At 43.5% G+C, this 72,089-nt stretch overlaps 1 protein-coding gene across 1 annotated transcript; it reads right to left on the bottom strand.

Moving 5' to 3' along the window:
- Nucleotides 1-26,408: 26,408 nt before the first annotated feature.
- On the bottom strand, nucleotides 26,409-55,076 carry CD101 (CD101 molecule). The gene is made up of 9 exons (XM_063127602.1): nucleotides 54,973-55,076; nucleotides 53,122-53,499; nucleotides 49,564-49,977; nucleotides 45,349-45,738; nucleotides 41,817-42,197; nucleotides 40,020-40,424; nucleotides 34,517-34,930; nucleotides 28,923-29,318; nucleotides 26,409-26,957 (listed from the first exon to the last, which is right to left on the bottom strand). Exons 1-9 carry the CDS (start codon nucleotides 55,016-55,018, stop codon nucleotides 26,689-26,691), a joined length of 3,093 nt encoding a protein of 1,030 aa, XP_062983672.1. The 5' UTR covers nucleotides 55,019-55,076; the 3' UTR covers nucleotides 26,409-26,688.
- Nucleotides 55,077-72,089: the final 17,013 nt, after the last annotated feature.

Below are 72,089 nucleotides of genomic sequence, written 5' to 3' on the forward strand. Positions count from 1 at the left end.
AGAATAATGGTAGAGCATTACACACACACACACACACACACACACACACACACACACACACACACACACACCACCACCACCTCATATTCTCATTGAATATGTGAAAATGGACGTATTAGATTATGTCAAAGTGGAAAGAGCAGTGGGAAAGGTGTTTCCCCCCCCCCAAAAGTGATGCAGATCATTCCTTTGGGACCCCCCCCCCCCAAAAAAAAATGTCCTTGGTATGGATTTGCAAGAGAAACTGATGGTGTATTCAAGTACATTCTCATGTTCTCACAGGTCAATAATCTGCATTTAACCAAGTCCCTCAGTGTGTTAGGGGCCATAACACTTGTAAGGCAGCTGCTACATGCTGAAATAATAATCAAAGAAGCAGAGAGAGCAGAGCTGATTATTGAGCGTGTTAATGTGAGAGCCGGGACTCTGGGTTATTGATCTTGTGTGCTTTGGCTGCTCACTGAAAATTCCTCTACAGTCTGCTTTTGAAATTTATAAACATAATAATTACCTAAATTGGGCACTTCCCAACCAGAGTTTTGACTGTGCTCTCTCTTCCACATACACCCTCTTTCATACACATACTGCACCCTCCCCCTCTTCAGCTGGAGGCAACCAGACCTTGAACACTTCAAAAGCAAGGCAGTTCTCTACTCTTCCGTCTCTTCAATCCTTTCAAATTCAAAACGTCTCTGCACCTGGCTGAATGGGGCTGACACTTTCAAATGCTCAAAAACACACCACATTTTCTAATACGTGTTACCTGTAGGAACCCACCTGAAAAGCCTGCTCACATGGCTCTCCGTGTGAACCCAGAGCTTTGTACAGGGGTTGTTGTTGTTTTTTGGCACCCAACAGCAAACATTCGTGGCAGCGTGCCAAAACCTGGATCCTGCATATGGCAGTGGATGTGCACAACCAGATTGACACAAGCTGGCCGGGAGGATACAGCAGTTTCTCAAGTGGCTGATGCCTGGTTGACTACATGGGTTCCCAGATCACTTCCCCTCCTACACCCCAGGACTTCATTTCTCCCATCTTCACTCTCTCCTCCTAGCATAATTTAATATACTTTTGGCTTCAGGGTCAATATTATTTCTACTCCCCACTCCCTGGTAATTGCTTCCTTCTGTCTATCTCCTTTTAAACCTTCAGCTTCCTTCAGAGTCACTCCAGAAGTTAGGCATGTCTAACTATCTCTGACGAATAAATTTGATGTTGCTGCTTATTTATAGGTATTAGTGTTTTTATGTCACTTTCCCATCCGAAGCCCTTCTACGCAGCTCATGGTGGGCAGCGAGAGGTCAAAAAGTAAACAATAAAACAATATACATAACACACACACACCCCAAAAAAACCCACACACCACTGTGCAGAATGGCATACAAATGATTTCAAACAATAAAATATAACAATAAACCATGGAATCAACAAATCAAATCCAGAGACACAAATGTAGGGTGACCATAGGAAAAGGAGGACAGGGCTCCTATATCTTTAATAGTTGTATAGAAAGGGAATTTCAGCAGGTGTCATTTCTATGCGTGCAGCACCTGGTGAAATCCCCCCTTCATCACAACAGTTAAAGCTGCAGGAGTTATACTACCATGACCAGATACAAAAGAGGGCAGAAGGTACAACATTCAAATGCACAAATAGTACATGAAAACTCAAGTTCATCTTCTGAGACTCTGCCTGAGCCATCTTGTAAGACTGATAACAATATTAGTACTAATGTCTTCACTTGCTCTCTGTGGTCAAGTAATTCTGAAGCCTTTGAGATGAGTAACTGAAAACCCAAATTACAGGTGCAGTTTATTTTATTGCAGTTTATTTAATCAAAAGCAGGAAGATGTGTGGATAGTGTCATTATAAAGTTTAGTCAGTAGATGGCACTAGACCCGGTTGTTTCTGGGCAGAGTTGGGAGTTTCCTGTGTCTGCTCTGTCCTTGTTTAAGAGAGAGAAAATAAAGTTATTTTCTAGCTTCCTGATTGGTGTGTCTTTTAAACATTCCACGACAGTGTTGGGGCTAGCAAGCATGATCCTGACCCAACCCCACTCTTTCTTAGTGGGATGTTGTTTTGTAGTAAGGCCCACCATGGTAGCCATTTATGAGAATGCCCACAATACTTTCTTAAAATCCCAAATGGCCCCACTGACCCCAAAATTTTAGGGATTACACTATGCGCATATGCGTACTCCCCCACATACACTATTCCCTTCTCCTAATTTACTAATAACCTTTTGAGGCCTGCTTCTTCTTTTCTGAAGCACTCATACAGTGGGAGTGAGGAAAAGTAAAGGCCGCAATAACAGGACATAAGCAAATGAAGGATGCCAACTGGCTGTGGACAAAACAAGAAACTTAGCTCTATATTTGCTTCATTCAATCTCTGATGTAATAAATAGTGCTGTGCCAAAGCCTGCCCCCTGGTTTTGGGATCTTTTTCTCTCGCTGTGAAAGAGGCATTTTTCTGCCTCTTTCACAGGGAGGGGGAGAATTTCAGAGGATTTTCTCCATGGGGGGGGGGACAGAGTTTTTACATACCTTTTAAAGTGTAGCTGATTGAGAGATCTTCTTTCTATTTTTAATTTAAAAACAAAACACCCCCTGCATTTGGAGGAGTCCAGCAGTTCGTTCTGAATGCCTATTTTAGACTATAGGCTTCATCCCACCAGCCTTATATTGTGCTGCTGCAGCGAATTCTATGTAATGGACTCAAATGACGCGGACGTTATAGTCTGCTTTCCCTGCGAAGGACTCCGATGACGTCGACTATGTCCTGCTGTGATTGCGGTTCTTCTGCCCCTCATAGCAAAATATTTCAGTGCGTGAAAAGTCTGGTTCTTCTAGTCATGTGAAAGCACATTGCTCAAACTTTAACATGTATTTTCAAACATAATTTCATTGTGCTGTTTTGTGGGTGCGTTTTCAAAGGGGCGGTATCGCTGATGAAAGAGAGGGGTGTGCCAATTGAAAACCTTTCCTTCTCCTGCTTCCGAAATCCTCCATTCTCTCCTTGTGGGGGAATCAGGACTGGCTAATCCCAAATTCTACAGGCAAAAAACTGCAGCAACAACCCTCACCCTCATATACACAGGACCATGAGGGAGGAAATGAAGGGGGGGGAGAGGCTCTTTGAAGCAAAGTTGGGGGGGGGAGAGAGAGACTCTTTGCTTCAAAGCATGTTGAAAATGCACCCTCATTTTTTAAAATAAAGAGATCCAAATTGGTACAGTGGAAGGTCTTAAGGAGTGCTTTCAGTATACCAAATTTTAATCAGATTGCTTTGTCCATTGATTATATATGATTTTTTTTAAAAAAATTCCTCCCTTAAACCCTTGTAGTTTATAGTTTTCCACTGCAAAGGAAGGTCTGTAAGTCCATAAGAGTGCTATTCAAAGCAATACAAGGCCGGTCAGTTTCACCCAAATGTCTTGTCCATTTCAAGCGAAGTCCTTTGGCTGCTTCTGAATGTCCACCCTACTCTGCCCAGTTCCTCTACCCACTCCTTGATCTCCATGGGGGTGGGGCTCCTCCCAATATCACAGACTCAGGCTGTGTGTCTCTTCCCTTATTGATTTGTCTCCTTAAAAACATGTGTTGCTCTTGTTCTTATTTAAATGGGAGTTGGTGAGGGAAGGACACACAGATCGTACTTCCATTCCTTTGAGCATGTGAAGCTGAGTGGGGGATGGCAGGAGACATAAACAAGGGGGAAGCAGAGATGGAAACATTCTCCATAGGGGGGGATCCTGCATCTTGCCACCTTTTTCTTTTCTTTTTTTTTAACCAATAAACGGTAGGAGGAGGGACAAAGAAGATCTGGGGGTTGGGTGGGGACAACAACATGTGTGAGTGAAGCTCAATGGATCTCCACAGCAGAGCTACAGCAGAGTTGTAAATTTACAAGTTTTCATATGCTATATAAGCACTATATAAGCACTATAAAACCAAAACGGGATAATTCGAGGGTAAACCAGAACAAAAGTGTACGTGGGATGAACCTCTATGTGACCTCTCCCTCTCCAACAGGCATCCAGTAAACTCCTGGGCTCCTGCAAGTGCTGGGTTCCCCTCCCTCAAAAAAAAAAATAGAAATAGAAAAAATAGAAAAAAGACCCTTCAAAAACTGTCTACACTTAAAAAGGTATGTGGAAACCTGTTCCCCTCCCTAAGGAGAAAATTCTTTGAAATTCTCACCTCTCCCAGCCTCTTTTACCAGAGTTTTTGTTCCCCCGTCCCCCAAAATGCTGAAAATGGAATGATGGAAAGTTTCAGCACAGCACTAGCAACAAACCCTTCCCAAGAATTGGTTAATTAACTAGTTGCTACTTGAAGGAGCCTCTCCTCCCATGGTGAACCTGCCCAACCTTCAAGATCAGCTGCTGCACTTCTCCTGGGTGTGCTGTTGCCTTTAGAGGCATGGCTGGTGGTCATGTGTGACGGCTTTCTTGGCAGCAGCCCCTGTATGTGGAACTCCCTGCCCCAAGAGCTCAGTTCAGGTGAGCGTCCTCTTTATCTGCATTCTGCTGGCAATTGGAGGTGAACATTTAGGCTCTGCTGAATTGGATGGACGGGTGATTTAGTTCTGCTGTAGTTTTGGTCTTGCTATTTATTTATTTATTTATTTTGTTGTAAGGAGTGGTTATTGCTTTTATACTTTTTATATTTTGTAAGCTGCTTTGAGCAATTCCTTTTTTTGGAGGGGGAAAAGAGGGGGGCATACATTTCATAAACAAACGTCTTCCAACCCCACCTGCCTCATTTTTTATTTTATTTTTTTAAAAGCATATCGATAAAGAAATTCTGGGCATTTCAACAGAAGAGATGTGAAGGCCATGGTTTTCCACCACACTGACTTTATCCTGACTGTGAGTTTCTGAAGGGAAGGGGAAGCTGCTAAAAATAACATGCAAGTGACATTTGAAAACCTCATCCAGTGCTGCTTAGCACTGTGGTAGGCTAAAGCTCAGCTGTTAGGGGGCGAGGAGCGCTTGGCAGCTTGTCACACTGCACTGCAGCTTAATAAATGATCACGTACAGCTCAGTGGCTACAGTAGTTTGTCTGCCTGAGCAGGCACTAAAAACTTTACGAAAATGTCCCCCAGTTAAAATGTGACACGTCTTCCATGTCTAGTAGAAAGAAATGCCTAAAAGAGACAGGGATCCCAAATAAGATGGCATGTTCAAATTGGGAGGTCCTAATTCTTCCTGAAAAGTAGCACTGGAGTTGGCAGTTTGTGGGTACAAGAAAGGCCAAAAGGTCCTATAAATCGGGTGCCCTCCAGATGTTTTGGACTGCAACTCCCAGAATGCCTGACCATTGGCCATGCTGGCTGGGGCTGATGAGATTGGAAGTGTAACACATCTGGAAACATCATAAGAAGCTGCCTCATACTGAGTCAGACCATTGGTCCAACTAGCCCAGTATTGTCGACACTGACTGGCAGCAGCTCCCTAGGGTTTCAAGCAGGAGTTTTTCCTGCCCTACCTGGAAATGCTGAGGATTGAACCTACCACTGAGTCACGAGGTTGGGGAAGGTTGCCCTATATAATGCCAAAGACTGTTGTTCAAGGCCCCCAATGTCACCACATGTTGCTTAAGGCTCTGCTCTGCTTGCTGTATTCATTTACTCTGCAACAAACTGCCCCCAGTCCTTTAAAATCCAAGGAAGTGGTATGTGTGCTTTTAGTGAAACATACACTAGAAAAACACAGCTCTCCTACACTATATGAGCAACTGTTCACACGTCTCAGCAGCTACAACGTACAAAATGGCAGGTTTCTTGCCTTTGTGTTTATGTGCATGCATATTACTGAGCAAGTGGTCAAACTTTTGAACCTGGCTATTCTCATTAGACCACTCATGGATGTCTGATCATTATTTTAAACCTACTGATTAGCATTGTTTTACAGATTTTGTATCTTTTCTTTTTACCATCATGTATTTTTATTATCATCTGTGTACCTATATGCCATAATAATGGTCTGTTGGTTGTAAATAAAGATTGATTGATTGACTCTAGGCACATGATGTCTTCATTAGATTTAATTTCAGAGATTCTGTGGGAGGTGTTGAACCCCCAAAGTGACTAGAAACTCATGCATACAAAATATTAAAAAGGCATGCCCAGAAAGCAAAAGAAGGAAATTATTTACCAAGCACAGGCATGTGAAAAGAGGGACTTTCTCTAGGGGTTGTCAGATCTCACAGCACAGCCGGCTTCATGTATGGAGCGCTTCGTTTTGATGTCAACCAGGTGGCCTCCAGCCAAATCCAGTTATGATCGCGGACACTATTAGAAAGTTCCAGAAGGGCTAGAGCCCTCTAAGATTGTTGAGAGAGGGTCTAAGCCTCCAGGGACAATCAGACCAAAACCCCGCTGTTGTAGTCAAAGCTAATTGAGAACTATAGCCCATTTCCTAGAACCCAACAACCAACTGCAGCACCTTGCTAGCTGTGCCTTAGGAGCAGAGCTTTGTGTGGTGAGAGGAGCCAGAAGAGGAGGCAGAGTTGAGGTTAAGAGCTGAGGTTCAAGTTAAGAATGAACAGGCCTCATCTTGATAAGCACAGAAGGAAACCACATTGCTCTTATTCTTAGCAGTATGACAAAATCGGCTCTGCTCTGTCAATGTCACATAGCGGAGTCAGCCCTCCCTAAAACCTGTTTCTTCAGTACAGAGAAAAGCATAGTTCCAGGGGGGTGAGGGGCAGAACCCACATCATCATTGAGAGAGGCTTGTTACCTGCCTCACTACGGGCTCCCCCTGCTATGTTGTATGAATGGGAATGGGAAGGAACTAATGTGGCAGATCTCTGTTTTTATAAACTGGAGATGCGCAGCTGTGCAACACAAAGTAAAGAATAAAAGCTCCCTCCAGAAATGCAAAGTTTTGGATATGGATTGGGGTGGACTAAGGCAGCATCAGAGAAGCTAAATAACAATGGAATGGGCTAGGAAAAGGAGTGATGGGGGGAGGGAAGGGGCATCCCCACACCTTGAGAGCACCCCACCACCCCAATTTTGCCCATGCCAGCAAACTGTGACTCAGTTATAGCCTCCTACTACCCTGTTTACTAAAAGTTAACTAACACAATATCAGAGAAGCAAAGTAAGGCAGCAAAAAGGAAGCACCTAGTTATGACACTTAATGAAAAGGGGAAAGGAGTGATGGGGAGGGACAGGCAGCCCCACCCCTCGACTATCTCACTGGCATGCCCAGGAGGGGATGCGGAGGAATGGGACACATTGCAGTGCATGCACAAGGGTGGGGGTGGGGCTTCAACTAAAACGATTCTGCAATACTGCCAAGTTTTGAGGTGGAAGCGACTGATTAGATGTAGGGGTGTGCATGGACCCCCCGCTCCGCTTCACTTGCAGATCCGCCATTTTCCGGATTGGGCCGCTCCTCCCCGCCCCCGCTCCGCCCACATCCGCTCCGCTCCGCTCGGAGCTCCGGATCCGGATCGGAGCTCCGTTTTTCCCCCCCATAGGCTTGCATTGAAAGCTAAAAAATTATACAACTTTTTTTCTGTTCAAGTTAGAAACCTCACGTTTGGCACCATGACACCTCATGGGGGTATACACACGCACACCAAGTTTCAAAGCAATCCCATCATCCCCTGATTTTGGGGGAATTTTTGAAAATCGGGCACCCCATTCACACCCCTTTCCATAGCTCCGTCAATTTGCACGTTAGAAACCTCAAACACGCCACCATGAAAGCTTATCCAGGGATACATACGCACACCGAGACTCAAGGCAGTCCCATCATCCCCTGATTTTTGGGGAATTTATGAAAATCCAACACCCCTTTCCATAGCTCCGTCAATTTTGCACGTTAAAAAAACCCCTCAAACTCACCACCATGACAGCTTATCCAGGGATACATACGCACGCCGAGACTCAAGGCAGTCCCATCATCCCCTGTATTTTGGCGGGGCTTAAACCTGCAAAATTTGGAACTTCCAAAACTCCAAGTGAGCGCAGGAAGGACTTCTCCCCTGAGTCAAAGCCACACACACACAACATCCCTGCGAGGTGGGCAGGGGAGGAGGGAGGGAAGGCAGGCAGGCATGCAGCTGGCATTTCTGGGGGCATAAGGAAGTGAGCCAAGGATAAGCCAGTAATGCATATAAAATGGAATAAATCAATAAATAAACAAAGGAGGGGTGGAATTAAAAGCAGCAGTGTTGCTCAATAAACAGCAAGAAGATTTTTTTTTAAAAAGGCTATATCTGTCTTTTACCAGCAATAGGGGGACGTGCCCGGGGGAGGGGGAAGCAGCTGCCAGTTCAACTCAAGACAGCCACCAACAGCTCTGAGATTAAGAAGTAAACACTCACTTCAACTCATAACAGGCATCGCTCCACCACTAAGAAGTAAACGCTCACTTCGACTCATAATAGGCATTGCTCCACCGTTTTACTCTCTTTGGAAGGCTCTAATGGCCTTCCAGTGCAGGAGAGAGTGGGGGCACGTCCACGATGAGATGCCCTAGGGGAGCTCATCCCCTTGCACCACATCTTTTCAGTTGTTCCCCAAAGTTAGGGTGGGTAGCAGTGCTGTGTTTCTATCTCTTATTCTTGGCTTAGTATATGATTTCAGGTTGTGTTTGTGCATTTGGTGGGGCTACTGTTTTAAAAAACACGGGGAAAAGCCTGTTCAGATGAAGAAAGAGAAGTTTCCCAGAATCCCAAGTTACCCGTTTTGCATATGCCCTCCTCTAACTTTGGGATCATGTGATCATGACCGGGAGCTGACTCTGCCCCTCAGCCCTTTGAAAAAGGTATTTTTCCCGCCGATTTTTTAAAAACTTCTAGCGCGCGACCCGCACGACGCAGAAAGTTGAGAGTAGTCTCAAAATGACCCCCATCCACGACTCTCTGTGCACAAGAATTTTCAGAACGATAGCTTAAAAACCAACCCAGTTATGCCCGAGTCTTTCCCTCAATGCAATCCTATGGGCGAAAAGCCGAAAACGCCGTTTGAGCCGCGCGGTTGACCCGATTTTCAAAAAAATATAGCACGCGACCCGCACGATGCAGAGAGGTGAGAGTGGTCTCAAAATGACCCCCCATCCACGACTCTCTGAGCACAAGAATTTCCAGAACGATAGCTTCAAAAAGAACGTAGTTATCCGCAATTATTTGCCGCAATGCAATCCTATGGCGAAATGTTTTCAAGATGGCGACCGGAGCGCTCTGCCTGAACTAGGAGCTCTGAAAAATGGTCACTTCTCTTCGCCTTGCTTCTAGGGGTCCGCGGTCCGCTCCTACTCCGCCTCTGGGTAAGGAGGAGCAGGCCAATCCGCTACTGCTTCTACGCTCCTAATCGGAGCGGATCACACCCCTAATTAGATGCATGTTGGCCGTGATGTCATCTGTCGCAAAGGACCTCACAACACACCCAAGCCACAGGAAAAATTCTGTGAAGACAGGCCCCTGAATGGCGAGCTGCTGGTGGTCATTCTATACGCTTCATGAACTCTCTATGAGTGCCATTTCTTTGGTGGAAAGGCAGGAAATTAATCAAATCAAATAAATAAACAGTTTGAATACAGTTCTGATCCATTTTGAATTTAAAAAATTCACTTAATATTAGGCTGCCTTGAGCAACCCCTCCCCCCCTCAAAAAACAACAACAGGTTCTTTGGACCTCAGGACATTCATAGCTGCAACAGCACAAATACAGGTTGGGACAGCTGACGAATAAAACTCCCCAGCAACACTCTAAAATTCTTCTTGCTGTTCCAGAACTGCACCTTTCAACGTGTCTATGCTCTCATAAATATTGGATCCAATAATTAACATGCAGGGGGTGCTGATACTTTCTGACAGCACACAGCCTCGACCCCAAGGGAATGCTTTAGCTTGTGCATTGGGTGTCTTTGGTAGACCTGGCAGGAAGAGGAAGAGGAAGCAGCTTCATTGGGCCATTCTCACCTTTCGTAAAAGCTTCCCTTTTATAGAGCTCCTTCAGATGGGGGGAAATTGCATCCCCTTACTGTGGCTCTGCTTCCTGCATTTCTTCTGCTTCTGCAATGAGCTGTAATTATATGAGGAAGAGAGCAGTGACCAGTGACTGCACCCTCTAGTGGGAATTTTATAGCACAACTCCTCTTGCACACAGAAGAGATATAAATAAATGCTGATGTTTTTCAGAAGAGTCAGGTTTTCTCAGCCTTTTTTTGAGTCGCTAAAACTGAGAAATGGAGTGCAGGAGGATCACTGCATCATAAAAATGACCCGCAGACATGTGTGAGTGGCCAGTCAGAAGTGTGTTATAAAACATAAGTTTAAAGAAGCACATATTGTGGTTTTATATTGTAGTTTTAAGCTCTCATATTATATTTTATGCTGTACCTTTTGGTTTCAATTTTTGTGAACCGCCCAGAGAGCTTTGTCTATTGGATGGTATAGAAACAAAATGAAATAAATAAGACCATTATGACCAGGGTTTAAAATTATCTAGCTGTACCACTGTACACAAAGACCTCTTTCTGAAACAGCCAGGCCCTTGATCATTTAAGGACAGCCCTACAAGCGTATAGTTATAAGCAAGGACTCTGTTTACATGCAGGTTTAAAAATTATGAGAAATATGGGGCATGGTTTCACTGCACACAATCCCAGGATTCCATGGTCTGAAAAGGGATAAGGCTGATCTCTCTTCCTTGGGACAGAACAGGGGTTAAAAAATGCAAATGCCTCCCTCTTCCCATGCTAAACTCCCAAGAAAAAGTGGATATTCTGCACTCCATATACCATATTCACTATCAGGCAGTAAAAGTCTGCTGCTTTCTTTTCTTAATAGACTTTTACCAGGACTATCTACCTCACAGTATTTCATTCCGTTGAAGCTGGGATTCATAGACCATCTGTTCTAGTTCCTCACAGGACAAGTCATTCCATTTCAGCCAAGTCTACATCCTGTCCCCGCCCGCCCCCCCCCCCAACACACACACACACACACACACACACACACACACCAGCCTCCAACCTTTAACAATCCATTTTAATCTTATTTGATAGTGCTCATTTTCTCAGCCACACATTCAGACAGAAATAGTTTCAGATCATTTAACGGGAGAGACCTCATTAGAAGGTGGAATATCTAAAAATAAGAGATTACTGACTGTTCAATTAAGTAAGTTTCCTTCAAAAGGTGCAAACTTTGTATGCAAATACCACATCCCTTGCATTCAGCACAAAAGGCTTTATGCTTAAATGTGAAATGTTTGCAAAGTTACTGAACGTTGAGGAGGAAAACTGTACAATGGATTCATGTCTGATTATTAAAATGAAGCTTGATCCATTTCAACACACAGGGTACTTCCAGACTACACTTTTATCATACCATCAACCTGCCTCATTCACAGAATTTTACAGGGGTCCAGAAGGGATCATCTTCCACATATAACCTTCCCATGTTTTCTCAACATGTCTTTCATCTTTTTTCTTACTGCAGAAAACCAATTCAGGAGAAAAAGGAAGAATAGCTGTGCAATGTCTTCTAAGGGCCAAACCAAACTTTTGGCTAATCATGCAGAGTGATTACACCCGTAAATAAGGCATGCTCATGAGTAGCCTCTCATGGAAGTTCACAGGTCCTTTTGATGATGTCGGCAACCTCCTTCACATCTCCCACGCCTTCCCCCGGTAATTCTGTTAAAAACAAAAGCAAAAAAAACTAGGATATTTGATTCTGCTGAAATATCTCAGGATTTCCTCCCGTGTACAGGGGAAGCTGTGCTACAAATCACCCACTAGAGTGTGCTGTCCCATTCAGGGCTATGAGCAGCAAGAGGAGGGGAAGTTTTTCATTATACACCATGTTGTTGCCCTTCTCTGGATGTGTAATGCAGCCCCATTATGATTGTGCAAGAGAAGCAGGAAGCAAAGCCCCAGTAAGAAAACAACATTTTCCCTTAATCTAAAAAGTCCCTTTATCTTGTACTCAAAGGTAGAAACTATAAGCAGACAAGATTTCACCTCTGTATCACCACTGGTCAAATTAGCATTCAGACTGGGTTTGTCAAAAACAACCCAATGTGATTTCTCACTGGAATGTCTGCGAGTTGTCTGGAGGGCAGATTCAAGGCTGAAAGGTGAGTTCGAGAGCAAACGTCAGCTAGACAAACTCTGAGCCCATCTAGGTTACTTACTGGCAGTGGGCAGGGAAGGGTGATAGAGGGTCCATAGGATCCTGTAGATCCTGGCCTCTCCCACTGCAAGGGAATTGGGTGTGTGTGGAAGCTTCCAATCTCAGATTCCCCCTCCAGAAGTCATCGGAATGTCTACAGCCTCGGGAGGGGGAGTCCAAAATATCCTATGGTCTTTGGGATGCTCTTCCCAGGACCATAGAATCGCTCTGTAAAACACAAACAGAAAACAACAACAAAAACTCCTTAAAGTGAACTATGATACAACCAGACTTAATGGAACATGTTAGCATGTGTGCTTGTTTTATATATCTTTGGCATCATCCCAAGTACGATTTGGCAACTGAGCAGGAAAAAAAAGCTCTGTCTGTTCTGGTGCCTTTAACAGCAACATGATTTGCATAAATCATCAGTGGAAGTTTTTTGCAGTATGAATATAAATAGTATCAGCTACTAATATCTGTGCACAAGCAGGGGGCAATAAAAAAAAGTTGCCAACCTGAAAAGTTGGCAACCTCCCACTGAATACTCTGTTGAGTTAAATGACATATGCAAGCAGGAGCTCTCAGAAGATCCCCACCCCCAGCACTGTCCAACTGAGCTAATAAATGTTACTTTTCATAGCAATTTCCTAAGTGTAATCTCATGATTTTGGTAACACCAATCTTTTTCACTCCCTCTCACCATCCTCATACACACCCTGGATTGTCAGAAACTAGAAGGTTACCGGAAACATTATCCCATTATTTTTTAAAAAAAGAAGAACATTAAAAGGCTGCACTGGGGAGATAGTGGGCGAAGAGTATGCTTAATCCTTTCCCTGCCCCTCTTTTCCCCATTCATTTTGTCCTTCACCCTATAGCTGATTCCCATCACCACCCTGAGACTTTCATTTGTATAAACCTATTGCTGGGAAGCTAGATGCTTCTATCTTGCAATGACCCTCACTGTTGCCCAGGCAAGAATTTCCCATGCCCTTCCTAACTATAGTATGGAAATGAAATATACGTTTTGAGATCAAGACCCAAAGGCAATCCTGCGGGACGGAATGGATAAATTGACTAAAGAAACCATGCAAAACATTTCTCTCCTCATGAATTTGTTATGCTTGCTGAAGCTGGCAATCACTTGCAGAACCCCATCCCTTTGGGGGGATTAGAAAATAAAAAGGATGGAGTGAGTCCCTTCAATTTATGTCCTCATCAGTTAGTGGAGAAGCTGTTCCTTGTCTTGTAATGCCTTCCAGTAGTAGGAGGAGGAGGAAAAAGGAGGAGGAGGAGGAAAAAGATACACTGCTAGCAGTAGTAGAGTCCTCCAAGTTTTGACAAAGGAATGATGGCAGCAGTTAAAATTCAAGATCTGTGTTCATCTGTTGAGTCCATCTAAGTCCAAGATTTCTCTGAAGCTACTCAGGTTGAGGAGCACTATTTATTATGCAAGATTGGAGACGTACCACTGCTATTTTTGTGTGTGAAATTATTTAAATATATAAATGTAAAAAGCAACAGAGAACAATAGAATCTCTAGTTTAAAGCAAAATTTAGAATAAGGCGTGTGTGTCCACATCCCCCTTCCACATCCCATTCTGCACCTTCATTCCAAAACTAGGAGATAAACCTCTGGAGGTCTGATCAGTCAGAATGCAAAGCCAAAGCAATAAAGGCTTTCCAATAGAAGATGAAAAATGTGACCTTATTTATCTCAATGGCCTGGAAGACATCCAGAACAATCAAATAACAAAGCTTCCAGCATTTGATTTGACAGATGACAACAGCGGGATATGCATGTTACACCAAGCAAATGATTCTCGTGCAGCAGTGAGTAAATATGTTCGTTCAGGGGAGTCTAGCAGCATGAGCTGAAACGTTAATTTCCAATATGTCATTTCCTCCAATGCACAAACTGCCTTTTAACACTTAGATGCCACAGAACATATGTTGTTCTAGGAGTTGAGACAGAAGGAGCCTCTGCTAGAATTGCGAAGGTCTGAGATAAGGCTCATAAAAGATCATATCCATCACCTCAATTGAAGAGGGATCTAAGCTAGAGGACATAAAGATCTGGACGGCGCTACATACCAAAGGAGTGAAGAAATCTGGCTGGATGTTAGGCTGCTTTGTATGAGTTACAAATTACATATCCTGGCAAGGAGCATGCCCAGCAACAAATGTGCTACTTGGAACATCAGAAATAATGAGAAGTTTGGAAGAGGATTTATCTTTAAATAAGATTCCATGGATATCAGGCTCCTTAGGACACACAGTGAATTTGGATAATTACTTTGCTGATATTGTTATCTGCCCAACTGCCACCCTGCATTCACTTCATATGCTCTGTAATGCTCAACATACATTTTCTAAAATAGTCAAGATGGAATGATCCTGTGAATGTAGCCATGCAAGCTTTACTCCTGAACCCTTTCAGACCTGGGACCTAACATTAGCCCCAAATGGAATTTTGGCGGCGGCTGCTGCTGCTGCTTCTTCTTCTTCTTCTTCTTCTTCTTCTTCTTCTTCTTCTTCTTCTTCTTCTTCTTCTTCTTCTTCTTCTTCTTCTTCTTCTTCTTCTTGTATGGCAGTAGGTATGACCGACCTTAGGCCTGGTTCCAACCCATCAGTTGAAAACCAATGACACAGAGGAAAGGATGAACAGGCCACCTTGATAATCTTAACAGGCATTGCTTCATAGCCATGTGTCAGGAGTAAGGTAGCCAAGATTCTTAGGAATACTGCAACCTCATCTGCAAGTTATAAGAAGGGAGTGTTTGGCATTTAGTTATTTAAGGCACGGACATAGCCAGCGTTAGGAACTCTGGAGCTTACAGCGGTTTCCTGTTTCCTCCTTCATGCTCCTCCCCACACTCTGTCTTCCTTCGTTGCTGGAAGTTTGCTCAGTTTCCTGCCTGAATATAAAGAAATAGACTGAACAAGCTCTCCTTTTGAAACTGTAAGCTGTGCCTGCATATTGTAATTGCAAGATTAAGCTGTTTTTCTCCCTTTGCCAAAATAAAGCAGTGGAGTCTCTATTTTCTACTTTTATTAAGATAGCTTTGGGCCTTTTCAGATGTGCGTGGAGAGTGGGTGGATAGGGGAATCACAGAGAGGGGAGGGGTAATGGAACCATGACAAGTGGGCCCGCAACACGATCACAGATCCACCCTCCACTTCCCTCACTACAGCTTCACCACACATCTCGCCATCCTCTGCATGCCAAACAGGCAGCTGGCAATGGCCACTGACCATAGGAAATGTGGCAAGGGTGGCTTCGGAAGTGGTGGTTGCTCTTACTGATGGACTCTATAGTTGCCGCCATTCCCCCCCCTTCTGCAAAGGGGGCAGAAATACCTGTGGGGTTCCACTCATATGACATGGACACCACCATGGAAACCTGCTAATCATCTTGTAGAAGATGGGTAGCATGGATGGGTTCTCTGCCTACTGTGGGGAGGGAATTCTACTACCACAAGACACACTAATCCACCATGGATCACATTAGCGTGTTGTCCAAACAGGCTCCTGTGTTTGCATGTGACCTGGTAAATGTTCATGCTGCTTTGCCTTTATCTGCTAAATTGCCTTTCTAATAAGAGGCAGCAATACCACATAAAACCCATCAGAGACGTGTGGCACCATGCTTATGTAAATACCACTGGAAAGCAGCACCTAGCAGTATGGTTGCAGCAGCTCACACAGGACTTCCTCCACGGGGCCACATGGAGGTTTTAGAGAATTTGAACTGGCAAATGAGAAAGAATTAGGTCAATGTCAGCTTGGTCTGCATTAAAAAAACAAGCTTTATGTTCAATATTTATGAAGTCATAGCAACACTCAGTGCACTGCTAACACCTGGCCTAGTGTTCTGCATTTTGGTTCTGGACACAAAGAAGGATGTTGACAAGCAAAAAGAAAAGAAAAAAGTGGAGTGCTATAAAAATGATGAAAAATCTTAATGGCAAAATACCAGGAAAGGCAATGGGTAGATTTAGCCTTAAGCAGGAGGAAAGATAGAAGTGGGGAATATGTGAACATATATCAAGAAGGATGTCAGAAAGAACAGAGGAAAACAATTGGTTGCTATATCCACTGAAAAGCAGAAACAATGAGTTTTACATTGCAGGAACATATATTGAGGTTGAATATAACTTAAGCAACACACATACATACATACATACACACACACACACACACACACACACACACACACACACACACACACACCTTTCTAAGTATAAGAACTTCTTAGAACAGAATAGGCTGTATAGGGAGATTATGAAATGTTTGCATTCAAGGTTTTCTTAGAGGCACACAGTGCTGATGCTTTTGAGGAATGGATATCCTGTTTACAGCAGAAGCTAGGATTTGGAATAGATGGATCTCCTGTGAAGCTTGATCCTCATTTCAGCTCATTACCAATAACCTAGAACAGCCTTCCCCAACCTGGGCCCCACCAGACATTTTGGGCTGTAACGCTCAGCATTCCTGACCATTGGCCACAGCTGATGGGAGTCCAAAACATCTGGAGGGCACCAGGTTGGGGACAGCTGGTCTAGGAGTGGAAGAAGCCTCTAATAAATAGCCTCCCTGCCAACAATGCACCTCCCATCTTCAGTCAGTGGATGAAGGCAGATGATCTCCCATATACAAATTTACTATAGCCAGTATGCAATATGGAAAGCTGTTTATCTGGGGTCTGGCCATATGATTATTGGAATTTTACCATACACCCCCCAAAATCTGTGAAATTAGTCAAGTCAGGTCAAGTTCACACAAACAGCAGGTGAGGTGGCAACACTTTCCTGATTTGCTAGGGTGGCCATATGCTTCTGGTCAGAATTCAAGGTGCTGGTAATGACGTTTAAAGCCCTAAACAGCTTGGGAAATCGATACTTGAGAGAGCACCTCTCCTTATATATGCCTGCCCGAGACCTTAGATCTGTTGGAGGAGCCCTTATCCGCATCCCACCAATGCAACATATGATGGGACAAGAGGGCTTTCTCTGTGGTGGCACCCTGACTATGGAATGCCCTCCCCTTGGAGGCCCGATTGGCACCAACATTGATTGCATTTCGACGCCAAGTAAAAACATGGCTTTTTAACAAAGCCTTTGATGGTTAAACTCACTGGCACATTGTTTTAACTGTTTTAACTGCATCTATTGCTTTTAAATTATATATTGTTTTAACTTGGATTATGGTTTAATTTGTTTTCAACTGTGTATGTTTATTGTTTTATACTGTATGTTTTTATCTGTACACCGCCCTGAGATCTTAGTGATATAGGGCGGGATGTAAAAAATTTAAATAAATAAATAAATAATATTTCAAGATACTTTCCAAGTAGAATGTTCATAGGTTGTCTTGGGGACCCAGCTTCAATGTCAAAATGAAGCACTGTACAACTCATGTTTAATGGTACAGGCCAGGAACTGTTTCGCCACCTCAGAGGCTGTTGAATTAAATAGGCCTCAGATCTACTTGGGTGGATGCTACAGAAAGCTGTCTTCCAGCACAGTTCCATGCATGTCCTACACTGTAACCTACTATGAGGCGTATGATCAACTGTGGATCTATGAAGTTCCCACTGATATCTCCATCTGTCGTGCAGATGAACAGAAGAATGGCATGGATTGAGTTTAGGATATAGAAGTTGTATGGATTTCAGGGGTGTGGGACAGGTGTACCTGAGCCTTTCTTCCTAACACTTTGTGCAGATGTCTCCAAGGTGACCCACTGGCTCTTTCCCAAATGATTCTTTGATAGATTTGCTATTCCAAGCAGCAAAATGTCCTCTCCCACCCCTGAATTCACACACAATAGCTAAAAGAGGTAGAAGTAAAACTCTGCCTCAGACCTAATAATCTGTCCAAATATTTCAGCCGAGAATAAACAGTCCAACAGAGAATAATAAAAAAGCTCAACATAAAACAGACATAAACAGATCCAACAAAAGCAATTATTTACAGGCACAGAGAAGTAGTAAAAGCAATTAAGAGGCACGATATTAAGAACTGATTCCATCTTTAAAATGTTGGTGGGCCATAAAGAGATGGAAGCACAAGGAAGCCTTTAGGAGACAACCTTGCATCCTCTTACACGATCAATTCTCCAGTTAATTATCTGATAATCACTACGGCATTCATCTGCGAAATAAATACCCCATGTAAATTTAAATCTGCATGTAAATAGAGTAAGAGTTAATTAACACAACAATAAACTACCCAGCTATCTGAGTATTCTGGCTACTATGCTCACCATTAATGAGAAGAGTCTATTAGCACTTGATGCTCTCTGATTGAAATATCCTAGCCTAATGCATTTGCAGTAAAGGAGAAATTATCACTGCCATGATCCAAGGAGCAAGTCGGTCAATGATTAAGTAACTCAGGCAAATGTAGGTCTGTCTGTAATGAAGGGTGAGTGTACCCTTATCAGCTCAAGCACTCAGGGCTGGTGCCAGACTATTTTGCGCCCTAGGCAAGGTGAGCTACTTTCACCCCACCCCCCAAAATGCCAACTTTGGTTTTTAAGAACATATGTTTCCTGGAAAAAATAAGAAGCACAAAACTTGAAACTGCTAAATTTATTTTAAAGTGCAAGAAATACATCATGCCAATTATAGCAAACAAATTGGAAAGGAACGTCTATGGGTCTACAATGCATTATTTAATAGGAATATCACCCCCAAATCATCCCCCCCAACACACACTCAGCATCACTCACTCCAAACACATGCATGAACATATGCATTCACTCAAAGATCCCATGCACCCCATTCACCCATACGTTCTCGTTCTCTCTCTCTCTCTCTCTCTCTCTCTCTCTTCTGGGTGCATTCCAGAAGTCCGAATGTGGAGCCCCCACCCCACCCCAGCGTCCCTGGCTTCACTTCGGCTGGGCGGGTGCGGGGTGGGCGCGGGGCACCATCTCGCCCACCCAGGCCCAGCTGAATCCTTGGGCCGGACCAGCTCACAGCCAACGCACATGAATGCTGTACTGTGCCCGGCGCCCCTCTTAACTTGGCGTCCTAGGCGGCCGCCTGAGTGGCCTCTATGGTAGCACCGGCCCTGCAAGCACTTAAACACTTGGTTAATTCTCAACCTGTGCTTGCGCCCATATTTAATTCAATGAAATTTAAGGCTATTCTTAAACACTATGATATCATACTCTCTGCAAAGGGAAAAGGGGATTCCCTCCCCCCGACCCTGCACCTTTCTTATACGGTAACTGTGTAGAATAGGATGTTCTAAACTAAGGTTTTGAAACTGAAGGCCTTACGGCCACATTTCACCCCTTGAGGGGTATCCACTGGCCTCCCAATTGCCAGACCAAAGGCCAGTGCAGGCTGGTGGCTTTGATGTCAGTGAGGTGGTGAATCCACTCCGGGGTTCAATCAGAACTCTAAAGCAGCTATCCAAGGTGTGGGCCACCTTGGATAGCTGTGGATTTCCCAGATAACATCTCATTTCATTCACACACTTCATTAAGTTCTTGAGTTCTACTTTAACTGTCTTGAGCCTCCCTCAACTAAAATGTGCAGCATCTATTACTATACGTCTTTTGAATGTATGGCAAGTACTCACGGCTGGATTGGAGTCATTGATGGAGAGCCAATCACTTAGAGTGAAACTACACACTAGGAATGTGTAGGAAACAAAGCATGGATGGAAAGGAGGGGTGTTTAACTTCTCCTGCGGCTGCCAATGCTCCCCACTGAGTGTCTCCCATTCCAAGTTTGTGATGTAGTTCTCATGTAAAAAGAAGCCACCATGGGTGAATTTCCCTGCGTTGAGGTGATAGCGGCCATTTTGAATATTTGAGCCATGGGGGGTGGGATCATTTCAGCTTGTTGTTATGTGTGAACCTGGCAAGGGTGTATTGCTGGGGTGGTTGACAAGGCTCTTTTAGGGTTGTAGGTGGCTTGTTAATTACCCCAACAACTCACTGCCACAAGGTTCGCATGTAATGGCAAGCTATGACACCAATATTTAAAATGATGGTGGCTGTCACGATGAGAAACCCCACAAAGAAATTTCCCCTCGGTGGCTTCTTGTTACATGCAAACCAGGCCTGTGTGTTCCTCAGCCAGACTTATTTTCAAGATTGCAAGCTCAGCTGGGGAAATTCTAATTAAAAATGGCCTGAGAGGCATTTGCAAGAAAGAATCTATGGGCTTGTTTTCCTCCTCCGCTGCAGATTCTCCCCTGCAAATGACCCCAGTTCCTAAATTGCTTTATAAGTGAAACAAAGGATTGGAAATATCTTCAGGTTCCCCATTAAGGCACTCGGTTAGACACTAAGTGGACTAACTCCTTAAATCAGTGAACACAACTCATCACTAGCTTGATGTCCTGACTAGTTGTGGATGCATCATTCCCATTCATTTCACTGAGATTTTCACAAGAGATGGTCCTCTTGGTAAACTATGGCAGGAGCTACACTAGAGCCCCTTTCGTTCATGAGGAACCACTGTGGCGGTATATTTGTGAAACACAATTGCTGCTCTGGGATCATTCTTTAGTGAATACAGTGCCGTATCCACCATGGTCAAGTGCAACACACCAATGTGTAGTGCTATAATTGTGGGAGAAGTATGAGGAGTTTGTAAGGTCATGTATGTCGTATCATTTGTGTTTATAGCATGAGCACATGCCACAAGCAACAGCATACGATGAAACTGGGAGAAACGGGAGGACCTGCTGCTCTTAAAGGTTCTGTTGTTGCTGTTGTTGAGTCTGCTAGCTGCATACACAACTTCACAGATGTACAGGAATGCAGGTTGAAATATAAATTGTGTGGTTATTCATAGCTATGCAACTGTGAAGATGCACAGTGAAGAATAACCTTAAAAAATAGCGGAGGGGGGGTTTAACCAATTTCCTTGCTAGAAACATACTGAAATTCTTGCAAGGAAAGAGCAAGGAATGGAAGAGAAAACTTTAAAGCCATTCCCACCAAGCCTTCTCAGAGGTTGAGAGAGGCCCAGGCTACTTCCATTTTTTTTGGTATATTTTTTTAAAAATTATTTATTTATTTATTACATTTTTATACTGCCCAATAGCCGAAACTCTCTGGGCAGTTCACAAAAATGTAGAAAATGCTTTGGGTATTGGGCAGTATACAAATGAAATAAATGAAATAAAATTAATATTAACAGTATTAATATTAACACAACGGGTTAGAGAGTGTGTAAGGATGTATGGATTTTGTAAAATCCATTCTATCTGCATTTCATGGATTGTCAGGTATTTTTCATTCCATCATCTGCTCTTTGGCAGAATAGGAATTTCCCAATTTCCCGAATTTGTGCAAATTTGCACATGCACAAATCACACCACCCCCCTTGCCACAAATGCTCAAATCCTCTCTCAAATATGCAAATCCCTCCAAAATGTGTGTTTTCATGCTTTAGCCCATGGGGGAAATGCACATTTTCTGCCAGTGTTTGTATATATATATATATATATATATATATATATATATATATATATATATGAGAGACATAATTTGTGTAAAATTCCAGAAAGCAAAAAAGACAGTCTGCAAGTCCATTGAAAAGCCAGTCCACTGTGGAAGCCATGAGTCAGATTCATAGAAATTTTAACTCAATTGATTCCATTGTGGACTTCTCCAATATCCCTAGGAGCATGTCATGTGCCCCACATGTGGGCCAGATATTACAGCTCCTGTCTAAAATGATAGCGTAAAGTGGCCCTTTGTGTTATGAGCCTGGAATATCTGTTCAGCCTGCTAACATGGATCCCAGTGAGAAATACCTGGCAAAATATTCACCCATGCAACAACAACAACAACAACCAAACCACTCCTTATTCCTTTAGGACAGCGTTCCCCAAACGTTTGTCCTGTAGATGGGTCAGACTGCAACTCCCATCACTGCCTGGGGATGCTGGGAGTTGCAGTCCAAACCATCTCAAGGGCACCCGGTTGGGGAAGGCTGCTTTAGACCTTCAGTAACCCTGGCCTCCAAATTCCTGCCTCTCAAAAACATTATCTGACGGGAGTGTATGCTCCACTTCATTAAGCCCATAAGCCAGTGCCTGGATGATATCTTCCTTGTATCCGTTTGCAATTTAAAATAGGCACTTGCTTTAGATCAAAGCAGTGGCAGCAACAGCAGGGAGAGAAATTAGAATCTCATGGCATTTCCCTTCCATTTCGTTGCCACTGTGCGTCTCACTCATTACCAAGAGAATGAAATCTACTACAGTTCAGGCTGTCGCTGCCTTTTATCCGGTAGCCTCCGTGTGACACATTATTGCCACATTTAACACCAATTGGTCATGGCCCTTCTCTTCCAAATTGGACAGTGCTCCATCCGCCGGTATTAAAGCCCCATCAGAGAGGAGACACACAAAGCGACACCCCCACCCCTTTGGGTGTCTTCCCATCCTGCTCTTGTTATTACTCGTTCACTCCCAGGTGCTTTTAAACAAAATAATGAAATGCCCCCCCTCCCTCCCTCCCACCACCCCGACTGTGAATTTTCATGCTGGATTGACAGCCCCAGAGAGTACGGCTCTTTCTGTCTTCTCCTTTATTCTTTTTATCTGCACAAATACAGCAACACTCCTGTCAGCCCTCTTTGCTGCTCTGTCTTGCTGCTGACCTGCAGGAATCTCGTTTGACCAGAGGCAATCTGAATCGCTCTCTCCGTGATCCACTTAGGCTGAGGCAGTGGTAGCTGGTGACTCCAATCTATGAATCAGAACCAGCCAGAACTCTTAATGAGATATCCGTACAGGGTCCAGTCTACTTAAGTTAAATGGACGTATTTACCCCTGATTGTTTTATTAACCTATTGATCATAGATTTGTTTTTCCTATCAACATCATTCTTCTGTAAAATTTTAAATTTTGTTATTTGAAATGGTATGGTCTCTTTTTCAGGTTACTCACCCTATATCTCATAGCCCACCCCAAACTATGTAAAGTAGATACATGAGACTCAAAGAGTTTTAAGGCTGGTTTGGTGGAGGTAGGCAGAGAAAAGAACGATTTTCGGCTGGTAGCAGTGGGAAAAGCCACAGGATGGGAAGGGCATAAAGCAGATACGGCTGTTCAGAATTTTGCCAAACCAATGAAAGGCATATGTCTTCCCCCCCCCCCTCACAAGCCTTAATAAAGTGCATCACTAGTTTCCCTCAGAATTTGAAATTAATATATGGTATGCTGAGCTACAGCTTGAGTAAAAAGTACAAATAACTCAGTTTTCAGCACTTTTTAAAGTGTTGTAATCTGTGTTTATTTGTACCTGATTGGTTTGAAATTTTGCAGAATTGTAGACCTCATCAGGTAGATTAGGAAACCTAAGTGTCAAGTTCTTAACTCTACAGGTGTCATTTTTTATAAGCAGTAGATTCTTGGATCCTATAATGGTGGAACCTTTACTTTGTAACTCACCTTAACACCTGTGCCCCTTTAATAAGAGAGGAAAAACTGAAAGTGTGGAAACAAAGCACAATTTTCCTCTTGTAAGAGGCAACCTTAATCTAGCTGGCAGCCCAGATGTCCAAAAATGTGCCAGTCTGGTTAAAACATAGCTGGCTGGTAACCCTACTTTACACACTGGAAAGTGAGGATCAGAGAGGAAGAATTAACATTTGGTTCTACTGAATGTATCAAACCAATAACTTTGCAAGTGCTTACAGCCAGCAACAGGAATCCTTTCTGTGCCCCACTAAGCCACTCCAGTTGGCCTATAGCCAAGAGATGGGAGGATTTATAACACACAGGGTGCTTCCAGATGAGGCTTAAGAACATAAGAAGGAAGAACATAAGGAACAAAAGATGGAACAGCTGACCAATGCCTTCTGGTTGCTCTCGGTAGGAACCCTCCAACTGGAAGCACCCAGAGAACAAGCCAGGAACTCATTCTATTCAGCCACTAGAGAGGGCGATAGAGTTCACATCACACTGCTGTAATCAAGTTCTAGAATGGTGAATATATCTTTTCGTTGTTAAATGGAACAGAACTGCTTATGAAAATCTGCACTGTCCAGCAGTGTCAGAAGAAAAGTAGAGCTAACATATAAAACCAAAAACAACAAAGAGAACAGCGATAGCTTGGAGCCTCAAGTAAATACCTCCTATTGCCTTTGATAATTGCTGAAAATAGGTTTCAATGAAGGAAGCTTATGGAGCTAACATGTGCTGGTGCAGAAGCAGACAAATGACCTGAAGAATAAAAGGCTGCACAGTTCCCAATCAGCATTTGACACAAAAGCAGATATCCACAGGGTCTACAGTGCCAGTGGCAAGCTACCTGCAGGAGACAGAAAGAAACCTACAGTTATGGTTTAAGGCAATGTTTATATGCCCAGAAAAATATGTCTTCATACAGCAAAAGGTGTTTTATGAAAGACAACAAGAGACAACAGAATGAGTATATAGCACAGCTATGACTAATAGCTAAAGACTATGTGTCCCACGACAGTGATGATATGATAAAGCACAGGGTTATCAATAGGCTCCTATTCAAGACAGATCCAAGAGAAATACCTGCAGGTAGAAGATCTGACCCAAGAGAAATCATTACAAATTGTTCAAATGTATCGGATGGCCCATGCATAGAAGAAAATATTCCAGAGCAAAACCCAATGTCTGCCTGGCTTTTTTTTTTTAAAAAGGCACATATCACAGGAAAATACCAAATCAGAATAGCAGAAAACTAGTCCTGTGAAAGGGAGTGTTGTTTTTTTAAAGGATGGTAGAAGATGTGTAAAGAAATATAGCAAAGTTCAAGGATGCTCAGAATGGGGAAAGATTTGCCACAATCAGAAAAAGAATAGTAATTTTGTATAGCCATGCTCTGCAGAGACAATAATCTGAGAAAATGTAATGAAATACAGGAAACAGAAGAAACAAGCTATTGGGGAGGGGCACTCATGACATCACTCACAAGGCTCTGCAACTTTGGCACTTAAAAGCAAACAAGTAAACAAACCAGAGTTTCTTCCTGAGGCACTCTCCTGGATCAGAGATCATCCTGATGATGCCATGATATCACACAGACAATTATTTCTGGCTTTTTGACATTTCAAAGCCAATCAGGTTTGGCTACATAATCATGTCACAAAGTCAAATCAGAATGAGGGCAAAATGTCATGCCCTGCCTTTGAATGAGTGGATATTTTTGCTCAATTTTTCAGTGACCCCACAAACAATGGCTGAAATTGCCCAATTCAGACATTTTACTCATGCATTCATCCAATGTGTGAGGGGAAGTGAAGCAGAGCTGTGCCAAGAAGTCTTGCTCTTGATATCATGCAAGCGAAGTAGCTCTACTTCTTGGCACCCTTTTGTGCAGTGTGAACATCTGCAGTAACGGAACTGATTTGTGTAGACATGTGAATGCATGAAGGCTCTGTCCTTGCAAATATTTGTGTTGTATGAACAGCCAGCAGGGGATGAGACTAAATGCATGCAATGTTAGGGCATGACTATTCAGTGCACCTCTGCACCCTGCTATGAATTGAGTGGACATGTGAGTAACTTCTGAATATGGCTAATGTTCTTCCTGAAAGTTGCTGCCCTGCACCCATTTTGGCAAGACTAGAAATTTACCAGCCAGATCAGAAAATGGGGGAGGAGAACCTCCAATATTCTTCAGGAGTGAAGGGGGGAATCTTCCCAGGAGCTTATTGAGAATGCCAATGACTCAGAGCCCATCCTCCCCCAGTCCTTGGGAACTCAGCCTCTGTCAGAGAAGGAGGGAAATTCAGAGTTGACAGATCCCAGACTGTTGCAGGGTGAAGCGGGTGGAGCTCTGAACAGGTGAGAGTCTAGCTTGGTAGCTAGTCTACCAAGCTAGCTACTTGCCAAAGACGTCTCGAAAAAGACCCTCCCGGAGTTAAAGTAGCTCTTGGACTGCATGGGGAAACACTCCCTGTTAGTTGAAATGGCAACTGTCTAGTTTAGTTAGCCTAATTAAGCTTAGAGGAAAGCTCCTAGTATTCTCACTTTCTCCAGGTGTGAAGAGATGTTTATCTGCTGAATAAAGCCCTGTGGATTAAACAACAGACCTCTTTATTGTCTCACATCTCAGTGGGAGGGCTTGAAATCACAACACCTGAAATGGTTGCCTCAGGAGTTACCTTCCACTGCCTCTTAGGGGCATTCTAATGTACCCCGAATGATTAATCTACCCTGCCGCCTAGGGCATTCTGTATACAGGCAGAATATAAATTAAACATACAAATAAACAATAAAGGCATTTGCAACCCATTCTGCATTGGATTTATTTTTATTGTATTTATTATTACAGTTATGTACCACCTTTTTTTCCTCTTGCAAGAAAGCCCAGGTGGCTTACGTGGTCCTCCTCCACTCCATCTTTATCTTCACAATAATCTGTTGAGGTGGGTTAGTCTGAGAGTCAGTGACTGGTCCAAAGTCATCCAGTGAGCTTCATGGCTAAGTGTGGACTAGATCCCAGATTGCCGAAGTCCCAATTGAACACTCTAACCACTACACACAATGTCATCATCCATTTTTCAATGAACAGTCAGAGTATGTCATTGCTTTTGAGACTATGGATTTCTTCCTCTGCTACATTGTTCATACTTCTGTGCTCAAAGTGGGTTGGTGCCACTATCTCAATTTCTTCACCAGAAGTCTTTTTCCCCTCAAGATTCAGTTTTGTCTTCTGAAAAAGTTTGGTTTTCAAACACAAGAGGAAAACAGTCATCAGGATAAGGAATAGAACCAGAGGATAGAATATAATGAAATAGTACAGCGAAGGAGATGAACAGATCTGGGTAGAGCTGGTTGATGCTGCAAGAAACAAAATAAAACAAAGCATTTAATTTCTTGTATCTATATAATTTGCAAAAAGGTTAAATAGAGTATTAAAAATAGATTTACACAATCTTCATTCTAACAGATGTGCAGATTTTCAAGTGAAGCATCTGGGCCAGCTATCACGCAGGTGCATAATAGAAGGCACAGATTGGCATGTGTTTGCACTACAATTTTGCCACCCTTTTATAATTTGCCAGCATCTGCCAACAATGTCTTTCTACCTGCATTGAGCAGGGGGTTGGACTCGATGACCTTATGGCCCCTTCCAACTCTACTATTCTATTACTCTATGACAATTTTCATAGGCCAAATAGGTAAGAGTCACTGCAAAATTATAAATAGACACAAATCAAATATTAAAATTCAGTATGAGAACATTTCAGTTTCCCAAGACATTATGAAGCAGACCTTAAATATCATCATACTCTCACTCCCCCACCCAAAAAAATTGAATTGAAATTCATTAGCAAATTTGACATTGTGGGCCTTGGACTCGGCAAAGACTGGGAGTGGCTGAAGAAAGTAATTGTCCCTCTTTAGGTATGTACTTATGCTTTATAACATGAATCAATTCTCGTTTCTTTTCCTGTGAAGATGGCAGGAGGAAATACTCATTATTACTTCTCTCATTGTTAACTCAGCTATGTTCCCCCTTCTTTCTGTTATAATTGAAATAAAAAACGAAACACCACAGCATAGGACTGAAATGTCATTTTGTCTTTCTTCTGTGTTCTGTCTCTACTTGTAGCTCCTTCTAGCATGAACACTGATGGTGCTATATAAATAAATAAATAAATAAATAAATAAATAATAATAATAATAATAACAACCCTATCTTGGTTCCATAGCCACGTCCCCTTGCTCATTCTTTCATTCCCAGTATAACTAAGCAGCAGAAGGAAAAGTATATAACGTGTATTTTCATTCTTTCATCAGATGGAACAGTTTCTACTTAGGCTGTTTTACTCTAAGTGTTCTAGAAATAGAATTAGTTTCTTTGATTCTTTAGTGATCTTGTTATACTATTACATATGTTCTTTTGTTGCCTTTATTATTATTTTTCTTTATTTTGGAAGTAAAATAAAATTTCATTATCTATGTCTATCATCTATCATCTATCATCTATCGGCAAAGGTACTGCCAGAAAGATAAAGGCCATATCATCTTTGCTACAGTTATGACTTTTTGACTGTGTTCTCACAACACATTAACCCACACTCAGTGGTTGAGCATGGGTTGCTGTTGAACCATGGACTGTTTGTTGAACTGTGGGTTATCATGTTGTCTGAAAGGACATTTACTGCAGGGTGGCTTGTTAACCACCCTGAAGAAGCCAAGAAACCACAGGTTCTCAAGATGGTTTGTTCGAGAAAAATAAGCCACACTGTATGGTTAACAAGTCACCCTGCAGAAAATGTCCTAGGTTCAGACAACACGCTAACCCACAGTTCAACAAACAACTCACAGTGCAATAACAACTACTGAGTATGGGTTAATGTGTTGCATGTACAGACCCTGTGTGTCAGAGAACTGTTCACCTTGTTTTGGTACCACAGAGAATTCTCCAAAACATTATTCCCAAATAGCCAACTCTGAACTCAAAATGCCCAGTCTGGACCCTTCACCAGTGCTTCCTTATTGTGCCCTATAGCCCAGCTGTTCCAAATTTGCTTCCACAAAGGAGTAGTGTGCATGCAAGGAAGATTTTTTAAACTATGAAGCCAGAGATCAAACAGCAAGGGATCCATGCTCATGTACCTATTGCACTAGCTTGTTTGTGCTACACATCTATTGAAGGCAGACCCAACTGAAACACCAGTCAAGTGTGGAGGCTAGTATGGGCAAGTCCTGCTTCATTTTGGCATACCCAGGATCACTTTTCAATTAGATGTAAGGCTGGAGAAAGTGACAAACATACAGGAGTCAGATGAACATTACCTGAAGGAAGCACAATAAGACTGCTATATCCGGATTGACTTGACGCATGCTGAACCTGTGCACCACTACAGTCGATGTCCTGCCATTCATCCACCTGGCAGTAGAACAGTCCAGCATCAACCATTTCCACATTCTGCAGCGTCAGGCGAAAGTCGCCAACAGAAAGGCCGTGGGGCCGCAACCTCCTTGCCGCCTTCCCACTGCCATACTCAATGACTCCGTTGTTTTTAATTGTCACCAGGGTTTCAGTTTTGGAATGTCCTGACACTTTAAACCAGCTGATGGAGAAATGGGAGGTGGGCTGTACTGGGCTCTGCAGGATACATTTCAGGGTCACGTCCTCCTTTTCAGTGGCAGTCATGCTGTGGTTTGTTCCTTCAACGCGTGGTTTATTTTCTGGTGGTAAAGAAGAAGAAGCTTGATTGGGGATATTATTTCACACCTAACAGACTCATCACTCTAGGAAGTAAATAACGGGCTCAAGTTAAAGGAAGCCAGATTCCGGCTGGACATCACGAAAAACTTCCTAACTGTTAGAGCAGTGCGACGGTGGAATCAGTTACCTAGGGAGGTTGTGGGCTCTCCCACACTAGAGGCCTTCAAGAGACAGCTGGACAACCATCTGTCAGGGATGCTTTAGGGTGGATTCCTGCATCGAGCAGGGGGTTGGACTTGATGGCCTTGTAGGCCCCTTCCAACTCTGCTATTCTATGATTCTATAAGTCTTCAGCAGTACTGCCCCCATCCTGTTCCAATAGCTGTTCCAAGCCACCTGTTATAAATTGATGAGGTCACTGATGCCAAGTATTCTTGTTTGAGTTTTGTTTTAGGGAAGACACTACTTGCTTAAGAAGTTACTCACTTCCTTCCAGTGTCTAGACAAGCACTGTGAGGAAATGGTGCCCGCAAGCTTTGCCTTCCGATAGCAGGCTGGTGTTTACTCCTGAGTAGATCTCAGGAGTAAATACCCTGCCAGGCATTTAATGGTATATGATGAGGAATCTATGCCTGCTGTTTGAGAACAGGTCTGTTAGGGAAAACATTGTTTATTTAAATTGTTTTTAACTGGTTTCATTTTTCTATGTTAAAATTTTTAGACTTTTTTTGTTGTATTTTGCATTCCTATGAATTGTTGTAAAGCTTCAGCTTTGTGGTGATATATAAGTGAAGTAAACAAACAACAACAAGAATCTGCTTATGTGCAAGTATTGGAGGTCTACACATTTGCCTGGATTACTCATCCCAGCCCCCGTCTTTATGGGGGCACTTTGGTGCCACAAAACGCCTTGTGCCCACACTTGCTTTCCTTCCTGACATCTGCATGGGAACGAAGGCAAGTGTGAATTTTCCGGCCCTGCGCCTCTGGAAAAGTAAAACAAAATTAAAATGGGGGGGGGAGGAATAGGGCCACAGTTACAAATAATAAAAATAAGAACGGGGGGGGGGGAGGAACAAGGCAACAGAAGAGGACGCGACTGGGTGAACCACTTCTCCTCCCTCTGGCTGCCCGTTCCTTCCCCCCTTTTTAATTTTATAATCTCTATCTGTGGAGCTCCACAGATACAATTAATAAAAACAAAAATGGGTGGAGGGAAAGAACGAGGCAGCCAGAGGAGGACATGAGAGGGACTGGGCAAACCACGTCTCCTCCCTCTGGCTGCCCGTTTCTCCCCAACCACCCCCATTCTTTTTATTTTTCTTATCTGTATCTTTAGAGCTCTGCAGATATAGATAATATTTTTAAAAAAGGGCGGGGGAGGATCAGCCCGTTCCTCTCCTCCCCCCCCTTTTTTTCTTTTACTGTTCCAGAGGCGTGGGTCGCCCATGCTGACCACTCAGGAGGCGCCATGGGCTCAGCTGCCAAAAAAGTCACAGTAAGTGCCCGACTTTTTTGGAGCGAAGTTTCCATGGTTTGCCCCGGATGGCTTCTCAATGGTGGCTGCATCAGGTAGATGACTTGCCACTACTTCAAAGCAACCCCTGGGCAAACCCTTCATGAAGATGTGCCCCTAGTCTCTTTCACGCTATAGGCTGCTAAGTCTATGTGCAAGTAGACCTTCTGGCAAGCAGCCATCCCAACCTGCTATTTGTCTGTTTTTGTATCCAGATAGCCTGAGGCAACCTGTGGCGTTAATGCAAAAGCTAAAACAAAACATAAAATTATTCTCCCATGATGGAACAGAAGTGTTCTTTCCTTCTTTTGCGGGCAGATATGGAAGCCTATCACCCTTACAAAGCTATTCACATACATCAGGGCTGGGAAGTTTGTGACCTTACTACTCGGTCCATCTTCCCTCACCATTGGCTAGGCTGTTTGGGGCTGATAGAAAGTGGAGACACGACATTATCTGGAGGGCGACAGGTTCCCTGACCCTAACAGACATACTCATTGATGGCATCATACAGGCATACACCATGCACACAACATGGATAGAGATCTCATTTTTGGTGAAATATATTCTTCCCGAAAATATTTTAAATGGTGGTTTGACCAGTTGAGGATGGTGGCTCTGATGTCAGTGGGGCGATGAATCTGCTCTGGGTTTCAGTCAGAACTCTAAAGGAGCTACCCAAGGTAAAAAGCTTGGATAGCACCTTGGATAGCTCCGTTAGTGTTCTGACGGAAACCCGGAGCAGATTCTCCACCCCACTGACATTGGAGCCTCCAGTGGATTTGACTGAACTAATTCAGAAGCTTCAGTTCTTTTAAACAATTATGTCTGAAAAGGCCCTCCCAGTTTAGAATTATTTATGGGTTATCAGCAGCATAGTTCTGAGTAGGCCATAAATACAATGCTAAGGAGACTTTTCCAATTGATTTCAATGGAAAAATTCAACTCTGAATGAGTGTGTCCAGGATCACAACATTAATTGTCCTTTGACTATGAGGTTGTCTTAAGATTCAGCCTAATGGGTAATAGCTGCTAAATAAATGGGACCTGCAAAAAACGGTTGCAGTACATCCTCATGCCCCTAATGGTTAGTACCTAACAGTAGTGTTCCTGTTCAACGTTTGAGCCAGCTAAGCCAAGCCTTCCTCTAGAAAACTATAAGCTGTAAGGGGCAAGCCAATTCTCTCTCCCTGCCCCATTTCATGGGAGGCAAACTGGTGATGCACAGAGAATCTCTCTCTCTCTCTCTCTCTCTCTCTCTCTCTCTCTCACACACACACACACACACACACACACACACCTACCTACCTACCTACCTCACCCCTGGCAACACACACACACACACCTCAGACACAAAACTAAGCAAAAACAGACACCAGACTAACAATCTCACACATCCCTACCAGAAGGCAAAATATACAACATACACATACAAAATTCAAGCAAAAACACCCAACACCAAAACAAAACAATTTAATCAGCTAACAGAAAAAAACATTAAATAAAAAACTAAGCACCCACCCACGCACAGAGCACAGACAAAACACCCCCCTCAGTCCCCCACCCCCCGGGCATGTTCTCTACAACCTCCCAGATTTATATTTTTCTTTTTCGGTATGGCTGGGCATGCTTCAAAGCACTCAGCTGCAGCCATGCCCCATTTTTATTTGCCAAAAAATGCCTCTGGGGCACAGCACTGGCGACTGGCACTTCACTGTGCAGCATGCCAGCATCCCAGTATCCCCCCTTTTTTCTTTCTAAACTTTAAATGTTAAAAAGAGAGCAGGAGAGTCAGGGAGCGTGGCAAGCATCAAGGAGGTTGTCTGCAAGTCCATTGGTGCCCAGGAGTGCCACACTGAGGACCCCGGAGCTGCCTAGACACACACAGACATAATAATGCCACCATTTGGTTCAAATTGGAAGCCCCTCCCTCACAGCTGCACTTCATTGAATGGTTAGTGGAGCGGGAAAGCCTGCTGGGAGACCCAGTCACAAACTGGGTTACTCCTTTCTTAAAGAAATTGCTTAATTAGATGCTTACAGTGGTGCGGGAAGCTGCTTCTCTAATTAAAGCTGTAGCTGTTATTTGTTGCCTAGCAACATGTGAAGTTCTTCAACCTCCTAATGACTCCATTCAGCACTGGGTAATATGGTGGGTGCAAGGTTTTTACTGGAAACATCCACATAGTTCTACGGAATCAGTTTAGTCCAGGCAACTACATTCTAAGCCTGGCCAAAATTAGCCATGTTCTGACATCCCAATTGGATTACTGTAAGATGCTGGATGTGGGGCTGCCCTGGAACTCTGTTTGGAAACTACAATTGGCTCAAAACCACAGCAGCCAGATGACATACTGGACCAGGCCAGTTTTGAAAGAGTTACAGTTGCTCCTGGTCTGGTTCCAGACGCTGCTCTGAAAGTGCTGGTATTGACCTATAAAGCCTTCAATGGCTTAAGACCTGGATACCTTGAGGTCAAACTACACATTACTAGGGTGACCATATGAAAAGGAGGACAGGGCTCCTGTATCTTTAATGGTTGTATTGAAAAGGGAATTTCAGCAGGTGTCATTTGTATATATGGAGAACCTGGTGAAATTCCCTCTTCATCACAACAGTTAAAGCTGCAGGTGCCCTGCCCTCTTTTAAATCTGGTCACTCTAGTGTAGCTCCTGCAGCTTTAACTATTGTGATAAAGAAGAAATTTCACCAGGTTCTCCATATATACAAATGACACCTGCTGAAATTCCCTTTTCTATGCAACTGTTAAAGACATAGGAGCCCTGTCCTCCTTTTTCATATGGTCACCCTACACATTACATCAAGGACTCAGCATGCAGTTCTGTGTCTATTTTTGTTTTGCACTAAAGTATGAAAGTGGAGCGCCAATGGGAGCCAATACACACACAGAGAGGAGCTTCAAAACAAAAACAGATGCAAAGCTCCATGCAACACCTTTAACCACCTGCCCTGCGAGCAGGAGAGGCAGCCACCGCCAGGGAAGTTAACGGTCACCATCACGTTCTCCATCCAGTACTTGCTGTATCATGAAGCAGGGACTGGCCCCCTCTCCCCTCACAGAGGTCATCCCAACCAACTGCCCTGTAAATTATCATCATCTCTTCAAACAGTGGAGACTGGTGGCTCCGATGTCAGTGGGGCAGTGAATCCGCTCCGGCTTTCAGTTACAATCAATCAGAATTCTAAAGGAGCTATCCAACATTGGATGGCATTTTTTAGAGTTCTGGCTAGTTTGGGCTGAAACCCGGAGCAGATTTACTGCCCCACTGACATTGGATCCACCAGCATCCACTGCATGCTGTAAATTAATTAATTAAATATATTTGCTTGCATATATTGAGATCTGCCATAGAGGTCCTTCTGTGGGGCTCACCGCTATTGGAGTTGGAATAGGGTGAGGACAAGAGGCAGGGCCTTTTCTGTGATGGTTCTCTGCTTTGCAGCTCTCTCCACAGAGATGGTCATCTGTTGTTGTTTTGGTCCCAAGCGAAAACTTTTTTAGCTTTGTATTTTTAAGTTGAATTTTATTTGATGAGGCTCTTGCTGTGTTAATGTGGCTGATGTATTTTATGTACTGTTGTTGTTCAGATAGTTCATATTTAAGGGCCACTTTGGGAACTTTTTTGCTGAAGAATGGGCTATTAAATACTTAAATGTACATAACATAAAATGTTTCATTACCTGAAATCTTGAAACGCACTGTGGTATTTCCAGATTCCATCTTTCCCAGTTTGTTCCAGCTGCCATCTATTGACCAGATCGATTCATCTACTGTACAGTAATATTTACCCTGTACATCATAATCCGCTGACAAAATAAGCAGTTGGTACAGATGGTTGGAGACCTTCTCACTATGAAATCTAGATTTCTGATGGGGAGAACTGAATGCTTCCCCATATTCCACGACGTTACTATAATTGTTCCTTATAATCAGCCGGGGAGAGGCATCCATGGGAAGAGATGGTAGAAAATACCAGGAAACTTCTAATTGAGAATTCGCATTGGTCAATGACATGATTTTGCAATCAACAGCTGCGTTTTCATTGCTAGAGATTTCCAAAGTCTTTGCATCTGTGTTGACTCCAAGTCTGCTTTCTAGATTAAGAAGCCAAGAGAATAATTAGCTAATATTGTTGATGCCATTATGAAGATACCACATAAAACGTGAAATTGCCTACCAAAGCAACATCTGAAAAATGAAGCTTTGAGGTATTAAAGTGCAGGTGAGAACATTTGTGAAATACATTTTCCTGTTCAAGGATCATTCAAAGATTGCAAATCTGAACTGTTGAAGTGGTTAGTGAAAAGCCATACATAATACCAGTTTATTCTAGATATGAAAGCTTTTGTGGGGGGACAGGGTGGTGGAAAGACCAGAAAAAATGGGGATGGGGGGGAGAGAAAAAACCATTTCTTCTCAAATTATTTTAAAAAAACAATCCCTGAAAAGAACATGTGTGTGTGTTTAATCTGTTCCCATTCCCACCACCAGTTTTTCTTGGGGTTCCCCCCCCCACAGGCCTTCACATCTCTAATTCTATATCAAGTGCACCATCAGAAATTTATCTCCAGCTTTGCTACTGTAGAGGCAGTAATTTTATTTATTTATTTTTTACTCTCTTCAACAGCCCTCTTTAGGCATTCATCCCCCACATGATTAAAATTGTGGGAGGGGGCAAGTAGGGCCCCCTTTTGGACACATGGCTTTCGCTGCTGTCCACACATTTAAGGATGAGCCCTGAAGTGAGGCACCTGCTGAATGCACACGGGTTCCCCATGTGGTTTAGAACTCTCCATGATCAGGTCCTACATCATACAAGGGACCAAAGTATACATGTTCAAAGCTCTTATTCTTAAACCCATGGACAATGGTGATAAGGAATGCAATGGAGGGGCTGCTCGCTGGCCCTACTCTCCCACTCAGAGAACTCTAATCACATGATTGAGAGCCAGTGTGGTGTAGTGGCTAAAGTATTGGACTGGCAGTCGGGAGATCCAGGTTCTAGTCCCCACTCAGCCATGGAAACCCAATGGGTGACATTGGGCCAGTCACAGACTCTCAGTCCAACCTACCTCACAGGGTTGTTGTTGTTAGGATAAAACGGAGAGGAAGAGGATTAGGTACGCTGCCTTGGGTTTCTTACCAGGAAAAAGGTGGAATATAAATGCAATAATAATAATGTGCTCCTTCTCCTTAAATTTTTTTTTTTAAAAAAATGGCGGGCACGATGACCTCTTCTTCCTGGGATGTCATGTGCTGCGTGTAGACAGAGGGGGAGATCTCATGATAACCATATTACGAGAGCCTTCCCCCTCCGTTGCAATAGACCCGATAGGTGTAGCCATGGCCATTGAAATTGAAAGGGTATTTGTAACCATTGCTTATACAAAACTGCATGTGGATCATTTGCAGATCACTTGCCTCTGAGTCTCCTCCACAATTAGTGCATAACATATCTTGGGAGTGGAGGGTGGGGGAGGGAGAAAAGAAAAGAACAAAAGATCACACTAGCACTTGTGCAAGAAGTCATGATGCACAAATGCATGGAACAGCATTAATATGTATTCCCCTCCCACTTATGGTTCTTTGTATCTAAAACTGTATTAGTTCTGTTAACCCTTCTAGGACTGGACCAGCCTAGAATTAACTAGCAATTCAATGTGCCCATTACCCTTCTCTTGTCCCAAATCAGCCAGTAAAAGTAAAAATATCTTAGGAATTCCTTGCAACAAGAACAAAAGAAAAGAAAAGAATATGAATCACCAAGTGATTCATATACAATTAGATTTAATTTTAAATTGTAGTAAAAAAAATCAATTTTGCCAACCCTCTGATTATTTGAATAATTTGTATGCCAGTTTCACTCAAACCATGCTGAAACAAGACTGTAATTCATTTAAAGTAATTTTGTTAGAGAGAGAGAGAGAGAGAGAGAGAGAGAGAGAGAGAGAGAGAGAGAGAGAGAGATTCAGTACTGGTTTTGGGATTCCAAAGAATAAATGTAATATCCACTATATATTAATTTGCTGTACTTCTCCTGATAGCTCTGAACTAGGTCATCTAATTTGCTGTACACACAGAGACAGAGGAGGAAGGGAGGTTTAGAAACCACCACGCTCTTCAGGGGTAGTAGTGTGGGGGGAAGTATTTAATGTACCCCATTCTTAAACCTTTGGCAGTAATAATAAAGGCTCATCCAAAACCTCAAATCACAAGTTAGATATTCATATAAATGGTTTCATGCTCCTGTTGACTATAACCAAACCAGAGACAGTAAGTCTCTCTCCACTTAGTTTTTGCCAGGCTGGGTTTCAAAAATATCACTGAAGTAACTAAATATTTGTGATTGGAAGAAGACCTGAGGTCTGGAACATAATTGAGCACCATTTGCAACTCTCTCTCTCTCTCTCTCTCTGACCTTCTCTCATCCAGAGTATCTGTGTGTCCATCTGTCTATTTCTCCCTCCTCACAAGTCCAGCCTTTCATTTAATTTTCACTATTTCTGCACCTTGCCCTTTACATCCCCATAAAAAGGATTTAAGAGACATTGTTGCCGAGTTGAAAAAAATAATCAGGAAGGGCATGGAAGAATAGTGGCATTTGGCTGTTAACCTTTATATAGCAAGTGGAACTGCCAAATTTCTGATTTTCACAGGTTGCTATATCCGTGATGAGCAATGAAGAGATTTTACAACACCATTCCCCCAGCCTGGTGTGTTGGACTACCACTCTCATAATTCCAGCCAGCATGGCCAATAGTTAGGGATGCTGGGAGTTGTAGTCCAAAACATCTGGAGGGCGCCAGTCTGGGAGGAGCTGTTTTATGATATAATATTCTGAGGGCTGCAAGTGGTTATGGATAGGGCTGAGGACACCGCTGGCTTCTCAAGTCCCAAGATATAGGCAGAATTCCTCCCTTCCATTACACTCAGGTGTTCTGCAAGTAAAGAGACACAGAAAAAATGTTGTAATGGGAAAGTCTGCTCCATTTTGTTGCCACTGCTCTCATTAGATCCCAGAGCAGTGTATCTGATTTCCATCAGAAGTTGTCCATTATAAAAGCCGCTACAGTCATGCCAAAGTTAATCTCTCTAAAAAAAAGAAAAAGTTATTGCTTTTAAGTCTTCTGTCACCCACGGTGGCCTTGCTAAAGAGAGATGACATGAAAGGAGAAATCAAAAGCCACTTCAATTTAATTAACTGAGCACAATCTCCAAGTTTCCTCTCTTGCTTTGAACCGGGCTGCTGACAGCGCAGTCTCTCCTTTCTGCAGCAGCAAGTGAAGTATGCAAAAGAACCCAGCAGCTGCCTCAAATTATATGCACAGACTGCCAATGTGCATCTCTGCAAAAATCATTGTCGACCCACAGTGGGTGCAAAACCCCAAGTATGAGTCATTTCAAAAAATACCCAGCACCATTTCCCCCTTTCCTCAGCATCGATCAGACAGATTGTGAGCAGCTTTCGGTTTCTCCCACCCGATTAGGCTATTGCATATCCTTGGGAAGCAGAACACAGGTTTTTTAAAAGGCTGAGATGGGAATAACACATTACCTATGTTCCTTTTGCCATTTATATCATACATTGGGGCAGCTTCTCCTAGCACTTACCCATTCATGCATCCTAAAGAGGCCAACTTGTTTTTCTTCAGACCAGTGTAATGTTCCTTGTACGTTTGCAGTGCAATATCACTTTCAGGGGGAGTGGACTGAAGGCATAGGCGTGCGCAGCGCATTTTGTTAGGGTGTGCACCCAGATGATTTTTTTTAAGGCAGACATTAAAGGCATTATTTTTATTCATTTATTTATTAAACACTGTAGACACAGATGCCGTACTCTGCATTCAGCTTGCCTGACTGTGAGAGGGCCATTGCAGGTTGGGTGTGTGTGTGGAATGAGGAGATGCTCCTCAAGCCACAGCATTGGTGGGGCTTTGTAGTGACACTGGTTAGAGGAGGGGCTGACGAGGTGAGATTAGCATTCGGGAGGCCTCCTCCTGACCTCTTTGAAGCATGGCTCCCGGCAGAGGAGCTCCTGGCAGAGAAATTCCTTTTTGGCCCTGCTGCCAGGAACGATGGTGCGCTGTTGGTGATGGCAACAGTGGAGCAGCCAGAGGACAGCTGAGGACTGTTCCTGCAGCATCTGGATCTCCATCTGGAAAGCTAGTCAGTGGTCCTCTCCATTTGGTGCTTATTGCTTGAGACATTAGGGTGTGTCTGGGAACACCTGGCACACCCCTTGCTCATGCCTACTATTGAAGGATAAATGAAAAGCATGTGCAGGGTGCTGGGATAGGGAAAGCAGTGTGATTCTTAAGACCTGAATTCAGATCTACCATGGTAGTTAATGACACAAGAGTGGGAAACTGGAGATAGAGCTGGAGACTTCTGTCTGATGTGCAGCAGGAAGAAAATATTGCTCCATTGACTAGGCAAGAACAGCAGGAAAGGAAAGGCTCCTGGCATTTATCTGTTAGGTATGGCCAATCCAGAGGGTTCATGCTAGGGCTGATCCAAGACGTGGCAGGCCCACTGATGATCAGCATGTTTAGCCTTGAGAAGAGAAGACTGAGGGGTGCTGTTCCTTAAAATATGCATTTTTGGTGTGTATTTTTTAGTTCCAAATTGTATCACAAAATTGTGAAAAGGGCTTAATTGTATTCTAGTCCACCTATTAGTTTGGGAGGTGCATATAAAAATTGGGACTGAATGAATTTCTTATCTATTCCTACCTGGGAGTAAGTACCATTGAGCTCAGTGGGATGTACTTCTGAGTATAGTTACTGGGCACATAGTTAAATGATGGAATTTGCTACCACAAGATGTAGTGATGGTCACCAATTTGGAGGGATTTAAAAGAGGATTGGACAAATTCATGGAGGAGAAGGCTATCAATTAGTACTAGTCATGACAGATATATGCTACCACCAGTACTAGAGGCAGTATGCCTCTGTACAGCAGTTGCCGGGGAACATGGGTGGGTGGGTGCTGTTGCACTCATGTGCTACTTGTGGGTTTTGCACAGGCAGTTGGTTAGTTAAGAGCTTCGTGACTAAGGAGGGGCTGAACAAAAGTCACAGGGAACGTACGGAGGTCTCCATTGAAGGTTGAGGGAGAACTTGCCCAGAAGCCAATGGCAGTAAAGACAAGGGTTGACTGAAGTAATGGTTGCAAAACGCCTACCTGGCTTGGTGACCATTATCGCAACAGGATTAGATACTACTGCAGGTGCTTCTAAATCTCTGGCTCGCCCTGAGTTTCTCCAGACTTCTGCTTTGCATCTATACAGCCCTGCATCCTGCCATGTGGCACTGTGGATTAGGAGTTGGGATGAAAAGGAGGATTTAGCAATCTTTGTTTTCTTCTGGAAGTGCAAATGGGCTGAATTCCATACGATGGCACCTCCTGCAGTGACTTTGACCACTTGTTGGGAGCCACCTAGGCCTGAGCTGGGCTGGAAGTACCAGGTGATGGATATTGGCACTTTCGCCGTGATATTATTAGCAGACACCTTGCAGAACAATTCAAAATCTTCATGCAGCTTTACATTTGGAATTCTGCTGCTCAGGACAGCCTTCAAATTCAACCCTGTTAATTGAACGAAAATAATCGGCACCAGCACATTAACATCAGAGGGTCATTGTCAATAGCTTTCTCAGGCTGTCACCAAATTTTCATGTCTAGCAAATCTTGTTCATTTCACTTTTTAAAAAATAAAAATGTTATTTTGGATCCATATTTTAAACAAATAAATGCATATATTTAAATAAATGCATTTTTGTTAGATTCTGATTTAGTCATGCAATATGAAAAAGTTGGGGATTTATCCCAGCTTTTTCAAAGGGAGCGATGTCAACACGGCACTTCCACCACGTAGCGTCACTCTGTGCCAATCTGGGGCCAATCTGGAGGTGGAGCCTGGTGGAAGGCAACCAGCAATTGATTGCTTTCCACCAAGAGAGGGGGGGGCTCTGGGACCCAGATGGCCACCAAGAAACCCCGCACTCCCTCCTTGGCATCAGGATTACCCAATGCCCCAGGAGAGGGAAAGTGTGGGTTGAAGAGGGAGGCAGCACCAACCCAGCACTGTGAAGACAACCCCTGAGTTAACTAGAGGGTTGCTATATTTCCTCTGGTAGATATGCTTAGATCTACAGCACCCTTTCCCACCTGGGTGCCCTTCAGATGTGTTAAACTACAACTCCTATCATCCACATTAGTCCAACACAGCTGAAGGTCACCAGGTTGGGGAAGGCTGATATATATCTCCTGCTTCTCTAGAAACTCAAGTCACGCTGCTGAGCTAGGGGCAAATACCAGGAAACCACGGTAGTCTCCATCATATCACTCCCAATCTCATAAGTGGATGGCTTGCTGACCTGGATTATTTCCAAGTCAGCTGAGCCAAAATCACAAAAGCTTTACCTTAGGCCCATCCAGAAATAACCCAGCTCAATTGGAGCTCAATGAAGACTGCAGGAATGATGTACCAGGAGCACTTTGTATACACACTGACTGTGTAGTGATTAGGCTTGGCAAGTCCCAGAGCACTTTGAAGGAGCATGCAGGTTCCTCCAGAGGTACCCTTACAGCAAGTTAGAAAAAGCAAATGAACAAACAAAACATAAAAATACCACTGACCCAATGAAGGCTGATAGCTCCAATTTCTGTGGAGCTGTAGATCTATTCTGGGTTTCAGTCAGAACCAGCCAGAACTCTCAGATGCTATTTTGGGGGTTGGCTTTAGCACCATGGAAAGCTTCTTTAGAGTTCTGGTTGGTTCTGACTAAAACCCAGACTGGATTCAGGGCCCAGCTGATCACCTTCCTGCTGATCTTTTAACTGGAGATGCCAGCCATTAAACTGGGACCTCCTGCATGCAAAGCTCTGGTCCCTAGCCAAAATGTTATACCCAAGGGGTAGAAGGTTGTACATAGCACTTAGACAGAATAGCTAGAAGTAAAGGAAAGTTCAACTTACCCAGGGGTTGAACTTTCGTTGAGATTTCCTGAGTATGTTCCCAGCTCCTGCCCTTGGACCACTCTGTTAGTTCGCAGCGATATAGCCCTGTATCGTTTGTGGCCAACGTGTTGTAGATGGTCAAGGTAAATGCAGCAGAGTCCACCTTTTCTAATTGTAGCTCACCTTGAGCACTGCGCTCCACGTAGGAAGGGCCTATCTTTATCCTGCCATCTTGATCCATGCCGGCTATGAGCAGCGGAGGGCTCCCATCCTTCTGGATGTGCCACCAGTTCACAGACAGCAAATTTTCAGCTACACTCCCTTTGCAGCTGAAAGCCAAAGCTTCTCCTTCCATGATTGTTTCCTCTTTGACCCACACGAATAATTGCAAGTGGCTTTCTGTGAGCAAAGGAGAGTGAGTTACACAGATGGGTAAATTTGAATTAAAGGAAGAAAGGTACAGAACAGGCTTGCATTTTGACCCCTTGATAGTGGAACTTACTTCCAAGGCAGGTTAGATTGGCTTTTTCTCCATTGTCCTTTAGGCAGGCAGTTGATGTTTCTATTCCACTAGGCTTTTAATGTGCTTTGATTTTTATCTTGTTCTGGGTTTATCTAATTGGCTTTGAATGCTCTTTTTAATTGCATTGATGTTTTCTCATTGTAAATTGCATTGGAGGCTCTTTTTTAGAGCGGAAATGTGGTATAGAAATGCGAGTCAGCTGTGAATCGCCACTGTTGTTATATGATGCAGCCGCTGATTCACCGCCACAGCGGGGTAAAGAGGCAAAGATGTGCAGCAGAAAAGTCAGGGACTTTGCCTGACTTTTCCTGCCAGGGCAAGGTCTGTTCTCACGCCGGGGGCATTCCAGGGTGGAAGGTGACTTCCCACTGTCCACCAGAAGCCGGGTAAGGGAGAGGAGGCGGACCCAGCAAGCCAAATGGCTGCCAGAAAGCCCGCGTGGCCTCCTGTGTCAGGATTCCTCGATGCTAACCCACAGCAGCAAAAGTGCTTTTCTAATTATTATTTTTTTAAAAAAAAAAGCGGGAGCAACCTGGCGCCATCAAGGCAGCCCCCAGGAGGGATAACAAGGCTAACCTGCAAGCAGGGATGTTCATGAAATGGAAGGTATTGGGATCTTAGCTACCCATTACTCCTGAATGAAACTTATTCTATTCATGAACTACAGATGTTCCTGTATGCTTTTGCCACATGGAAATTTTTCAACAGCAGTTTGCTGAGGTTTTGTTTTTATTTGTTTTTAAAGAAACACAGAATCTGTACCCAAAGAGCTTTGTAAAAAGACACACAAAAATAAGACAGGAAATTGTGGAACAAATAAATGAATAGAAGGGGGATGAAAATAATGAAGGCATTGAAATGGAATAACTAAGAGTCAATGACCAACAAAGAAAAATGAAAGAGATAGCTTGGGTGTCATCACATCAAGCTGTTCCCACTTTGCAAACAGAGGCTGGAGTCAGACAATACTTTTTCAGAGAGCTGAAGTCAGTTTTGAAAGAGGCATCCTGGTGGGTATATCCTCCCACAACCTTTGATAAACAGAAACTTGGATCATTTCAAAAAGCTGCCCAACTTGTTTGACCACGGGAAATAGCAGGGAATGTGTTTTGCTACACCATCAGGAAGTGGTGGCTCCCTCAAATCATTTCCAATGCTTCCTGTTGTCTTTTCTCAATGGAAATAGGGTAGAGAAAAGGAGAGCATAAATGAAATGAGACAGAGGCAGGATCTACACTACTGCTTTAAAATGGTTTATAACAGTAGTGACAACTGTTGGGGCCCAGGACACACTCTACGTACAGTCTTCAAACCGTTTCCAAAGTGTCGGATCCTGCTTGGTGTAGATCTAGTGATCAGAAAGAGGCAAAGAACCTGGAACTGGCCAATTCTGGATAATCTTATTTTATTTTGTTTTGCTTTGTTTTAACCAGCAACTGGATTTTCCCTGAGTGTCTTCAATATACCAGGATGAAATCAAATGAAGGAGCTATTAACAGGAGCTTCTCACTTGTTTTGCACCACTAAGCTTAAACTGGAATTATCTACTAGCATCTTGCAGAACAGGAAAACCAAGCGGACCCACTGCCCTCTGCAGTGCTCCCCCCAACCCCGCCATGAATACAGGAAATAAATTGAGCTGTAAGAAAATTGCTGAAAACCATGGAGCACAGTGAGGTAAAGCAAGGCAGGACATAAGTTTTATACTTTCCCCCTGTATGCTCCTTTTCATATGAAAACTATTCCCCACCTCACCCTCATTTTATATATGAATGGGAGCAGAGACACAGATAAAAATCCCTCAGCATGTCTGAACTGGTCCCAGGCTGGTGGTAATAACTTCTGCAGCCAGGGGAAAATCCAAGGAAACAGAGGGTCATGCTGGGATTAACCACACGGACCAAGGCTATAGGTGACAACTTCCCTATGCCATTACAGGCACCACTTTGTAAGGCTTTATGCATTTTCAGTATGGTTCCTAAGTATCTGAATCTTCCTTCAGAAGTCAGAAGTACAAGTGGGACCTCAACATAATGGTGCAGAATAGAGGACCTCTGTATAGTGTTCTAGCCAACCATGCCCTCTTCCAGGATACTCTATTGCATCCCTACTCCAAGGTCTTGCATTCTTCCAATGTTAAATTCGGTTAGTCTCAAACCTTGCGAATTTCTCCAGTCTTAAGTTCAGTTCATCCTGAACATTGAGATTTTTTTAAAAAAAATGCATATGAAAATTCAGAAACATTTTTACCCACATACATGCATTTTTGTGTGCACTTTTTCCTAATATATACATTTTTCTTGCCAACAGTTTCCCCAAATCACATGTTTGTATGCATTTTTTGATTGGAGAACTCCATTACAAAATTAGGTGAAGCGTGAATTTTGCAGAACTGAATTTTGATTCAAATAGTGGTTCAAAAGTGCAACATTACAATTTTCTCTGGTCAGTTGTGAATGAATACTTTTGCTGTTGTATTCTCAAACTCACTTGACTGTCATCACCACCAGCAATTCCAGCAGACTGAGTTGAGGGAGATGCGGGGGAGTGGGGGACGGGGACGGACACACATACTATTCCACCCCCCCTGCTGAAAGAATGATTTTTTTCCTCTTCCCTCCCCATACCTTTTCCTTGTGTGTCATGTCATTTTAGATTTTAGAACTGTCTGGTTTAATCGATTATGTGTTAGCTGCTCTGGGAGCCTTTTTGGCTGAAGATTGGCAAAAAAATACTTCAAAGAAACAAATAAAATGCTTTGGTCCACCTGTTCTTATTGCTCAACAAGTTGAGTTTGGGTTCAGTGGAGGCTGGTGGTTCCAATGTCAGTGGGATAGTAAATCCGCTCTGGGTTTTAGTCAGAACCAGTCAGAACTCTAAAGGAGCTACCCAAGGTGTGGCACTATCCACCAGCCTCCATTGTTTAGGTTTAGCATTTGATGGCAAAGGTAACAGAATATCAGTGAACTTCAGCCCAGGGCCCTTCCCCATATCATGTTCAGAGGGGAAACATTTGGTGTGACTGACCTCTAGGCTTCACATTTATATCAATGCCTGGTGAAGATCGTTGCTCTGTGATGGCAAATGAGCCGGTGGGAGTCTTCTCCATCTCAGAAACCTGACAGCGATGCGTGCCTTTGTCCTTCAGTTCCACCCGGCTTATTCTGAAGATGTACTCATCATTGCTCTGCTTCTTCACTAGGAGATTTCCCACGCTGAATCGTGCCTCGTTGTCACTTGGAAAGGACAAGGCCCCATACTGATCAATACTTGCCACCGCCTTACCATGGTGTTGCCAAACCACCTGGAACCGTCTGTGTCGGGTGTTCTGAGCTTGGATGGAGCAAGTTATCTGCAAGGCTTCCCCTTCCAGAAGAGAGCTCTCGGCCACAGAGATATTCACATAAACATTTTTATCTGTGAAAATACAAATGAACACACATCCTTAGCACACAGGCTCAGTTCTGCCTTTCAGGCAGTAGCTCCAGTGGAAATGAGGGGGATTTTCTATGCTAGGGCTGTGGCAAATGTTCACTGGCAAACATTTTTAGCATGAAGGGAGGGGGGATGCAAGGCGCTAAACTGTTGTATGAAAAACCTTGCCCCCTTTGTTAACACTGCCCCAAACTTGGCATCAATCCCACCACCCTCCTCAGTCCTCTTCCTTGCAGCACTGACATCTTCACCTGGACCAGCCTTCCCCAAGGTAGTGCCCTCCAGGTATGCTGGACTACAACACCCATGAGTTATTCTGGTTGGAGATGATGGGAATTGTAGTCCAACACATGTGGAGTGTTCCAGCTTGCGGATTCCTGACCTACCTAGATAGATTTGGCTATTATGGCTATGGAGAGACTTAGATAAGGGGCTTTTTCTAGTGGACTTTTTTTGTCTAGTGGAGCCAAGTCTCACAGGGGCACAATGTTAGCACTTTTTATGAGCAGAGACACATGTCATCTGCCAACCCACCCATCCCTCAGACTTCCCTATTTCCTCTGAGCTTAGCTGCAATCCTCACAGTACCTGGGGGAGAAGTGAATTTCCCTAGCAATATCATTCTGCTGTGCACAATATTTGGGGAGGAGGCTAGGTCTTGAATGGCCAATTAAAAAACATTAGCTTTACCAAAAAATAAACAATTGCAAACTACTAGAACTGGTCCGTTGATATGGATCAACACATATATCCAAATATTTGGACTCTCCTTGGGGGTGTGGCTCTGGTGGTGGGAGCTCTCATGATGAACGCCTGTGCTTCAAAGTTTATCACTACACCACTGCTTACTTGGTTAATAAATGTGGAAATGAGTGATTAATATTACATGTAGATGTGATGACTGAGACCTAGTTCATATAATCAACACAGGGCACTGTGGCTTATTAGTCACAGTGAGTTGCAGCACCCACGGATGCCAGGCTGGTGATCGAAGCTCCCACTGCCACAGCTTCTCATTAGATGTGATTACCAACAACTCATTACCAATGGGTTGTTGGGCTGCTTGACAAGCCACCCAGAATCCATGGCCTGTTTTAGGCTTGTGGGTGGCTTGTCAACCACCCCAACAACCTACCCTTGCTGAGTTCATATGAAACAAGAAACTATGGCATGCTCCCATTGCAACCCAAATATTCTAAATGTTGATTGCCACCACCTCACAGGGAAATTCACCCATGTTATGTGTGAATCAGGCCTGAGTGTTCTACCCTGCACCCATATCCTGATTTACTGCACCATCTCTTTTGGTGTGAGTTAAGGGATGGGCAGCTGAAAGTAAATAATGAATGAACAGATTCTGTTAATACTTTGAATAAAAATGAGCAAGTTTGGGGAGGATCCATCTAAATTTTCTACAACAGCTAGTCATAAAGTGGGGAACTGGTACTGTCCTTGAAATAGGTCTGTTTCTCAACATCAACCGTAACTGTTTACACCGTCAGAGACAAAAGAGGAAGGAGTGTGGTCAAGGGTTGATTTCTGAAGCACTTCCGCACTGAAAATGTGACTGTCCAATAGCTTGGAAGAAAGGGAAAGTGTTCCCCCCCACCCACCCCAACATCCATGGGATTTCAGAGACTTCTCCCTACATGCATCCAAAGGCCCAGACACTGCAGCTAACCATAGCTAGAGCCGGTCTAATTGCTTACTGCACATAAATTATCCAAGGCCCGGAATGTTGGCTCATAAATAATGCAGAGCAGAAATCCCGAACAAACGTTTGCCATTCACAAATATTTGCTGAATCGCTTGTATGAACAACGTGGATATTTAGACTGTGCAGCTCCGATCCAAAAGTGGGGTTTAAAAAGCACCTCTCTTCTTGAGATTGTGTGTGCACAGCGCTTCATTTAGGTTTGCAGCTCCCTTGTGGGGAGGCAGCACATTATTCCACTGCTTCTCGCCTCAGCAGTGCTCAGTGGATCACAACTGAACACCCTGGGGCTGATTGAAAAGGGGAGGGGAAATTGTTACGTGGAAAGATGCACTGATATCATCCAGCTTTCCCCAACCTGCCATCCTGAAGTTGCTTCGGACTACCACTTCCATCATCCCTGACCATGCTGGCTGGGACTGATGAGAGTTGTAGTCCAAAACACCTGGAGGATACCTGGCCAAGGAAGACTGATACAAATGAGAATTTCGGGTGCAGGAGCCGAATGCGCTGATCTTCTGTATCTCTACAATGAGGCAGCAATGCAGAGGATTTGGTGCCAGGGACCCTCTGAGCAACACTAGGCAGAGAACTGGCATTGGTACTCAGTGGAGGCTGGTGGCTCTGATTTTGGTGGGCTGTGAATCCATTCTGGGTTTTAGTCAGAACCAGCCAGAACTCTAAAATACATAAAATACTGATTAAAAACATGATATATACTGTTTAAAAACATACTAAAACATCCTAAAATTCTACTGGATAGGCCTGCCGGGAGAGATCAGTCTTGACAGCCTTCTTTTAGCATTCAAGAAGGTTGTCAAGACTGATCTCTTCTGGCAGGCCTGTCCAGTAGAATTTTAGGATGCTTTTAGGATGTTCTTAAGCGGTATATACCATGTTTTTAATCAGTATTTTATTTTATGCTTATTGTTGTTCCCTGCCTCGATCCAGTCGGAGAGGCGGGTAAGAAATATATTATTATTATTATTATTATTATTATTATTATTATTATTATTATTAAAGCTCTCCAATGTGCTGAACCCATTCAGTATGTTTTGTAGCTCCTTCAGAGTTCTGGCTGGTTCTGACTGAAACCCCAAAGGGATTCACAGCCCCACCAAAATCAGAGCCACCAGCCTCCATGCTTGGTACTTCTCTCCCAGACCCCTACAGTACTGTGCTGCTAAAGGTGCACGGTCTACTCTGTCAGGGACTGGGCTATAGAGGGAGTTAAGTCTCCTCCCATCGTTGCGTGAGATTCGCTGCAATTTCCATGATCCCTAAAAGCAAAGCAGAACTAGCCACATCTGGAGGTACAATGAGGCAGGACAGAATCAACTAGCTTTCTCTCCGCTCCTAGGAACAGAATCACATTATGACTGCAGGAGGGCCTTCCAAGGAACAGCACTGAAGTAGCAACTTCAGCACTGAAAGAAAGAAAGTTAACTGTATTGTTTGTGTATCTAACCCCACACATCCTCCAGCCAATTTTGTGGTTTATGTGTGTGCAATGTTTTGTTCTCAAAGGCCTCCCCTAGCACTCTAGCACCCTCTGTCCTCCATAAAGTCCTCATGCATTGCACCTCGTACACCCATATTTGACATCATTCTTCTCTACTTGCGTTTAAGTATTGCTTTTCTGTTTCATTCTTCCACAGCTTCTGTGAATCTATTATGGCAGGGTCTCGAAGCAACAATTCATTCATTTTTTAAAAGAAACCTTGTCTTAATGCCTTTTTCTTGCAGAGTAGCTGATTGTGTAGCGAGGAATTAATGACCTGGTGCATGAAGAGGCCAGAGTCATTTATACCTAAGGTTACTTTTTAACACTACAGCTGGGTACGCAGAGGGCTTCAGCTGTAAATTAAATTAAATTTACTCACATTTTAAAACTCCTGAACTTGTCAGGGCTGTATTAGAAGGACAGGAGTAAAATGTAGAATTATGTTATTGGGTGCATTTGCTGGAAAGAACATAGAAGAACATGTTATCCCATAGACTCTCCCATACATATTATCCCATAGACTCTCAAACAGCTGCTCACGTCTTTTAGAATGAGAGCATATATGAGTATTGGAAAATACAAGTCTTACCCATGTTTCTGATGGTCAGTGACGTTCTACTTGTCTGTTTTCGGGCAATGTCTTTCCAAGTTTCATCAGGATCTTGAATCCACTCCACTGCTTCACAGTACACTTCTCCCTGGTCTGAGGGCTGTAGGTTGGCAATGGACAGTTTATATGCTTTTTCCCCAATTTTGTCTAGCCTGATATCTCCTGAGGAAAACCTCTGAGCAAAGGAAGATCCAGGAAGCAAGACAAACTCTCTAGATAGGGAAAGGATCTTCTGGGTTTGCCTGTCTCCTCCTTGAATAAGGAACCAGGCCACAGAGAGGTGGGTGTGTTCGGCTGTTGCTGTTGTGACTTCACAAAGAAGTTCAAGTGACTCCCCTTGATCTCGGAAGAGAGCTTGCGTCTTCATGGTGGCGGAGAGTGCGTCTGGGATTACTAAAAGAGAAGGAAAATTCAGACGCACGTATAACTTCACTTCCCCATCCCTTGTTGTGGAGGGAACTACGGGACCTGGGTTCAAATTGTTGTGAACTGCCCAGAAAGTAGGGGTGTGCACGGACCCCCCGCTCCGCTTCACTTCCAGATCCACGATTTGCGGATCGGGCCGCTCCGCCTATGTCCACTCCGCTCGGAGCTCCGGATCCGGATCGGAGCTCCGTTTTTCCCCCCGCATAGGCTTGCATTAAGCTAAAAAAGTATACAACTTTTTTCTGTGAAAGTTAGAAACCTCAAGTTTAGCACCATGACACCTCATGCACGCCAAGACTCAAGGCAATCCCATCATCCCCTGATTTTTGGGGAATTTATGAAAACCGGGCACCCCATTCACAGCCATTTCCATAGCTCCGTCAATTTGCATGTTAAAAATCTCAAACTCACCATCATGAAAGCTTATCCAGGGGTGCACACGCATGCCAAGACTCAAGGCAGTCCCATCATCCCCTGATTTTGGGGGAATTTATGAAAATCGGGCACCCCATTCACACCCCTTTCCATAGCTCCGTCAATTTGCATGTTAAAAATCTCAAACTCGCCACCATGATAGCTTGTCCAGGGATACATATGCATGCCGAGACTCAAGGCAGTCCCATCATCCCCTGATTTTTTGGAGAATTTATGAAAACCGGGCACCCCATTCACACCCCTTTCCATAGCTCCGTCAATTTGCACGTTAAAAATCTCAAACTCGCCACCATGATAGCTTGTCCAGGGATACATATGCACGCCGAGACTCAAGGCAGTCCCATCATCCCCTGATTTTGGGGGAATTTATGAAAATCGGGCACCCCATTCACACCCCTTTCCATAGCTCCGTCAATTTGCACGTTAAAAATCTCAAACTCACCACCATGATAGCTTGTCCAGGGATACATATGCACGCCAAGACTCAAGGCAGTCCCAGTGGTAGAGCCCGGTAAAGGACCAAGGGAGAGGGGGACCTTACCTGCCTCCGTCCGTGGTCCGTCGCCGTCTTCAATTGAGCCCGTGGTTTCACCAGGAAGTCTGGGCCGCGGGCTCAATTGAAGACGCTGATGGACTACGGACGGAGGCAGGTAAGGGAGAGGAGGGCGGGGGCGGTTTACCGGGCCCTGCCGCCGTCGCCGCCCATGCGCCGATGGCGGCAGAGCCCGGTAAGGGACCAAGGGAGAGGGGGGCCTTACCTGCCTCCGTCCGAGGTCCATCGCCGTCTTCAATTGAGCCCGCAGTTCCACCAGGAAGTCTGGGCCACAAGCGGCCCAGGCTTCCTGGTGGAACCGCGGGCTCATATGAAGACGCCGACGGACCACGGACGGAGGCAGGTAAGGGAGAGGAGGGCGGGGAGGGGGCTACCGGGCCCTGCCGCCGTCGCCGCATGGGTGACAGCGACAGCGGCAGGGCCCAGTAAACACCACTTACCTTTCCGGCGGAGCTCCGGATCGAGGCGAAGGATCCGCCTTCATCTTGATCCTCTTCGCCACGCTCCGCCGGCCCCCCAATCCTCTTCGCCTCCGCCTTAAGGGCAGGCGAAGCCCCCCACTCCGCTCCTGCTTCTCCGGTCCGATTAGAAGCTACCAGAAAGCTTTTGGGTGGTGTGGAAACATAAAACAAAAAACAAACAAAAACCTGTTGTGCATGGGATGGGTGAGAGGGAAGAAGGTCAGGGCCCTCCACATTGTACAGTATGTGGGAATTTCAGCCCCCACATTTCTTGAAAAGAGATGGGGGAAATAACCAGGGGACAACTTAATAGAATAGGGAGGGGGGGGAACTAGTGGTGGGATTTATTTATTTATTTATTTATTACATTTCTATACCGCCTAATAGCCGGAGCTCTCTGGGCGGTTCACAAAAATATAAAAACATTCAAAGTATAAATTTATTTAGCAGGGAGAGGGGGAAGGGGAGGAAGAAAGAGGAACAACAAGAGTGGGTGGAATCCAATAATGGAGTTAGACACAGACAAGCCTCTCAGATCTGTCCTACACAGCTGTGGTATGCAGGTGTAGACCTCAGGCTCTGTCCCACATCTCAGAGGTGCTGAATCAATGCTTCTGTGTGAGGGAAGAATGTGACTCCTGCTCTCTCTTCCACAGTCGTCTCTGGGTAGTTCTGGGTGGTACTGCCTTCCTCTTTGTAGCTTCCTCAGTTTCTCTGCTGCTGCTTTCTCTTGCATCTTCAACACCCCTCTGAATCTCTTCCATCCCTCTCAGACCAAAACTTCCCCTCCAGCAGCAAGTAAGGGTCATAAAGGCCTGATCTCCAGTCATCCCACAGAGGGCTATACTGCTCAGAGGGACACAAGAAACCACAGATGAAGGAATCTCTGATACATACCGAGCCACCTGATATGGCAAGTGGCAAATATTGTGTCCCCTGCAGTTGTGTTCCCTATTTTATAGAAGGGGACGTTGACTGGTTCCAAAGAACAAGTATGCCTTGCCAGCATGGTGTGATGGACAGAGTGTTGGACTTGGATCAGGAAAACACACATTCAAATCCCTACTCAACCGCAAACTCTCACCTAACCTGTCCCATAGGTTGTGAAGATAATGATGGGCTGCTTGCAGTGAAAGCTGGTGGTTTTGATTTCAGTGGGACTGTGAATCTATTCTGGGTTTCAGTCAGAACCAGCCAGAACTCTAAAGGAGCTGTCCAAGCACCAAACACTTAGGATTCAGCACTTGGACAGCTCCATTACAGGTTTGGCCATTTCTGATTGAAACCCAGAATGGAATCACAGCCCCATAAAATGCATGTACCGCTCTGCTGCTCCATTCAAGGGCTTCTTACTTGAAAGAAGGCTGTCACAGAGAGGAGGCGATCCTTCAGTTTGCTTCAAAAGTTTCAGTATGTAATACAGGCCTGAACAAAGTTTGAACTCTGACTTGAAACGCGCACAGCAGCCATGTATGAATAGCATACCCATAGCAGGTGCTTGTTTCTGATGCCTGCCTGGAACTGGGAAGTGCAGTAAGGTAGTCAAGCACCTGAAAGGTCATCATAAACAGCTGCATTCTGCTTTGCAGGCCAAAGGTAGGCTTTTCATCTGCTAAATTATCAGAAAATTGTTGCGAACAAGCAACCTATTCTCTGCCTTACCTGAGAGATTCATTTTGGCACTGTAAGCCCCAAGGTAAGCATCATCTGTGTTGGGTGTGTGACATTCATACTCTCCAGCATCCTGGTCCTTGAGGTCTGTGATGTGCAGCAGAACAGAATCCCCTTGGATCCTTTCTATATAGATTTCCCCACTTCGGACACGCTGGGAGTAAACAGCATAAGAAAAAGAGGCCTCGCTAGTGCTGACAACCTGCAGCAACGTCCCTGGGACAGATGGAAGACGAATGGACCACTGGAAATTCTGCTCTTGTGGTCCCTGGTAGCCGCTGACATTACACCAGATGGTGATGTGGTAGCCTCTTGCTCGGTAAAGACGTCCCTTCTGAATAGACACCATCCTCATCCCTGCACTGAGATCTGTGTACAAACCATAAAATGGCAGCAAGGTTAATCAACCTGATTATAATAAATCAAGTCCTTTGAGGGTTTTACTTTGGAGAGGGAGGAGAGGGGAGGGGGACAGATAGCAAAAGCTTGTGTTTTGAACAAACCAGAATACAGCAACAGTAATGTGTGAAATTCAAAACTGGCAATTCTTCCAAAATCATACATCAGAATTCACAGATACTAAGAGCTCGATTTTCAAATTATGTCCAAGAAATCATGCTTTACTTTTGATTGGTTTATAATTTTTTTAACTTGCTGCTTGCAATTCTTCATAATTCCTTGTAGTCAGACTTTTTTTCTTTTTGTTTTACACAATCAACCAAAATAAATCTATAAAATCTGATGATATAATGTTAAGGTACAACCAATAGTAGGAATTAATGAAACATTTATTTTTACTAAATTTAAAATCAAATGTTTATCAGCAGTAGCGTAGTTAAAAATGGACACTGTGGACTTACTATGAGAAATGACAACTCTAGCTGCAACTATCCCAGGACTTTACTTCTCCATGCTGATTTTGTGAATGTAAATAGATTTTTCAGAAAGAAAACAACTTGTCAATTCACAATTCAAGATAGGTACATATTTTAAATAGAGATTATTTTACACAAAGGAAGTGGCAGTTTCCCTTCTTAGCATTTAAGATCTTCGCATCAAGACTAGATTTATTTCCAAGGAAACAGAATATCCATGGAAGTTTTGGGCTGCTCACAAGAAAAAACGGCAATCAGATTTCTGTTGATAACACTCTATACAATATAGAAAACAAATTCCTGTAAAACTTGAAACCTGTGAATCCAAATATGAAAGGCACATTCTTAAAACACACACACACACACCAAAGCCATTTCAGGGAACAATGCAATCAATCCCCTATAGAATTTAGGAGGATGGAGACAAAAGAGTAACCATCACTACAGAATAGGACACTCAAAGATGAAAAGGATGGTGTGATCCTTGTGTTCAGCATGGAACACACCAGCACTTATAGACTGAGATGCAGTGCTGGCAGCTGGGTGATATGACAAGATCTTCCAGAGCGGTCACCATGTTAGCCCGTTGCAGCAAAAACAAATAAGAGTGTTGTGGCACCCTAAAGACTAACAAATTTATTCTGGCACAAGCTTTCATAGATACTGCCCACTTCATCAAATTATAAAATCTGATCTTCAGATGCTGCATGATTCATCGCTCATCCAGTTGTGTAGATCCTGCCTAGGCCTATAAATAGCTGTTAGCCATAATATTAAAGGGAATATTTGTGGACAGAAGCAAGATACTGGGGAAAGCCATCATATTCATGCCCTGCTTGTGAGGACCCAAAGGCATCTGGTTGGCCATGGCAGAAGACTAGATAGCTGGAATGGATTGGCATTGGTCTGAGACAGTGAAGCAGTCCTTATACTCTTATGAAGGTTAAACATATTTTAAGAAACTCACCAAAGAGCAGGAGGAAGACAGTGGTCAAGTATTGGATGGATCCCATTGGTAATAAGGACAGACTCCCTTGCTCTGCAAGGAGCAAATGTCTCTTCTCTAGTTGAGTTCCAGCAACCAGTCTTAGCTAACTAGCTATGCGGAAGTTGTCTGTCACCTCATTTTGTGGTTTTGGTGTTTCACAGAAGAAACACTGAAGAACCAATGTTTCTCAGAAGCACATGCAAGAGGCCACAGATATAACTTATCATTTTGGTTTACTCATAAATACATACCCCTGAGTTCAATGGGCTTTGCTTCCAGATGAGAGGGTATAGGATTGCAGCCTTAGACAAACAAACTCAACAGTTAGTGAGCCTTTTGTCAGACCATTTTATTCTAATTTTCCTACAAGGTCCCCCATGATATACAACGAACTGTAAATTGGTGAGTTTAATTTTTTCCTTTCTCTCATAATTAGAGGCCTTTGTATATTGTTATTGTCATGAGGTGTTCTTCCCTTTCTACTGCTTTTGCTTTTCAACTTTATTTCAAAATAAAATGCAAGTATGTATGTATGCATATAGAACTGGGTTGCCAGATCAATCCAAGCTCTATCTAAACCAGTTGTTAAGTTTCCAACAGTGGCTAACCAAATGCCTCTGAAGCTTACAGGGAAGGCATAAAGGTGCTGGGCATTCCCTATTGTGTCTTCTCTGCTCCAATTTTTGGAGCAGCTCCCTTGCTCTGCTTCGTTGGATTGCTCGTCGGAGAACTACTCCATTTTCAGATAACTGCTCTGTTATAGTCAATAGAGCCAGTGTGGTGTAGTGGCTAAAGTGTTGGACTGGGAGTCAGGAGATCTCGGTTCTAGTCCTCACTTGGCCATGGAAATAAATTTATTTTATTTTATTTTATTTATTACATTTTTATGCTGCCCAATAGCCGAAGCTTTCTGGGAGGTTCACAAAAATTAAAACCATTAAGATCATAATAAAACATCCAACAATCTGAAAAAACCAAATACAAAATACAATATAAAAAGCACAACCAGGAACTTGGTACTGTGATAGTTTGTAAGTAGGGATTAGCCACGCCAAGTTGGTGGCAGATCTGTTAATGTTTTGATTTTTAGAAATTTTTAAAAGTTTGAACAACTACTCCATTGTAGTCTATAGAAAGTAACAAAAACCCTTACATCTCTGTCATTTTTAAAGATAGAGCGATGAAACTTGGCATCATGGTAGCTCTTTAGTAAGGATTTAGCCATGCCAAGATGGAATCAGATCAGTCCATATCTTGATTTTTAGGAATTGTTTAAAGTTGTGAAACTCAAGTTGTGAAACCTCCTCTTTGGCATCTAGGACCTTGAGCAGTACATAAGTTTTTTTAAAAAATTGAAATTTAAAAATAAAAAGCCACCCAACAGCATATTACAAACAAAAATGAGAGGTTAGACAAGAACAAACATAAATATAAATATCTTTATTTTATATATTTTAAAAAACAGTGATATAACAAGAACACAACACACACTGTAACACACAAAGAGGGAGTCTGGGGTGGGTATAAGGTGCTTGGAACTTGGGGATTGGAACAGACAACAAGAAGAACTAGCACACACATAAGAACCTAAGAAAAGCAGAAACACAGAGGCAGCAAAGAAACAGCAAACAGCAGCTTTCTCACACACACTCTCTGACTCTCTCCTCCTTCCTTCCTAATGCAACAAGACAGAACTATCAGAAGAAATGACTTCCAGGGCAAGGACAAATAGTTATATCCCTCCCCCTAAGCACTGTGATTGGAGGGAGGACAGGGAGGACACTGTGGCTATTGGTTTGCCACAGATGCCAATCTCAAAACTACCCTTCACCCCTTGAGCATTTTCCTTATATGGAGAAGAATTCAGTTGACTCCCAGCAACATTCAAGTAAATACAAGCCTCAGAGAGCCATCAGATACCTACAAAGTGGCTTGGAGCTCCGAACAACCTTTGCTTCGAATGTATCCGATAGTTTTAAAACCGTTCACGATCTGCTCCGGGTTTTCGAAGCAGAGTATTAACACATTGGCTGGATCTAGGGCCACTTCCACAATGTATCACAGCCCTCTGGTTCAGAACTTCCCCAGGTCCAGCCAGGTTGGCACAGACTGGATTCTGAGGCCCTATGAATGAGACATTTTTAGGAAGCTTCCTCTTACAAAGCACACAACTGTTCCCTACAGATTCCTTTAACAACGTGAGGAATCTTAATGGAGAAGCAGAGAGCTTGCCCTGCAGTAGCTATTACCTCATTAGAGTCCACGCTCCAGAAATAGGATTTTGATTCAATTAACTTTTATGGCCATGCCTTATAAATTCCTCAACTGGTTTCTCACTTGATAAGCTTTTGGGACTCCTTTGCTGAAGGAATGGTAGCACTGCAGCACAGAACAAGCGAGCATCAGAGCTCTTTATACTAACCCACAAAAAAATATTAATGAAGTAAGCTAGCCCTGCAGGCAAGACTAGGGGGGGAAATCCCTATTTTCTATACTCATCAGAGGTTTACAAGCAAGGAAGGTAAGTTCTTATGGATGTAGTGATACCTGAATTTTTTTAACTGTGTAGTAGCAGTATGTAGTAGCAGTATGTAGTAGCAGAGATGGAATTGCAATTATTGACAGTCATATTATGGTTCCCTAGGAGTCGAACGCAGCTTTCTCATTAGTTTAGTAGGCAGATACAGAATGCTGCTCTCTCTCCCTCTCCCTCCTTCCCGCTCTCTGTTTCAATTTTCTGTCCCCCTTAATTGTATGTGGTTACTGATCACCCTTATTGGCTCGAATGGCATGGCATGGCATGGAATAGCTTCTTTGGATCAGAGAACTGTTATACCTCACTCTCCAGCCTACCCAGTCCTCTAATTAAACTACACAAGATGGTTTGAATTAGATGGATTTATGAAAGGAATACTGTGTAAGAGGAAGGTGGTCACCACTGTGAAAGACTCCCTTCAACTGGATAATTCTACACAGTGTTGCAAAAAACTACCAGCTGAAATAAGAAGTCACTTAAAGTAACTTTTCTTTTGGTCATTTAAGTAACTTGTAACTGGAGTTCAAATTGTAAACCAAGCCCGACTTTCTGGATTCCATCAAAAGCCAAAAGGAAAATGATTCACTTAGAGAACAAAAACAAACGTTAGAGACTTTAAAAAATGGACTTCGCCAGATGTTTCAGATACTTGAAAATGAAAATGCAGATTAGGTGCAAGAGACTGCTGTGTGCATGTTTATTATTTGTGACATTTTTATAATGTCCTTCTTCCAAAGTGCTCAGCGTGGTGTACTTTGTCCTCTCTCATTTTATCCTCACGGCTGTGAAGTAGGTTAGGCTTCATGTTAAGGTGGGATTCAAATTCTAGTCTCCCCTACTTTAGTCTAAAACTCTAACCGCTACATCACACCAGCTGTTTTTTAAATTTGGGAGACCACCTGGGAATTCAGTGTACACTGCATTGAATTCCACAATAGTACAGCCCATAATTAAGTGAGTGGACCATCGTGGAACTATAACTATGGTTGGCAATGGCATAAGTTACACACTAATGATACTGGAATCTGTTGGGGACTGTTAGGGATCATGCTTGTCCAGGGATGTTGGAGAAATTCAAGAAAGAATAAAATTAATTCTGTTGTCTAAAAATCCAACCTGTGGACTCCCCTGTGGGATGGCCTCCCCAGGATATGCGGAGTCTGCGGACTTCCAGTTTTTTTTGGTTTGTTTTTTAAATTCACCTTCCTAAAAATTGATGCAAATTCATCCACAGGAAAATACACACATTTCTGCTGAGACATATGCCTTGCTGGAAAATATATACAGGGGGAAGTTGAATGAAATGGGGGACAATGCACTAAATGTTACATACTAACAGAAATTATGCAAATTGTTGAGAACTTTCTCACAGAATTATTAGGGTATTTTTCCACATAAGGTGAAAAATTGAATCCATCTGTGAATGGACACTGGAACAAAGACACTGCACAATCCTTGAAACACATGCGGGATGGATTTCACAAAATCTGGACATCCCTATGCTTGGTAGCAGGCCATGAAAAAGCTTTTGTCTTCATGAAGAGATAGGATGGAACTGAGAATACATATTTAAACTGATACCAGGTGTTAATGCGCAGATTACATTTTCGTTGGTCTCTTCCACCTTACAGAAGTTGACCACACCAACAGAGCCAGTCGGAAAGAACAACTACTCACTTTCATCCTAACTCTTCCCAAAGATAAAGCTGGCCCAGAAGTTATGCTTACATTTCACCGAGTTGACCATGGTGCTGCAGGCAATACCTTTGCAAATACTGTGGTTAGTAATGGGATACTAGCCTGTCCATCAAAGATGTCATTAGAAAGATATCTGGGCTGACATCATATCTCCCAAGTGATTTGCTAACTTCCGTATACATAAAATGTGCACTTGCAACAGGCGGCTGATAGCAAGAAATGCATGATTTTGCATCTTGAGTGCACTTTGGCACTCCTTGAGCAGCATTACACAGGGGGAAATCACGCATTTGTCCCTCATTACTTCCTCTTTTGAAAGGAGAAGTAAAGAATGTGCATGTGGCACACAACAGGAGAAAGCGGTAACTTCCATCTTTAAAAATAAGTCAGACTTACTGGTGTTTCTTTGTTGTGCGAAGAATGCTAGAAGGGGTGGGAAGGGCGTGGGAAGCAGACGTTGTTGTGAGAGGGACCTGTGAAAATCTGTGAATGCCCACTAACAAGTGTGCAATAGAATGCTCGTCCGATGGAGCTCCTTGGGTATTGTATCAGCAGAGTAGAATGTAGCCAGAACCTACCTCCCAATGCAAAGCTCTGCCCCAGAGCCAAGCCATTTTTGTAACTAGTAAAGGCCATACTAAAGCTTCCATGCCCCAAGGATTTGGAACTGACCTACTATCTGTCAGTCTTAAAAGATGACTGAGCATCAGATCTAGGGATTCATAATAGAATTCTGCCCTTGCAGTGGAACAACTAGAATAATCTTGCATGACAGAATCATATATTTATATGGTGCTTTAGAGACCAGAGAAAATGACAGTTTTCTCTGCTGATGATCGTACAAATCCAAAGGCATATTTATATCCCCAGAATTCCTGAGATGCGATTATGAGCCTCATGATATTTACAGTCATTTTTAAAGCATCATTGTCAAGCACTCTAAATCTACGCTATCACTTTATTTTCTGATGTCCCTTTCTACAACTGCTGTGAGTCACAGACCTCTGTTCTGCTTTTTATTTTTTGTATTTTGTTTTCTTGGAATTATCCATTTCTTAGGGGACTGGATGTCATAAACTGAAATAAGAGCCTGCCTTCTTCTTCTTCTAAAAATATTTTATATAATGTTGATAATGTTTTATTATTTGTTTGTGTATAATGGCAATTTGCTAAGACACAATAAAAAACTTCTGTGTGTGTGTGTGTATGTGTGTGTGTGTGTATACAAATGTTGATAATAGCACTTCATTGTATTATTGACAAAGTACCACATGACATTCTGATTAACAAACTAGCTAAAAGTGGGCTAGATGGAACAACTATTAGGTGGATTCACTGTTGGCTACAGAATCGGACTCAATGGAACCTTCTCAAACTGGGGAGAGGCAACGAGTGGGGTACCAGAGGGCTCAGTCCTGGGCCCAGTGCTCTTCAACATTTTTATTAATGATTTGGACGAGGAGGTGCAGGGAACGCTTATCAAATTTGCAGATGACACAAAATTGGGTGGGATAGCTAATACCCTGGAAAACAGAAACAAACTTCAAAGTGATCTTGATAGGCTGGAGTGCTGGACTGAAAACAACAGGATGAAATTTAATAGGGATAAATGCCAAGTTCTACATTTAGGAAATAGAAACCAAAGGCACAGTTATAAGATGGGGGATACTTGGCTCAGCAATACTACAAACGAGAAGTATCTTGGAATTGTTGTAGATTGCAAGCTGAGTATGAGCCAACAGTGCGATATGGCTGCAAGAAAGGCAAATGCTATTTTGGGCTGCATTAATAGAAGTATAGCTTCCAAATCATGTGAGGTACTAGTTCCTCTCTATTCGGCCCTGGTTAGGCCTCATCTAGAGTATTGCATCCAGTTCTGGGCTCCACAATTCAAGAAGGATGCAGACAAGCTGGAGCGTGTTCAGAGGAGGGCAACCAGGATGATCAGGGGTCTGGAAACAAGGCCCTATGAAGAGAGACTGAAAGAACTGGGCATGTTTAGCCTAGAGAAGAGAAGACTGGGGAGAGACATGATAGCACTCTTCAAATACTTCAAAGGTTGTCACACAGAGGAAGGCCAGGATCTCTTCTCGATCCTCCCAGAGTGCAGGACACGGAACAACGGGCTCAAGTTAAAGGAAGTGCAAAAGCAAGGAAAACCCCATGGGGGAGTAAAAAGAAGCCAAAGGCAAAGGTAGAACCAGGCAATCTTCAAAACGGATTGAAGGCTTGGCACTGTAAATAAACTTTTGTAAATATTCCGTTTTGAAGATTGCCTGGTTCTACCTTTGCCTTCAAGTTAAAGGAAGCCAGATTCCAGCTGGACATCAGGAAAAACTTCCTGACTGTTAGAGCAGTGCGACAATGGAATCAGTTACCTAGGGAGGTTGTGGGCTCTCCCACACTAGAGGCCTTCAAGAGGCAGCTGGACAAGCATCTGTCAGGGATGCTTTAGGGTGGATTCATGCATTGAGCAGGGAGTTGGACTCGATGGCCTTGTAGGCCCCTTCCAACTCTGCTATTCTATGATTCTATGATTCTGATTCTATTTTACTACTTAGAATCTTAAAGACAAATATATAAATGTAACTTACATGGCTTTAGCAGTGGTTTAAGAACTTGATATTAATGACTGAAAAATGAGGGAGGTATCAGACCACTACACAAGTTAGATCCAATTTCTGCTGTGGGATGGGAGGAATATGCTGCCCTCATGCTGGATTTACAGCTTTGGTCTCCTGGATTATTAATTATTTTCAACAAAAAGGGACAGGTTGAGTGTCATTCAAGACCTCCCTCTTTCCCATGAGCTCAAAGGATCCCAAGGAAATAACGTCAATGCCTTGGCAGTACTCATTAATTTATTTGATTTATTTCCCACCTTTCTTCCAAGCAGATCATCATAGATATATGTTCCATCCCTCCTCCCTCTACCCCCAATTACAGCTTTACAATAACCCTATAAGATAGATTAAGGCAGCCTTGCCCAGCCTGGTGCCCTTCTGATGTTTTGTACTTCACCTCCTATCAGCCCTAACCAGCATGGCTAATGGTCAGGAATACTGTCAGTTCAAGTCTGAAAATCTGGAGGACCCCAAGCTAGGGAAGGATGCTTTGGGTAAGAGATCGTGATTGGCAAGTCCTAGTCCAACACTGTAACTACTATATTGGTATTCCTGATTTAAAATATGGATGTTAAAAGTCCTGTTTGAACCATAGATGTCCTATATAATACTAATCAGGGCAGGAGCCCATTGGGATGTGCACATGAACCACAGGGCTCTTGGACCTATCAGTCAACAACCTGTGAGATATTGTGCATGCCAAATCACAGTCCGTCTGTGTCCCCCCCCCCCCCAAGCCTGCATGAAAACAGCTGAAGGAAAGCCAGCATTACCGGGATTAACAGTTTGGCACCCATAGCCTCCACCCCATTTCCCACTTCCCTTTTTATTCAACCACCTACTACTACTGTCAGCAGTGAAGGGGATAACAGCTTGAGTGCTGATTGGCAAGGAGGAAGTTGGGGTATCATACCGGATAGAGAGAGGAATGCCAGTGCCCAGCACAACAGTTTGGCTCCTATTGGGCTGCAGTAGCATGGCAAGGGCTACAGCAGCTGACACCCTGAGATGCTTAGTCAACATGAAATGAGGGGCACCTCTGACTTGGCATGCATAATATTTCACAGCTCCAAGCACTCTGGTCCCAGAGCCATGTGGTTCAATAGACATGTGTGCGGGATCCCTCCCTGTTGGGCAGATCTACTCCTGCAGACCCAGGCACAAACTCCCTAAATTCTCCCTGAACCACCACTCCCAAAACTGACTTTTTGCCTCTATGGCAAAAATGTGAAAAATTGTGTTCCCAACCATAACTACGGGTGGTTCGATTGGGCCACCCACAATAAAATCCAGGGCTGATTTCCTCATTTCAACCCACAATGTCCAATCTTGATTATTCTGGCTGGGTGATGTGATGGGTTTTTCAACAACCCCTTTATTTTGATCAAAAGGGAAATCATCTTCATTGGGCTGGATTCAGACCAATGTCTGTGTGTGTGTGTGTCTGTTGAGCACCCACTTTCAAAGCCGTGCCAGCTAATGGGGGTAGTTTTCCTCTGATGTTTTAACAGAGTTTTGTGGGTTTTTTACTCCCCCCTACCCCCAATTCAAGGGATAGGGAATAAACTACACCATCTCCAACCCAGTATAGTTGAGCTGCCATATCCTGGGGCCTCTCATGGGAGCACAAAGGAGCTTTGGATCCAGCAGATCCAAAGCTCCCTCTGCCCATGAAACCTACCATTTCAGGGCCCACCATCATCAGCAGATCTCTGCCCACAGAGCTTTCCAGGAGCAATGCAGGGGCTTCATTAGTAGGTATCCCCCCTCCTCCCAGCACTGGTGGAGCTCCACTTCACTGATAGAGGGGCACTTCCACTCCATCCAAACCCTCCCTGTTGGGCAGATCTACACGTTTGGATTTCTCTGCATACCAGTTGCAGACAGAAAATCAGATATTGAAATCAATGGCGCTAACGGGAAGTCATTTATTTCAAAGGACCAAAGTGCAACTAACTTTGGATCCAGTTCATTCACTGAAATGGTAAAATGTTGACTTATAATTCAACCAAGTTAAAAGCAAAACTGCAGTGAACTAAAAATGTAACACCAGTCATAAAAAGCCCATCGGAACTATGTCAACTTCAAGGCATATTGTTTTCATGTTATTCTCATTATGAAGATAGGGATGCAGAGTTTACAAATTGCAGAAGTGGTGTCCATTGGTGTCCATAGGCATCAGCCTTAGAAGATTCATTTGCTAATACATCTTTATTATATAGGTCATCTTCATGATTTTTGGAACTATGAATCCCAAATGTTAAAATACATATTTGGGCTGCCTCTCACCAATCAAGAGGAAATGCAAGAACAAAATATTCAGCAGCGTTTTCAAGGGACGAGGAGTTGAATATAAAAGAAGAGAATGCTTTGCAAAACTGATGGGAACTTGTCTCTAGCAAACACGACAGTGTTTCAGATCCATTTGTATCCCCAAGACAATGGCACAACAGAAAATAGGGAGACCTGAAGAGGCGGGCAACAAGAGACCCATGCTTTTAAACAGTTTTGGTAGAAGAAAATTCTGGCAGATGTAGCTTGCCCTGAAGGGCTAAGAAAAACTACAAACAACTCTTAAAGGGACAGGAGCCCTTTCTCCCATCTGGAAACCAGGAAATAAGAGAAGAGAACAAATAAGAAGTGCGGGATAGGCTTTAAGCAGGCACACAAAATCCATGGCACTAAATTAAACAGGCCCCCACAGGTATTATTCGACGTGCCCCAATGTTGCTAATTTGAGCTCTAGTCTCTTAAATCCCCCATCCCGCACCCGCCGCCGCCGCCCACCGCTCCCAGCGTAGTAAGTAGTGATAAATTACAAGTATTACTCTAGCGCCCTCTAGGGGAATAAGAGCTTACTTTGTATTTCTCCAGGGCAGCTCACATCAATGGTACAGCTTGAAAAATGAGCACTTAAATTTAAGGTCAGGAAAATTCTTAATATTAGATTGATTGTTTAAAACATTCCTTTGTAAAAGCAACTGCCTAATCAGTCTGGGAATTTTGAAAAGAAGAGGAACTGTATGATAACATTGCTCATGTGGGGCTGATGCATTTGCTAACTGTTGCTTATGAATTCAAAAGAAATTGAGAGAATCTGCATTAGGATAGATTATGCACTCCTTGAAAATCAACCAGCTCTGATCATTTCGGGGGTGGTAGTGGAATGCAGAGTTCCTGGCATGGACTAGTTCGCCCTTTAAAAAAAGTCATTATATTTATTTACGGTTAGGTGGTTTTTAAAGCTATTTTACTGCAGAAGTGGGGAACGTATGACCCTCCAGATGTTGAACATTTCCCATCATCCTTGGCCATTGGTCATGCTGGCTGGGGCTGATGGGAATTTGAGTCTGGGAATACATTCTCCCACTCCTGATCTGTTAGGACAAATTTGCTACATCAATGTATGCAGTAAAGGGGGGGTATGATTTTCTCACTGGGAGAAGGGATCTATCTTATGATAGGTGTGGAAGCATTCTTCCAATTGAATGGGGCAAAAGGACAAGCTGGCACCAGCACTATGGCTAATTTTTGTAGAAGGAGAAAAAGATCTATCTCTTAGACAATCCAGTAACATTGTAAAAGTTACTGAAACCAGCTGCATGGATCTTTCCCCACAATCAACGTTCACCCTCCTGTCATAGTGCCAATTCCTTAGGAAACAGCCATGCAATAGACCCCATCCATTTGATTGTGGGAATGAACTGCCCAGAGATTTTCTTATATTCAGCAGCATATAAATGTTACAAATAAATAATTAAGTAAACCCTCTTTGAATCTCGTCTCTGCCATGGACTCACTAGGTAGTCTTATGTGAGCCACTCTCTCTGCCTCAATCCACAAAACTGCAATATGGGGGTATTATATTGACGTGCCTTACAGAGCCATTGTAAGGATTGCATTTAAATAATGCATGTGAAGCTCTTTGTATATCTGAAATTGCTGCACAAGCATTAAGTAAATGCAATAGTTTTACTAGTAAAGTAAGTAATTTTTTAAAGTTATATAATTGTTTTAACGTTGTTTTTAATGGTTTGCTATGTTTCTATTGCTTTATTATTTTTGTTTTCTGAACTTTTGTAAACTACTATGGTTGGTTCTAGAAAGGTGATATATAAATGTTATCTTTCAATCAATTAATTTATCATCTATTATGATCATCATCACATGGTCAAGAACTAGTGCCTGTCACCACTACTTGGCTAGCTGTAAATCACCCTGGCCCACCCAACCAACTCAGAGCAAACTCTATTATTATTTTCAATGGAACTTTTGTATGTAAATGCATTTAAATATATAAAATATAGCAGGTTACCTCATCTGAGAAAGATGACAGCATGGCAAGTACCAACATCTGAACAATCTGGTCAATTAATCAGAGCCGCCAATGCTCCTGGGAGTAGCCCAAGATGAGCCCCAGCCCTCCACCATTCAGCAGAAGCCTTTCCTCAGGCCTACGAGGATCCAACTCTCAATGAAAGGGGTCGGGAAGAACAGAACCAAATGGCAGTTGCTAGGCAACCAGACAGACATACTTTCTGTGTGACTCCTGTGTTGCCCTCTCTCCCTTCCTTTCTATGGACACCTCTTCCCTAATTAAGAACATAAGAAGAGTCACGCTGGATCAGACCACGGGTCCATCTAGTCCAGCATTCTGTTCACACAGTAGCCAACCAGGGACCGACAAGCAGGACATCAGTGCAACAGCCCCTTCCCCTGCATGCTCCCCAATAACAGGTCTATATAGGCTTTCCGCTTCTGGAGGAGGGCTAACATTGTCCCTATCTTCAAAAAACTCAAAAAGGAGGTACCTGGGAACTACAGACCAGTCAGTCTGACATCCATCCCTGGGAAAATTCTGGAGCAGATTACAAAGAAGTCAATCTGTAAACACCTTGAAATCAATGCGGTGATTACTAGAAGCCAACATGGATTTGTCAGGAACAAGTCCTGTCAGACTAATTTGATCTCATTTTTTGATCGGGTAACCTCCCCTGAGTGCCCCATGATATTCTGATTAACAAACTAGCTTAAAGTGGGCTAGATGGAACAACTATTAGGTGGATTCACAGTTGGCTACAGAATCGGACTCAAAGAGTACTTATCAATGGAACCTTCTCAAACTGGGGAGAGGCAACGACTGGGGTACCGCAGGGCTCAATCCTGGGCCCAGTGCTCTTCAACATTTTTATTAATGATTTGGACGAGGAGGTGCAGGGAACGCTTATCAAATTTTCAGATGACACAAAATTGGGTGGGATAGCTAATACCCTGGAAGACAGAAACAAACTTCAAAGTGATCTTGATAGGCTGGAGTGCTGGGCTGAAAACAACAGGATGAAATTTAATAGGGACAAATGCCAAGTTCTACATTTAGGAAACCAAAGGCACAGTTACAAGATGGGGGATACTTGGCTCAGCAATACTACAAACGAGAAGGATCTTGGAATTGTTGTAGATCGCAAGCTGAATATGAGCCAACAGTGCGATAGGGCTGCAAGAAAGGCAAATGCTATTTTGGGCTGCATTAATAGAAGTATAGCTTCCAAATCACGCGAGGTACTGGTTCCTCTCTATTCGGCCCTGGTTAGGCCTCATCTAGAGTATTGCGTCCAGTTCTGGGCTCCACAATTCAAGAAGGATGCAGACAAGCTGGAGCGTGATCAGAGGAGGGCAACCAGGATGATCTGGGGTCTGGAAACAAAGCCCTATGAAGAGAGACTGAAAGAACTGGGCATGTTTAGCCTGGAGAAGAGAAGATTGAGGGGAAACATGATAGCACTCTTCAAATACTTAAAAGGTTGTCACACAGAGGAGGGCCAGGATTCTTCTCGATCCTCCCAGAGTGCAGGACACGGAATAACGGGCTCAAGTTAAAGGAAGCCAGATTCCAGCTGGACATCAGGAAAAACTTCCTGACTGTTAGAGCAGTACGACAATGGAATCGGTTGCCTGGTGAGGTTGTGGCCTCTCCCACACTAGAGGCCTTCAAGAGGCAGCTGGACAACCATATGTCAGGGATGCTTTAGGGTGGATTCTTGCACTGAGCAGGGGGTTGAACTCGATGGCCTTGTAGGCCCCTTCCAACTCTGCTATTCTATGATTCTATGATTCTATGATTCTGATACTGGAGATAGCACATAGCCATCAGGATTGGAAGCCATTGATAGTCGTCTCCTCCAGGAATTTATCCAACCCCCTTTTAAAGCCATCCAAATGGGTGGCCATCACTACATCTTGTGGTAGTGAGCTCCATAATTTAACTATGTGCTGTGTGAAGAAGCATTTGTTTTCATCTGTCCTGAATCACCCACCAAACAGCTTCATGAAATGTCCCTGGGTTCCAGTATTATGGGAGAGGGAGAAAAATGTCTCCCTATCAACACTATGCATAATTTTGTACACATCTATCATTTCTCCCCTTAGCATCCCTTTTTCCAAACTACACAATTGCAGCTGTTGTAACCTTCCTTTATTGGGGAGATTTCCCAGTCCATTTCAGTTGCAGTTTTCTGCACTTTTTCCAGCTCTACAATATCTCTGTTTAGATGTGGTGACCAGAACTGTACGCAATATTCCAAGAACGGTCACACCATACGTTTGTATAAAGGCAGTATGATACTGGCAGTTTAGGGCAGGTCCCAAACCAAGCTAAACAATCCCTGCTGTTGTATCTTGCTTTAACTGGCACATCCCAGCCTCCCTTTCCCCAATTTCCCCCTTCCTCTTTCCTTCCCATTCCACCCTCCAAGCAATTCTCCATCCCATCCAGTCACACTCCAGAAACATACGGTTCACTCCAGGGGATCTATGGTGGGTCGGATTCACCCGCTATTGTGCTTTTTTAGCCTTTCTAGTCCTGGCTCTGAAATGGTGCTGCAATGGAGCCAAGCCGCTCAGCTGCTGTTTCTTTACACAGCATGAAAATGGCTCAGGCAGTATTTGCCAAAGAGCTTCCTTCTGTGTAGATATATAATCCATTCCAGGCACTCAGGAAAACCCTTCAGGGCCTTTAAAGAAAAATTAACTGTCTAGCATGGATGTACAAGGCTATGCTGAGGAAGCCTGTTTTCATCTCCTGTTAACAACCACATCCATAAATCAGTTCAGGACAATAAGTTATTAAACAAAGCAATCTACAATTCCATGGAATTCAGCTTTGGTGTTTCTGTGTGCCAGCCTTCCTGAGGTGCTCCTGGTGCAAGCAACTCAGCAGAAGAGTGAAGACAAGAAACCTTCCTTATTTAGGCCAGATTATGTCACTGGATAACCCCATGCAGTGGAGGCTGGTGGCTCTGATTTTGGTGGGGCTGTGAATCCATTTTGGATTTCAGCCATTGCTAGCCAAAACTCTAACGGAGCTATCCGTGGTGCTGAACCCAGCCCCAACATGAGTTCAACACCTTGGATAGCTCCTTTAGAGTTCTGGCTGGTTCTGACTGAAACCCAGAATGGATTCACAGCCCCACCAAATTCGGAGCCCCCAGCCTCCACTGGCCCCATGACTTTGCTTCTCCTGGTACCATGTGCAATCAGCTCACCCTTTCAGCAACTGACTGCCACTGGAGTGTGCAGCAAATTGTGTAGTTGCTGAAAAAGTGGATGTGCAGCATCAAAAAAGAGGACAAAAGAGGATATGTGCATTTATTAGTAAATATGTGCATTTGGTAATACATATGTATAGATGCAAATTTAGAAATAATTGCTATAATTTAAGTAGAAACACAACATATCTCACCATGATGTGGAAGACTGTGACCAAGTGACCTGTGGGACCAGGGAGGGTCTCTAATGAAATGGTAGAGCCCCTGCTTTGCATGCAGAAGGTCCCAGGTTCAATCCCTGCATTTCCAATTAGGACTAGAAAAAATCCTGCCTGAAACCCTGGAGAGTTGCTGCCAGTCAGTGTTGACAGTACTGGGCTAGATGAAACTCACTATAAGGCAGCTTCTTATGTTTCTGTGTGCCTTGCTCAGTCCAGGTGCTAAGTGTTGATGGGCAAACTCAAGGCCCAGCTCTCCCTTCTGATGGATCTTTACCTTTAAACCAAACTTGGACTGGATAGCCCATCAAATAGAGGACACCTCCAAAATAGAAGACAGCCCTCTGGAAGCCTGTCAAATATAGGATTGTCTTCTATGAAAGGGAACACCTGGCCACACTAGCTTGATTCCAGAATGTACTGGTGCAAACAGTGTGCAGCTAGGTAATTTTAGGTAATGGGCTAATTTTAGGTAATAGTCTTATTGGTGAGGTGGGGTGGCTTTCGTCAGCCATGTGTATTATTTGTTGTGAGGAACACAACCAGCATTTCTCTCCTCCATCCCAACCACCATTCTTTGTTTTACTTGGGCTCCTATTTTTCTGATATGTTAGAGCCAAACAAACACAAAAGAAGATGCTTGCTGACCCTGATAGAAAAAGGCATGTGCAGTTTTGCTCAAATCACGGCATCATTATAATTACACAAATAAAATGGAGTTTACTTCTGCTGCCCTGATGCTAAACACATTTACTAGGGCATAAGCACCATTTTGTGGTAGAAAAAGAGAATATTTAAAAGAAACAAAAAAAATGAGCACCTGTAACATTGCACATGCCTTGCTGGCTGCCTCCTCACTATCAAATGTTCTCTTTTTTAATTTAAGAAGAAAGGATGTTGTGGCAAGCAACATCAGCTGTGCTGGGCCCAGCATGCCCAGGCAGCCCAGGTGCTGATGCTGAACCTGTTTGCTGCTCTCACCAGCCAATCTCTGGGTGATCCTTGGGGTGGGTGGGCTGGACTTCAACCACAACATCCAACCATAGTTGCACCACTGGAAGCAAACATGTGCTAATATTCAAGGAACCCGATCTTGAGAAAAGATGCACACCAGACAGTCCCAAAGAAGGTTGATATTGCTGCCTTCCATGAAATGGTCTAGTTCTTAGGAGAGAACATGGACAAGTAGTAACCCCAATGGTCAGAAGTATTGCAAGGATGACTGCACAAACCGGCCGAGGCATCTCGATACTATGGGACTTGACAGGCTCAGCCTTAAGTGCTATTAGAAGAAACACATCAAAGGTAATGCAGCTACAATTACCAACTCTTGAGCCTTTCCAAGAAAGAAGGAAAAGAGTGTTCCCTTCACGGTTGTTTTCTTCCTTCTTCAACATCAGAAGGGCAATGTGCAAACAAATGGCTCAGCAGTAACCCTAAAAAAAGGAAAAGAGAGTCTCTAGTGTTAAAAAGTAGAAAAGTTTTAATCTCTTTGTACAGATGTCTCAAACATTTAAAAATGTATTGTTTGCTGCAGATACAACAGGCAAAAAGAACACAAAGAAGTCTTTTGACTGCTTCATTTGGACTTTTTGGTAGTTCATGTTATTCTGTTATATCAGCTCCTGAAGAAGGATCGGCAGATCCGAAACGTCGAGCTTTTATTCAAGAAGTCTTGTAACAACAATACATTTTTAAACGTTTGAGACATCTGTACAAAGAGATTAAAACTTTTCTACTTTTTAACACTAGAGACTCTCTCTTCCTTCTTTTGGTTTCACGTAGTGTTTTCCCCCTCATCATTTTGACGTCATCAGTAACCCTGCCATAATCAGGGAAGGTGACATAGCAAATTTCAGAAGCAATAGACAGATGTGCTCATCAGACTTCAAAATATTCTGGTTATTTCTTCCCGGTTGTTACACACACCCTGACTCTCTTTAGAGGTGGAGAATCCACTCAAAGTTCTGCAAAGCAGAGGGACCTTTTGAAACAGGATATATTCCTGATGTCACATAAATTTAGATATCACCACCACCAAATACGGAATACTGAAAATAATGGAAACCTGGCACGTTGTGTTTCAAATAGAGAGCTTCACTACCTTTTAATTTTGTAGCCTAAACATCCTTTAGTTCTCTTCTTTAGCCTCTTTCAACATCCTGACATCCTAACTCCATGGTTGTAGCTGACTGAGGGCTTGTCTAGATGATGGGTTTGCCCCAGGGTGGATTCGCAGTAGCGGCACGTCATCTATATGACACAACCGCCATTGCGAAGCCATCCAGGGGCAAACCCCGGAAAGTCCGCGGAAAAAAAGTCAGGCACTTACCCTGACTTTTTTGTCTGCATTGGCTGTAACAGCCGATGGCACCCCCTGATTGGTTGCCATCAGCTGGACAGGGAAAGAGGCAGACCTCCAGGAGCTCAGGAGAGCCTCTCAGTAAATAAAAAAATGGGGAGAGGAGAGGAATGG

The sequence above is a fragment of the Elgaria multicarinata genome, chromosome 5 (genome assembly GCF_023053635.1).
Source record: "Elgaria multicarinata webbii isolate HBS135686 ecotype San Diego chromosome 5, rElgMul1.1.pri, whole genome shotgun sequence".
NCBI classification, from domain to species: domain Eukaryota; kingdom Metazoa; phylum Chordata; class Lepidosauria; order Squamata; family Anguidae; genus Elgaria; species Elgaria multicarinata.

Coding starts and splice junctions, on each gene's coding strand:
- CD101 (XM_063127602.1), bottom strand. CDS start 55,018: ATGGGATCCATCCAATACTTGACCACTGTCTTCCTCCTGCTCTTTG. Junction 53,500..54,972: donor TGTCTTCCTCCTGCTCTTTG/GTGAGTTTCTTA, acceptor GTTTGTACACAG/ATCTCAGTGCAGGGATGAGG. Junction 49,978..53,121: donor TGCCAAAATGAATCTCTCAG/GTAAGGCAGAGA, acceptor CTTCTCTTTTAG/TAATCCCAGACGCACTCTCC.